The following is a 69,752-nucleotide window of genomic DNA, read 5'->3' as shown; positions in this document are numbered from 1 at the left end:
CGAAATGGAATTTAGTAAAGCATATACAAGAGTAGGTTATGAATTGGAATTTGAGAGTCTTTACTATTTTAATTCCGAGAAATGTGAATAGTATTGCAGATTGTATGGCTAGAGCAGTTGCTTCTAGTGCGAATATTTATTCAAATTTAATCCAACCGTAGAGTAAGCTTCAATATCATATAGACTCAGATATAAACCTAACCAATTAATTTGGTTTTGTCTTTTTTTTTCTCTGTCTTTTTTTGTTTAATCAACAAAAAAATTACAAAAATAGAGATAAAAATAACGAAAATAATGAAAAAATAAGATAATAAAAAATAAAACCAAAATGAAAAAAGAGAAAAGAATTTTAGACAAAAGAATAATATTATCTTTTTAATTTTTATTTTTTGTATTTCTCATAAATATTACAAAAAATAATCATTCTTAATAATTTTAATGCAAAAGGTCACTTTTAATAATCAATTTAACCATGTATTAGAGTATGTAATCGTTCATAAAATTTCCTCTTGAAGATTTAAAGAAATTTTTTGTCACATAAATGTTAAAATACTTTGCTATTTTAACCAATATACTTGAATCTTATATATAGTTTATATCATCCTCTATTTCTGCAAAACATGCTGAATAAACTTCTGTTTTTTCTTTTGAAGCAATGAACCTTTGTTACCATTCCAACTGGAGATTCTTATGGAAGTGGGTTTCACCATAGGTAAAGTTACTTCTAAAATATAGATCAATATTTTTGTCACACATCAATTATCATTGAGTACTTTTGCCATGTGGGCAAGCCACAAAACAAAACAAATCAAAAGAGAAAATGGTAGAGAATCATAAAATGACTTATTTTTATATGAAAACGACCTACAAGTCATGGTACAAATATGTGTTACTCTTCACCTGCAGCTTCCTCCTTTTTCTGATCATAGCCCCTATTATACCATACAAACAAGTAATTCAAAAAGTAAAATATAAAATCCCAATTCATGTTAGAGCTTAAACATATCTTCATTTTCTCATTTATGCCCAGAATAAAGAATTTCACTATGTGGAGTGATAATTATTTTATTTTAAATACATTATTTTTATGAAACACAAAAACTCACAGAGATATGATTTGACTCGAAATATGCAAAAATACACATTTTAATTTTTTATAAAATATTGTAATACAATATGTATATAAAATATAAAATATTTTTTAGATAAATTATAATAATATTATTTTTTTAAATTATTTTTAATATCTTTTTAATTATATAAAATATTTAAAATATTTTTTATTTTAATAATAATAAATATACTATTTAAAATTTTTTTTCAAAAATACAAATTAAAAAATAAAAATAAATTAAATTTTTATAATTTATTTTAATTTATCACCAAATAAAATATAAAAACATAAAATTTTATATTTTTTTATGTTTTGTTTTTAATATTTTATTCTATTTTATTTTCAAAAATAAATGCAGTGTAAGTATTTGATTTACATGTGACTAAATAAATATCTTATTTTCTTCGCCTACTCTCCATGGGTTTGCACATCTCATTTTCCTTCCCAATACATTAAATAAGGATATGTGAATTAACAGATTTACCGTTGAGCTCTGATCCACCTAGAAAGCTGGTAGAGTTGCACAGTTTCATTGGAAACATGACACGCAAGAAGATGCAAGTTACGTGGCCGTACCACCCAAGCAAACCTCATGAATAGCGCCGAATAAATGCACATCACTGCACTATATGTCAAACTTTCACTATTCATCTTCTATTCAAATTTTAAAGGAAATGTATTCTCTTCATTTTTTTTATTAAAAATAATAAAATATGATCTCTCATATTTAATTTTATAAATAAAATTAAAAATTAATAAAAAACAATAAATAATAAAATTAAACATTAGATACTATTTAATTTTTTTTTTACTAAAAGAATTCATTTTCGCAATTTAATGCAACATACCTTAAATGATTCGAATTTAAATATTCTTTCTTTTATGAATTTAGCTATCTTAGTTTTTTAAAGGCACATGTTTAAATTATGAATTTATCTATAATATATTTTAAGATTATAGGTTAAAATTATAAATTAAAATTTTTTTTATTAAAAATATAAAAAATTTAAATTTTTAATATATTTATTTTGTATTTATTAAATAAAAATATTTAAAATTTTTTACTAATAATAAATTTATTATGTGTCTTAAAAATACATATTAACTAAAATTAAAATTTTTTTATTAAAAATATAAAAAATTAATTTTTAATATATTTATTTTATATTTATTAAAATAAAATATTTAAAATATTTTATTAATAGCTTTATCTTATCACATATTAATTAAATTCTTTTTTATATATTGGAATCTTTATTTTAAAGAAAATTACTACTCAAAGAAAAAGAAAAAGAAAAAGAAATGATAGTATTTAAAATAACCTGCAGTCATATTGACAGAAATCGCTTCTGGCGGTTTCTTTGTGTCCATTGCCGCCTGATACAAGTTGCATAGTCATTCATAAAGCAACTAATAATTACAATAAATTAATTGAAATTAGTGTAAACGTAAGTGGTTTTTTTCCTTTGGGTAAGATATAAATGTAAGGACTTTCTTTTTTTCATCATGAACTTATACATATATCTATGGTGAAATATTTCACCAAAATCATCTATGACTTAATATAAGCTAGTAAAATGTAATTAAACTCTATTTTAATTTGATCTTTGAGATTGGCAGTTTACACTAAAATCATCTATGACTTTTAATTGCACCATAATAATTTTCGTAATTAAAAAAAGATACTACATTAGTTTCTAACGTTAGTCTCTATCATTTGACAGAAAAGAATTTAGAGACCAAGGCAGTACAATTATTCTTCCAGTTTGAGGGACATTACGATACAACTGAAAAGTTAGGAAATGCAAATTAGGAAGCTGAGGAAGTTACCGCAAGTGGAAGACTCCAATTGAAGGTAGGACCCCAAAAATGAGTAGTCTTTGGGCCAATTGGGCTGTTCCAAAACGCTCGAAGGGTGTTCATTTTCCAAGATACTTTCAAGTCCTGCAGGGTATAAAGTGTGAAATAGTATGTAAATAAATACCTAAGGATTGATTATTAGGATTAAGGAGAAATGGAGAGTACCTGGAGAGTAGGATTATTATTATTGAGGAGATGAAAATATGGTATCCTCACTCCTCTGGAGTCTGGAACACACCAATAGAAGAGATAGAAGCCAATGAAGTCAAGAGAGGAATATCCTTTGATTGATTGAATCTAGATATCCAGCCCCATAAGCTATCAATTCATTGATGTCACAGGCTCACAGCTACCTATCTATGAGTTAAAGTCACAACTTTATGGGCTTATTTGGACGAGGTTGCGTCAAAAGATTTTTTTTGAGTGATTATTTTTTTAAAAATAAAAATAATTTTATGTTTTAATATTTTATTTAAAAATATTTTTTAATGTAATAATTATATTTGAATATTATAAAATATTTTTTATTTATTTATAATGTTAAGAATATTTTTTTAAAATAAAAAAATTAAAAAATTAATTTTTTTAGTATTTTTATTTTTATTACTAAAATTTTGTGAATACACTAAAAAATAAAAAATATTTTTTATTAAAAATAATATCTTTTTTAATTTAATAACATTCAAATAAATTCGATATAGAGAGAGAAAAAATGTTTAATCCTTGATACAATGAATAAAAAATACAAAGATTTGTAAAAAGAAAAAGGAAAATTGATATAATTATTGTATATTTAATACGATTCATTTATTATATTCTTATTTTATCTATTTAAATTTTTTTAATTTGTATAATATATTATTTTATTTTTCACATATCCTTCAATTTAATATGTTAAGTATTAGTTCGTAGCGGATTAAAATTCTATTTAAAAATTTATTACTGACAAATAAATTATTATATATAAAATAAATTTAAATTTTTGACACTTATTAAAGTTAAAAAATAAATTAATCACTAAATTAACTTTATAAAAAAGATAAAATTTAATATCTGTATGACCCTTGACTTTGTGTTCCTAATCCCATTCATTGAACACTAGAGAAAGCAAGAGTATCTATATTGCAAGCTCTTCATCTACTACACGTCTTAACAAATTTAAAATGAATGGTTGATCACAAATTTTGAAAAGAGATAGGTATAGATTGACAAAAGAGATAGCTATACCCAATAAGAATTCCATATTCAATATTGTTATTAGTTGGCTGTAATAATATTAAATGACAAAAGAGACTCCTCGCTCCAAGGCTGCAACTTCTCTCGAAATTCGAAAACTTACCCAATCCAAACACATCTGTAGACCTTATCCCTTTGTTTTTTTTGCATTAAATAATGAATTAATAATCAATTTAAATTCTATTAATAATTTATTAATTAAATTAGCCTTTTAAATATTAAAAATTAATTATATTTATTTTTAATTATTCTATTAATAATTTTTACTAACGATTGATAATGTAAAATATTAATTAATATTATATATCACAATTAATATATCCAATTAGACACTAATTAAATATATTTATAAAAATCTATTAATTTAGTCATGAGGTCATATTTGAAATAGAATTTATGCAATTAAAAAAAATAATTAAATTAATAGATTTTCATAAATATATTTAATTTATATTTAATTAGACATGTTCATAATATTAACTGTTGACGAAAAATATTAATATTATGACTGAATAAATATGATTAATTTTTAAATTTTTGATGAACTAATTTAATTAAAAAATTCTTTTCTAAAAATAAATTTAAAAGCTATCTCATCTTTCAAAAACTAATTTAATTTAATTATTAACCCTTCGAATAATATAATATCTCAAAAAACTTATACAATAATTCAGCAGGTTTTCATGCATGAGAATTTGGTATTTGTCTATTTACACGAAAGTACATTTAGAATGATTAAACCATGCATCAATCATGATAGTATATCTAGTTTGTTTTTAAATTAGATTTTTAGAATATTTTTTTCTCAAAGTTTTCTAATATTTCCCATTTAATTAACTCGGCATTTTTTACTGAGTGATACTAAATTAATAATTTATTATTTAACCAAGTTTTCAACAAAATGTTTTAAAGTAATCCAAAAAAAATTACACTCACAAGTCACAACTCAATATTTTTCTATTTTTTCCTGTCTTCCTTATGCTACTAGATTTTTTTGTTTCACATTTTCCTCTTTTTATCCTTCTTATTTTTCTTTTTGAAAAAAAAAACATAAAAAATATATATATAAAAAAAACAAAAATTCGTGTGGTTTTATTAAAAAATGTTGATATTTTTCTTAAAAAAGTTATTTTTTCAAAAATTTCTATACTTATAATAAGAATTTTTATGCTTTGTTTTATAAATTTTAAAGTTAAAATTTAATTAGAAAAAACTTATTCACCTAATTTTCTTTTAAACAAAATCGGGATGCTAGAATAATATAATGAGTTATGCTAAGTAATTAATGATTTTTTTAAATAACATAAATAATAAATTCTAAAAGAAATCTAATTCAAATAAAATATATTATATTTTAAATTATTTATCTAAATTTTAATATTAAAATAATTATTTATACACTTAATAAATTAAACATTTAATATATTTATTATTTATATTATTTAATATTTTTATTGTTTATCTATATTTTTTTAATATAAAATGCTATTAACTCAAGTGGATGAGTAAACTCGGCAACTTTAATTTGACAAAAGTTGTTTGACTGAACCATCTCTCTCTAAAAATAATAATGGGATTAATGGCTGCTTAACGTTCGGATAAGCACGTGGATATTAGCTTGTCAGTGCCAACTAGATGCTTTATCGGTTTATTAACTTTTGTTTACTTTCCTTAACTTCTTAAGAGAAGAAGCCAGGAAGGAAGGGGCCACCAGCTAGGGTATATTATAAATTTATAATGCCTTAACTTAAACTAATTTGTTTAAAATCCATTTACATATTAGTTTATTTCCCATCATAAGGGAACAAAATAGTAAATTCAAAATTATAAATCAATTTGTTTTGTTAAAGCGAACCTTATCTGACAATGTGTATCATAGGAAGACTAAAAAATATATATATTTTAAATTAATTTTAATATTATATTATATTAATTATAAATTTATTATTTTATTTTTAATTATATTTATTGAATTAAAAAATAGATTAAAGAAACATAAAATTAAAATTTATGAACAAATTTAAATTTAAATATAGTTATCAATTTTTCTGTAACAAATATTTTTTGTTTCTTTATAAATGAGTACATTATAATTTTTTGACGTAAAATTTATCAAGACCCAAACTTTATCTGGTCAAGATCTAGTTGTAATGTGGTCCAAAAATAGTGTGATTTCACCAAATTTGTTTACATTTTACTGAGACAAGATACTAAGACAAGGACATAAAAAAATAAAATTGTATTTGATAGAAGAGATATGGACAAAGACAATATGTCTAGAGATATTAACAAGGGACATAACTTATTTTTCATTTTTTTTATTATTCTTATTAATTTTTCATAATTATATAAATTAAAATTTTATAATTTGTTCTAGTTTATCACCAAATAGAATACAAAAACACAAAATTTTGTATCCATCCTGTTCTGTTCTAAAAAACAAACGCAGTCTTAATGTCGAATCTGAATTAAGACGAACTCGATTTCATCTGACCCATGTACTCCTACTTGTTACAATTATAAAATAAAATAAAAAACTTTTTTCATATATAACTTTTAAATAAATTATTTATATTAATCGAACATATACAAATTTAAAATTTAAATCTTCTAAAATGTAGAAATAGATAAAGAGAGAAGTTAATTACTCGGGCCTGCTACACATACAAGCATACAAGCAACCAAGTTGGCCCAGCCCAAACACGAAACACGCGCACGAAAGAGAGATAAGATGCCGCGTCCAAATCACGCGCTCAGCATTCGAACGGTTACGTATGGGAGACTCTTCCACTTCTTCCACTTCTTCCATTTCTCAAGGCACTTTCAAATCAACGAAACCCTCTCATTTTCGAGCGAAGATCAACTTTCAAAATATAGAAATCGTAGTTCGAAAACTGCATCAAAACACCATCAACCTCTCTGTGAAGAAGAATCTGAAGAAAAAACAAACCAAGAATACTCAACGTAAGTGCATTAAAATACTGTATATTTTACTTTTCTTCTACGTCGTTCTGATAGGGTTTACTGTTACTGTTGATTCTTTGTTATACGTCGTTCTTCTGAGTTCTACGTCGTTCTTCTTAGTTCTACGTCGTTCTAAGTTCTCCTGCTATTTTTGTTGATTTTTGGGGGTTTATTCCGTATATTCGGGGGTGTAAACTGCTTAACCTTGTAATGTGGCTTTATATTGAAGCATGGCTGAGTGATATCTCTCTGATATCTATATGGATGTATCTGAATAATATCTATGGGTGTATGTCACTGTAATCAATGGGTGTATCTTGTTTGAGATCTTTGGGTGTATCTCACTGTTATGAATGGGTGTATCTCACTGTTATGAATGGGTGTATCTTGCGAATATCTGGCTGTCTTGACTCATATATATGGGTGTATCTTACTGTTATCAATGGGTGTATCTTAGTTGTTATCAATGGGTGTATCTGAGTCATATATATGGGTGTATATTACTGATGTCTTTGGGTGTATTTTTAGTTTCAGAAAAAATGGCAGCAAGAAACCAAACCAAAGACCTCAAATGTGCCACACATCTCCTGAATGATAAGTTCAGAAACATGACTGAGGAGAAGAAGGCCATTGTCAGGGATCTTGGATTCGGTGGGTTGATGCACATCCCACCACTGAGGGTGGATCACCAACTCTTGAGAGAGTTGGCAAAAAACTTCAAACTTGGGGAGAACAAACTGAGGACAGGATATGGTTCTTTCCATATAACCCCGAAAAAAATAGGTGATGCGCTTGGCATCAATGCAACAGGTAATTAGCTCAAAATTATAGATGTATATTAAGTTGTTGCTTGGGTGTATATTAACCTGATGCTTGGGTGTATCTGAACTGACTTGGTTGCTTTGTTGTTTTCCTTTTTGTAGGAGATCTATTTCCTGAGAAAGTTGACTACAAGAAACTTTCTGAATCTGACAAAATAATTTATAAAAGATTCCAGGGTAAGACCCTCAAAAGTCTTACCGATGAAATGATGGAAATCGGCGTTGGCAACGAAGAGGAACGCCTGATATTCAAGAGGATATTCATCCTCTACATACAGATGGCGTTCCTTTTGCCAACGACGATAAACAAAATATCGCCGGTGCACCTGGTCCCGATTTTTGAGATGGAGGGCATAGAGGAGAGAAACTGGGGGGGGGGGGGGCATGTCTTGACCTTCATGATCAGGGGCATAACAGACTACCAGGAGAAGAAGAAGAAGGCAATCAATGGCTGCCTCTTCGCCCTGATGATAATCTACTTTCACCTTTCAAAAAACAAACGCAACAACAGGGGTGAAAGACCACCAAAGCCATGGATTGCCAACTGGACTAAGGAGCAGTTGGTGAAAAGAATGAATGAAGAGAGAGAGGAAACTTTGGTGAGTAATCATAATAAGTTAGTGTACTTTATTTACCCTAATGGTGCTAACTAAAATATCTCATGTTTCAGGGGATTCTGAATTTGGCAGAGACAAAAGAAAAAATGAGAAAAAAAGAAAAAAAACAAAAAGAACAAGAAATAAAAAAAATAAAAAAAAGGAAGGCGAGCTCAACATCGTCTTCGGAGACAGAAACTACCGAGAGTGATACTTCTACCTCTGAGTCTGAGGCTCAAGAAGACTCGGAGGATTCGGGAATTAAACACCCTGGCAAAAAGGGGAAAAAGTAAGTACCATACTTGGGTGTAATTTCTTTATAGGGTTTGGGTGTATTTTGCTTGTCCACGTTGGGTGTATGTAGCTTATTAAGCAGGGTGTGTTTCTTTTGCTGCGTTGGGTGTATATTGTATACTCAGTTGGGTGTGTCTCATGAATTCAATTGGGTGTATTTTTAGTATGTTCTAAATGATGATTGTTTGCCTGCAGAATGGACTCAAGAAAAAGAAAGCAGAGGGAAGAGGAGTCGGATTCTGATTCAGAATCTGAATCTGAACCAAGTGACGAGTAATGTCCTGAAATTATTACTCCTTTCTTTTGGCTTCGTTATAAAGATTTCGTGTATTAACTGAAGCGTCTGTTATTGACTTATAGGATCGAAGAATCATTGCCTGCGGAGAAGGAGAAGAAAAGAAAGAAACAAAAACAACTCCAAAAGAGTAAGCACTTCTTTGGATAAAATTCTGTGATAAAATTAATTTTTTATTTCTGATTGGTACTGTTTTTTTTTTCCACCCAGAACACCACAAAAAAAGAAAAAAGTAGTTGTGGAGGATTCACCTCCTGAAGAAGATCAATACTTTGACGGGTACAGTACCTCATAAGCTATACTATGGTCTATCATCGTAATTATTTTTGTTAACGTCTTATTTTATGAATGTAGTGAGACATATGAATATCGAGTGACGAACTCGATGAATGGCTAGGGGAAAACGTTCGTAAATCTGCTGCAGAGGGGTATGTCTTGCTGTGCTGTGTATTTGAGATTTTGGTGTCTTTTGTTTGCTAATAATTGTATCTTGTTTCGCAGGGACAACCAGCCTGACCTGGGATCGACAGAAGATCGCTATGTGTCCTCTGAAACGTAAGAAGCTTATTATTTAATAAAATCTTGTTATGTATTCTGTGAAACAATATGGGTGTATTCTGTGCATCAAGTTGGGTGTATCTTGTTCACTAAGTTGGATGTATATTTGTTTTGAATAACATGAAATCTGTTTAGACTACCGGCTGTCAACTTGGGAAGTGATGATACTTCCTCTCAAAGACGCACAGAACAGAGTAGTGTAACCCTGCCGTCTCAGAGCATGTAATTTCTCTTTCAAATAACCGTTACTTTTCTTCTTCTAATAACTTCTACTTCTAATTCTGTATATATTTTTTTTAGAAAAAAAACCCTTTATTATTTTATTCAAGAAAAAAAAAGCAGCAAAAAAAAGCAAAAACTGCAACTATGTAAGTTCTCAAAAAACAAAGCCCGTCTTCTTTTTGAATTGTTCGGGTGTATTTGTTGACCTTCTTTGCATGTATTTTAGGTTGACTCCGGACAATTCGAATATGATGGTTGTTAGGGAACAAACGCAGTCGGAAGCGCTTGCAATGTGAGATATGCAAGAATATTTCAACCTTATAACCTTAATATTTTCAAATATGTTGTTAACCTTTCATTTTTATTCTTGTTTAGAGTCCCGATCCAATTTTTTGTGCCGCCATCCCAGCAAACAACCACTGACGCAGATTCCGAACCAACCCCTATGCTACAGATTGAAGGGGCTAGAGAACGTAAGAAAATAGTATTGGGTGTATATTTGCTTAATGTTTGGGTGTATATTTGCTAAGAGTTTGGGTGTATACTCTTCCTGATCGATTTTGTGCAACTGTGCAGCACTCCTGAAACCCCCAAACAACATCAAGAAACAACACCCAAGCTTCCCCCAGCTCCAACAAAAATGTAAGTTAATTAGACTAGAATCAATCCTTGCTTGTCATCCGTATATTCTTATTCTTACTCTCATTCTTATACATACTGATGCAGTCATCCAGACGCCGAGGACGCTGCTGCCCTGTTGATGATGGCACGGACAGCAAGCTATGTTCCTAAAACAGATCTGCCGATGCCATCATTCAGCCTCGGATTGACAGATTCAAGCCAGGAGGGGGCGTCGACGCAGGAGACAGAAAGGGAAAAATCTCCAGAAACTGCAACTATACTGGAACAATTGGACAGTTTGGTCCAAAAGTTAGCAAAGGGAAAAGACGAAAGTCCGCAAATTCGGAGGGAGACTGGGGGAGAAAGTTCTGCTAAGTTTGAAACACCGGGGGGAACAAATCAAATTCCGGATGATATGAAAGAAAAGTGCTACATCTGGGGGACGAGACTGAAGGAGGATGCAAAGGGTGATACTAACGAGTTTGAGGAGATATGCACTGTGACTGGCCAAGGAGAGTACATTTTGATGAGAACGCACCTTGCATCCCTCCAGGCAAACAGTGATATAGAATGTCAGGTAATTTTAGACTAACATTAATGTTTTTACACCAAAGTCAACTGCAATGGTTATTAATTTAAAATTGATTTCTAGGTTGTATCTGCCATCTGCCTCATCCTAAACCAGAAAAAGGAAAAGAGGTTTCATGCACAAATATACTGTCTCCCCCCAGATATTGTGGTAAGTGTTACTTCTACGAACTTTGGGTGTATTTTATGCATTGGTTTGGGTGTATTTTTTTAGCTTAGATTGGGTGTAAGTTGTTTATGTTCATGTTTTCATTTCTTGTATTGCAATTCTTGCAGAGCATGGCACTTTCTGATCACCCAAAGGGGGAATTCATATCTCCGAAAACGAACAGAGAATTCAGGGTGGAAGCCTACCCCAATTTCATTCCCTTCATAGATAGGAAAAAATTAAGTTCGCATCCATATGTAAGTTTTTGTTTCGTAAATTTGTTAGTACGCTTATTTACTTATATGCCAAGTAAAATAACAGACTGTTGAAATGTGGCAATCTTAGAGATTTTTGCTCCTGTTTGCCACTCGGGACATTGGTGGTTATGGCTGATAAATACAAGAACGCGGAAATGTCAAATACTTGACCCGCTGCACAAAAAAGCTCCAAGCCATGAGAGAAAGGACATTAATAAATTCACTGTAAGTTCCCTCTGTCTTCTTTACTTTAATAGATACGTCTGTTTTGAAAGTTGAGTTGGGTGTATATTCTATATTCAATTGGGTGTATATTCCATATTCAATTGGGTGTATATTCCATATTAAGTTGGGTGTGTCTTGTCAATTGACTCGGGTGTATTACTGACTTGTTTTGGTATTTAAGGGATATGTATTTTCGAGATTGATAGCATATGCCGGCGGGAAACCTCTCGAGAAAGGCGAAAAGGAGAAGGAAATTAAAGCCCCATATGTTAAAATTTCAGGCCAAAAAACAAGGTATAGATTTGTGACTCTGAACCTTAAACTTTCCTAAATGAGATTTGTAATTTATTTTCTTCGTTTTCAGCTATGACTGCGCTATTTACGTAATGAAGTGGCTTGAGTTAATAGAGCCGGAAAATATTAAAAAGGGGAAGTATGAATGGGATAACTGGACACAGGTAACTGTCTTTAGAAGTATATAACTCTGTATTACTTTACTGAATTAATATTTCTGTTTAAACATAACATACTTTTTAATTGTAGGAGGAGGTGGACCACTACAGAGTGGAATATGCTTCCTGGATACTATTTAGTGAGTTGAATAGACAGAGAGATCAGGCAATTAGAGAGAGTAGTGCTATAAGGCTGTCGAAGCCATCCTCTGTATTATTGAGTCCGTTCTGTCAGATTAATTCTGAGGATATAGAAACTGGGTAGTTTGTAAATTGAACAAATGATGTAAATGTTTGCCATTCAATTTATTCAATGTATATTTTTTCCCATAGTTAAACTATCTGTGCTGCTAAACTGTCTGTGATGTATTTAAAAACTGTATTACAGGTGGTAAAACATAAAGCAAAAAATCAAGGCATACGCATATTATAAATTGTTACACCCAACGCTAGTCTAATAATACACCCGAGGTTGAGTAATAATATACACCCAATTGTCTGTGCAGTATTCAAAATGAATGAATTACAACTACTAAAATATGAAAAAAAAAAAACATCAACTGAAAAATACGCCCATAACCTGTGAAATTTTACAGCTTTTGTTCTATATGTATCTATATATGTGTCTATATGTAAATTGTCTATTAACAAAAATACACCCAAAGGTAACAGGGATTTTACACCCATACTCCCTATAACTATACACCCAAAGAGTTATCCCCTGCTGCTGGTACCCTGAACTGATAATTTATAACTTGTCCCTGGTATTGGCTGCTACTTGAATGCGCCGCTGATGCAGCATCAAACAGGTTTATCTGAATATAACACTCACGCATTAGCTAAACAATTAACTAGAAAAATAAACTCAATCGCCACAGATTTAAAGAACATCACATTTACCTCGCTTAAAACTTTTGTCTTCTTCTTCTTTGTGGCATTTGCAATCTGTTTCTCCAGCTTTGAACCTAGCCTGTTTTTTGGACGTCCTCTTGTTCGAATCCTTGGCGGGCTTTGAAGCTCGTTAACGGATTCCAAGTTGGCGTCTTCGTGGGATAAAGAAGATGTCCCCTTCCTTTTGGCTTTTACTGCTTCCATCTCAGCCATGACGTTGTCGTACGCACGGTGCAGAATTGCAGTCAGCTCCTCTGATTCGGAGGCAAATTCGCAAATATTTTGCGAACGGAAAACAAGTTGGTCGAACCTCTTGCTTCTTGGCTCAATTAGTGGCTCGTCGTGGCTGCTCTTGATGTGTGTGTGTTGCCTCTTTACCTTCTTGCTCCATCGTTCCAGTATGTACCTAGGGGACACTTGGCTTACTTGTTCGAAGCTTAACACGCTTAGTGCGTGACGGCACAGTATCCCTCTCGACTCGAATAATAAACATTGGCATTTTACCTCGGCTGCAACTGAGTCGTAGGTAACCGCGAACTTGTCCAATATTGAGCTGGAAACTTGTTCTCCAACTTCGTATACTGAATAGCCTAGAGCAGAATTCTTTAATCTGGTGATGCAATTCGCCTTTCCTCTGAATTGGGCTTGGACTTCCCTAAAATTTGCTTGGGTGTACGCATCTTGAAACTGAGTTTCGATGGGGGATTTGGTTGCACATGGTATGACCGTATAAAAATCTGCAGCATCTGATTCTCTCTCTGCTTGCTCCCTGCTTCCGAGGCAATTATCGTACTGTTTGACGAACTGAATGAGCGAGCTGTTACGGGTGATGTACTTGTTAAAAAATGAATGCATGCTCTCGCTCCTTTGTGTGCTTCTCATCCCTGCCCAGAAGTGGTGGTCCAGATAGATAGGAACCCATATGTGACGGTCTTCGTACAGATCTGCATAATACACCCAAACACACACTGTAAAATACACCCGAGAGACAGTACAATTTACACCTCTGCTGCAGAATTTAAAAACACATTACCTGAGAGCCACTTGTTGTCCGCAAGACCAAAATTCACCAGAAAATCGTTCCAATTCCTATCGAATGAGTCTTTGCTGTGAGAGTTCCAAACAACATGGCTCATTTGTTGTTCGACATCGGCGTGTGCCTTGTACCCGTTTAATTTGCTTGGAATCTTCTTCATGATGTGCCAAATACACCAGCGGTGAACTGTTGTTGGCATACAGGCCTCTAGAGCCCTTTTCATTGATGCGCACTGATCGGTGAGAAACCCTTTCGGAGCGTTTCCTCCCATGCAACGAAGCCAGCATTGAAATAACCATTTGAATGATTCAATTTCTTCGTTCTTCATCAAAGAGCATCCGAGAAGTGTTGACTGGCCGTGGTGATTCACCCCGACAAAAGAACCACAGACCAAATTATACCTGAAACGAAGTGCCATGGTCCAGAATGCAAAATCATTAGGTACACCCCAACAAATGCTTATAATACACCCAATGACACGGCCAATATACACCTCTGCTGCGGATTAGTAAAAATAAATTAATTTAGCATCATAAAAAGGGACAGTTTGTTACCTGTTTGTATTGTAGGTGGTGTCGAATGAAATGACGTCTCCGAAATACTCACAGGCGGCTCTGCTTCTTGCGTCGGCCCAAAAGGCCAGCTTAATCGATTGATCCTCCTCGAGTTTGAGCTCGAAAAAGAAATTCGGATTCTTCTCTTTCATCCTTAACAAATATTTCCCGAATTCCTTTGCATCTTCTTGTTCGGAAACATTCCGCACTTCCCTGGTAATGTAATTCCTCACGTCCTTTTCGATGAAATTTAACTCGCGGTGACCCCCGGCAGCCGCAACAAATGATTGGTAGGTTTTGCTTGGTCTGATACCGGCCTCGTCGTTATTCTCTATCGTACGACGAATGGACATGCTTAGTTCCCTGTGCTGTTTGAGCATCTCTGCTTTGCTTGGACAGCAGGGGTGTGAATGATCCAGCACAACCTTTGAAATGATCCAAGCACCGACATCCTTCAATGTGTGTATATAAATTCTTGCAGGACAGTTTAGACCGGCTGTCGGATTGGTCTTCTCGGTTGGAGATATTTTAGATTTCCATTTTCCCTCTCTGCTACATGTAATCAGTTGATTCTTAATCTCGTTTCCCTTCCTATTTGTGCACCGAACTCTTGTAGAGAAACCTGCAGCCTTGGCGTAGTTCCTGTAAAATTTTCCGGCATCTTCAAGGGTCGTAAAGGTCATTCCGACCTTCGGAACAAGCTCGTCATCAACAACAGAGAGAGACTGCACAATAAACCGTGTCAGAACTGTGAATACACCCATAAGTATGATACAAAATACACCCAATCATGGCTAATATGATACACCCGAACCGAAACAACTCAACTACAGAATGACCTTTAAAGCCATAAACTCTCAATACACAGACTGCAGAATACACCATGTCAAAAACTAAAAACACACACAATCATGTCTGATATAATACACCTGAACAACAACAACTCAATTAAAAATAACAAAAAACCAGTAAAGTGTACATACACCCACACTTATAGCTAAAATACACCCAAAGAAGAAATTGATCTACACCCGAGCGTCTGCTATAAATTCCAGGTAATTAAACAATGTTCAGCAATTTTTTAAACTACACAATGCTATACAAATTACTGTAAATCAAACCTCAGGAACTTCGTTAGATTCAAATTCATCTGCTATAAATTCCAGGTAATTAAACAATGTTCAGCAATTTTTAAACTACACAATGCTATACAAATTACTGTAAATCAAACCTCAGGAACTTCGTTAGATTCAAATTCATAATCCACATCGCCTGGATTCAACGCAGAATCTGAGCTTGAAGGATCCATTATCTTCAAAACGAGCTCGAACTTTGATTTCAGAAAACAACAAATCAAGAGAGAAAAACGAAGCTCGAGATGCAGAAACAGAAAAAGAGAACGTAAACGAAGAACATACCAGTGAGAAAAGAAGAGGAAAAGATCGATGGAGAAGAATGAGGAAAACGCGCGAGAAGAAGCACAACGAAATCTCAAAATAACGAAAACGAAGAAGGAAACAAATATTTTAAATTTGGAAGTTATATATACGCGGCATATTATATAGCGCGTGTAATCAACGTACCAGGAGGAGCGCGTATTTTAAATTTATTGTTTAATAAACTTGTAAAGCATACAAGCCCTAATGGCTTGTATGCAGAGCTTTTCCGTTAATTACTATTGAATTTGTCACTTCCATTACATGTGAGTTCCTAATTCCTACTATCTTAATTTAATAACTAGAACATAACTCGTAATAATAGCGATTAATAAATATTATAAAATAATTTTAAGTACATAATTATAAATATGAATAGAAAAATATTTTTTTTAAATAATAAAAGTTTAATCACATGAAAATATACATTGTAAATCTATAAAAAAAAATTTAAGATCTTATCATTATTTATATAATGTCAAAAATTATTTTTACTAAAAATATTATATATAAAAAAATTAATTTTTTTATGTATTTTCATATAAATACTTATCTCGTTTTATTTTTAATATATATTTTATATTTTAATATATATTTTATGAAAATAACTGTTTTTTGTATGTACACGTAATATAGTTATATTTTTATCAATTTTTTTGTTCAAAAATTAAAATTTCATATGTCTATATTATCAACTATTGTGACAAGTACAAATAAGATGCTTTTTCATTGAATAGAATTAAAATATAAATATTAAAATAAAATAACATTAAAGACCACTTGAATCAATTCAAAAATTAGCTTTTTAAACTAGTAGTTACTACTTCTAATGATTTATTAAATGTGAATTGATTTTTTAAATGTCTTTACTAACAATTTTAATATAATATTTTTTCATTTCTTAACATGCAATGCTTTATATTGTTAATTTTTTTAATTGAATAATTTAAAAGACAATTAACATTCATAAAAAAAATTAGTTGTAAGGATGATATTATTAATTATTGTAAAAATTGTTATAAAATATGAATTGAATAATTAAGAGAACATTATCATTGTTAAAAGAAAATTTTAGTAGAATAAACCACCTTGTTAATTATTGTGAAACCACTACAAAAATTAATAGAGGGTGAAATAAGATATATATATATATATATATATATATATATATATATATATATATATATATATCCTTGATTTCACAATAAAATAACATTTACCATAATATACTTACATAACAAAGTTATAAACAATTATGTATTATCACTTGAATTTAAAATGATCTTAATATCAATATTTATAAATTATAAATAAATTATTAACCTCTCACTTTATTACTTCATCAAGTTATTCATTTAAGATCTTTAAATCCAAAATTTTATATATATTTTAATGTTTATCCTCACCGTAACTCTCGCTATATTAACTTCTGGCTGCGCCTACGCTCCAATTAATTACTTGTTTTTCTGAAAAAATTACTTGAATATATACCAGACATAGACAAAATTAATTTTTATCATACTATTAGCATTTTATTGTATTATATTATAGAATTTATTATAATACAATTTTGTTTAATATAAATATAGTATTTTAACGCCAACGAATTATAACTCAAATGACATAGTCTTTTCGTACTCATCACTAGCTATCAAACAAAAAACTCTTCTATATTAGTTTAGTTATCTAAAAGATAATATATACATAATGCTCTGCAATAAACATTAAGACTGATGCAAGGCCAAAATAAAAAGCAAAAGAAAATAATACAAGAACTTTCCTAAAGAAATATCTACCGGAGTCCTACAAACTTACTATTTCTAAAACTAAAATTCTAAATTATCTGGCATGTACCTATGTCGCTTTACAAGTCAATAAGTCCAAAAGCTTGATCCAATTTTTGGAGTTTAACCATTAGTATGTCACCATAAGCACTATTTTGCTCGACACCCACATAACTTGTAGTCCTCAAAACCTGAAAGGCAATGAGAAAATTTGTAAAAGCCGTTTGTTTTGAGGCATAATCAGGTCACTGCAGTCTTGCTTTCAAAGCAAGAAAACTATCAAGAATCAACTGGTTAATTTCAGTCTGTTTTTTCTTCTACCAACCCAGCTTGTTTAAGTAATACTACTAAATAACCAACTGGTGATTTCGTCGTCGTTGTTGCTACCCTCAACAATGACAACGAAAGAGCAAAATGGCAAACATAAGTTTTCAGCATCATTAGATTTTATAATCCAGTTTGGTATGACAGCATCTCCCTCACTCAGGTTACAAACGTTCACAACCACCAACACCAACACCAGCCAAATTGAACCCTAAGGTTCCATTTTTTACTACTATTATTATACATTAAATAGCTATGTTTAAAACAGAGCTTCTGCATGTGGAGCACATTTAAAGTGAGCTCCATGACCATGCATAATTACTCGTTCTTTGTTTTATAGATAAATTTTGAATATTATAAATGAATGAGTGGCGATGCATGTTTCTAGGGAAAAAAGACAGTCCACAAGCATCCCACGGTAATGCATGGTCCGAAGAAGGGATTCACCCAAAGGGTGTAATACGCAGCCTAAACTAATAATTACATCAGTGGCTTCCATTCTACGGCTTCAACCCGTGACCTTGAAGTCACGTGGAGACAACTCAACCATTTCTAAGAGTACACACTAAATGTGCTCCAGGAGCATACGACAGCATCCGCCATCTATAGAACCAAAAGATTATTAAACATATGAATCCACATTTTTTACTGCTAACAGAATGTCTTCTAAGCATGGATATAATCTTAGAACCAAGAATGCACATACCAGTAATTCATAAAAGAGCCTTGCACATTCTTTCCTCACGCGTCCTTCCAAAACTTGTGAAAAATTCACAACTTGCTCGTGTGTCTGTTTCCTTAGGCCCAGATAACTCCGGTGCAAGTACCTCGCAACTCTCCTGTGCATTATGAAAGAAACCAGTCATAGACTAACCTTGCAGTGTTTTGTTGACATTCAAAGAGCCAACAACCATCTCACCTGGTTCGATCAGACCACCCAGCTACTGTATGAAAAGATTAAGGAAACGATGTAATATTAGGAAGAAAATAGTTTTTAAAAAATTATGATGAATTGTAAATGAAGATTTTGAAGAGTGCTCACACAAGTTTGAATTCTCTGTTTCACATGAATTTATCACCTGAGACAAACAAAGTACACACATGGGCACATCATATTAGTCACATTGTGTGCGCGCATGAATGCGTGTATATAATCAGAGATCATGACATTACCATCATGCGCATGAATCATCATATTAAGATCTTCATCCCTTTTCAAAATTTGCTTGCTAAGTTTTCATATCCACATTAAAATGCTTTATGGTTTTTCTTGGGGTAAGTTGTGAAGAAAATTAGGGATCTATAATATTGCAGACAAAAGTAGTAATATTACTCTCAGTACAATTAACAGAAGTACAGTACTTTTGAGGCATAGTCATTCTTTACCTCTTCCATCAGATTGAGTTCATCGTCCCTTCTCAAAGGTTGCTCTCTATCTCTAGTTCCATGTGGAATTGAAGGTTCTAAATTATCAGTGTGTTGAATTTCATTTCTCTCCAGTTGCTCAATTGGTCTAAGTTTTGTCTTTTGGAACTGAGGAGGCGTTCTCGGTGCAGTTTCTATCTGCTCTGGACTGCCAACATTTTCTGAGACATCTAACCTCGCTGGAATTTCCAAAATTTGAAGGGGAATTGGGCGCTGACAAGGGGTTTGTGGAGCTATTGCTGTATGCACTGGATCGCCAACAGTTTGAGAGTTTGATACATCTAAGTTCTCTTGATTTTCCACAATTTTGAGGGAACTTGATATTTTGCTTTTAGAGAATAAGGAGCAAAGATCTAAGGAAGAACCTGCGGGGAAAAATAAAAAGAAAACGAAGATTAGTAAGATTGCAGAATTTATGAATCCCTTACTACCCAAAAATATAAATAACAAAAATCCTTACAAGGAAATAGAGGTCTGTGGAATCCATCACAAAGATTGGATATGCGAGATTCTCTCTGCACAGACAATAAAGTACGGCGGAATTTTCTGCGGTTAGCAATTAAGTCACTTGTATCATAGAGACTTTTTTTAAGTACCCTGAAATCCAAGAGTTCAAAGTATCACTTTGCTGAGGACAACAGTACAACACAAGGACTTGAAAGTCAAAAACTGAACTGAATTGACATTATAAGATGAGTCGAATGGCTGCTATTTATTTCAAATAGAAGGTAAAAAAAACAAATATAACTTGGTGCAAATAAACGGATCATATATAGGATATTGCAGATTATAACAGATTCTAAAAGCCTATATAGATTCTATGAAGACTATATAACAGTCAGATTATACCATCGATCTGGTGATGATAAAAGTTAATTAATTAGTAAAATGTTGGTAATAGTTTCAAATCTTAGATACTTGACAAGTCTATCATTTTGAATCACTCTTGTTCATAATGAAGGGTAAGTACCAGTTGAGATGTGTATCTATACATTTGCAAGACAGTTAATACGTATGAATGACTACGATAGAATAGTCAAAAATAATCGTGTCTAGATATTGCTTATAACTATTAGCACTCACTCATTAGGCACCACTATCATTCCATCAATAACAATTTTTCTTTTCCTTGAAAAGGATGCATGCTCCCTTAAAGCCGGTGTCGAAATATGCATAAACTCTGGTGAAGTAGCTCCTGTCCAAAACGAATTTTAAATAGCAAAGCAAAATTTATATGAAGGAAATGTAACTACATGTCAAAAATGAAAAGGACAAAATGAAGTATGATGGTCTTTTATACCTTGTTTTTGTTTTCTAACTGAACTACCTTGAAGCTTAGACTGAGGTGTTGCATCAAGATTTTTTGACTCCGCTGAAATAACCTTAAGCTTTTCACATTCAAGTAAAACCTTTACTTGACACATAAATTTGCTCTCTTTCTCATGCTCTTCAACAGATCTTTTAGTGTTTTCTTCAAGGTTTTTCTCCGCAACAGAAGATTTACTGTGGTCCATGCAAAAATCTATCTGATGGGATTTATCTTCTTGGGGCATTTTTGTATTTTCTTGAAAATTTCTTATTTCATGAACTTCATTACTTTCTTTATGCATTTGGCACAATGAGCTTGATGTCTCCAGAACCATACTTTGTTCTTCATCAACTTGATGAGATTCATCAAGTGCTTCAACAGATAGCACAGGTTCCTTTACTCTCCCAGAAAATATACTGGCATCCACCCATTCATCTCTAGATATTCTACTTCTTTCTTCAGATAATTTGTCCTCGCATGATGCAGCTTCATGAATTGACAGAATTTCATTAATTTGTTGCTCTTGACCAAATAAGTCAACAGGTTCTTTTTCTACTCCTTCAGCTAACAAAACCATGTCAAAGTTCATTGGCTCACCCACATGGACTATGCTCTTTTCAGATATATTCTTGTCCTCCATTAAATTAGTAGGACTATTTGGCAGCAAAAATTCATATTCCACGTCCATCTCATGTGATTCACAAAAACTGCAAGACATTACAAAACTAAATTTCAGTGAAGAAGGTACCATGCAATGATTCTAAAATATTTCCCCTGGCAACTTATGTTGAAATGAAAATTAATATTCTAAATATTTGACAAACATACTCTTCCAACATAGCATGATCATCAATGCAGATATTTTGACAAAGATCAAACTTCTCAAACTGCAAATCAGAAAAACTAAGATGAATAAGAGGTGCAGAGGTAAGAACAAATAAAACTGTTTACATAGTGTAAGAAGTTAATGAATCCATACCATCTAGAACACGAGAATATCCATATCCAAAAGGCCAATAACTTTTCAAAGCAATGATAAAAAAATTTCACTGCAACTAATTTTTATACCAGTATTAATAGAAATGACATAATAATTAAATAAACAAGTGCACTTTACCGTGTTATTGTTGAATTCATAAAGAGTAAGAGGAGCCAGGAGGAAAAGTGAAATAATATCTATGATCAAATAGCTTAGGTTTTAGGTGGCCTGTGTAAAGACATCTATCAGCGCTATACATAGTGCAATAGGAAATTAAACACAATTTACAGTTTCAATAACAATAAGATGTACTTAATTTCTTATAACTCTGTTCCAAATAGGACTCAATGTTATGTTTCATAACCAACGTGACATTCTCATATTATACTCAAAAATGGAGTGGCTATTTGTATTAGGGAACTCGACAGAGGAATAGTGACAAGATAGGTCACAAAGGAAAGTACAGATGATACCATGTTGAATATGGACACCCAACAGTACTATATATAATGCAATAGGATAAAATAAAATTTACATTTTCAAAAACTCAACGAATTCCTATTACTCTCGTTCAAATGGCATGATTTTATACTATTTTCAATGCAATATTCCTATTATTCCCAATACTGTACTCATCAAATGGCTTAACACACTAGTCACCATGAATCACAAAATCAGTTCTAACACACTAATCACAAAATCACAAATGGCTTACCATTTATTATTTTCTCTCTTCCTTTCTCCTTCTTACTTCACTGAAATTAATAGTTAAGATCTCTCCAGGAGCTTTGGAGCACAAAGCATTTAATCCATGGAGGATGAAAGAATGCCTTGTTACACAAGAATCCCTTGGCATTAAGAATAGAAAAACATAAACTGAAGTCCATAAACATCTAGCAAAGCAACTCAAAGATGCTGGATAAGTTCGGAAAGAGAAATTCACAAGAAAACCGTCAGAATGGACATCAACTTACAGAGGTAGTATTCTTAGCGGATTGATTCAGGTACGACTTGTAATAGAAAAGTGTTCCTAAGTTAGTATTTGGTTGGTGTCCAGATCTGCCAGAGACATGGTTACACACATCCACAGTTTGTTTTGTTGAGACACAAGGCTTTTCGAGACCGGGGAGTACACAAATGGACACAAATACAGAAAATTTGTGTACCACCTTTGTAAGGTTTCGAGGTATAAGCCAACCCAGATCAAGATGCAGTTAGCAGATTGAGGAGAAGATGAGAATAGGGGAAGAAACGGAGAAAGAGAGGGTTGCTTGAGAGTGAAGAAACAATATTATTGATTGTATGAATAAATCTCTCTCATGTAGTTTACAATACAGCTATATATACTCGTTACACACACCCTTTAAGCAGTGAACATAACTACCTCTCTCAACTACTTACTCCTAACAACCTTAAAGATAAGACACTAAGACACAGACATGAGAGTTCTTTTCCACCTTTGTCCTTGACTAATTCTTAAAATTTAAATTTACCCAACCTTTCTTCTTCCGCCATTCTCTTCTCTTCTCTCTTCTCTCTTCTCTCTTCTCTCTTCTCTCTTCTCTCTTCCTTCAGCATTCCTCCTCCACTCTCTTGCCCCTGTCTTCTTCCCTTCCCTTTTCCCTCTCTCCCTTTTCCGTTCTACCTCCTTCCTCCACCCTCAACCCTCCACCTTCTGCCCCCCGTCGTCCGCCTCCATCTTCTCCTCTTCCCTCTTCCTCTCCCTCTATAATCTCTCACACGCCTCCAGATCTGAGACAATGCGAGCTTCCATTCGCCGTTTGTTTTTTCACCATCTTGGTCATGCTCCTGTCGCCATCGTCTCATTGCTCTGCTGATGCTAGTCTTGCTGCCGATCTTGCCGCTGCTGCTTGTGTTGCCGCTTCTTGTCATCGAAGACCTTCGCCGCCTCTGCCGTGGATCTTTGTTCTCTATATTTTCTGGTTTCATTTTTATTTTTGAAAAGAAAAAAATGTGATCAAGAAAAGAAAGAAGAAATACTGAAACAAATTTGATAATGGATGAATCTGGGTGTTTTTTGTTGATTTTTTATGAATCTGGTTTTATATCTTCTGCTTGATTTTTGTTGAATCTGGTTCCTGATATTTTTTGCTGGAGGTTGAAGGAAGTGGTGAGAGGGGGAAGTTAGGGTGGAGAGAGAAGACGACAGTAGTCTCCTTTTTACATGGACTTTTTTAAGTTTTATCTGTCTTGCCCATCTATTTTACCAAACGCAATACATAGACAAATATTTTATGTCCATCACTCAAGTGTCTGATGTCTGTGTCTGTTGTCTCTATCTATGTCTATATCTATATCCATATCTATATCTATATCTATATCTCAGGGCGAACACGAACCGAATGCAGCCTGAGTTAAAGGAAAAAGATTTACACACAACTATAAGATTTACAATGTTATACGAAACTAAATGTTGGGCAGCATAAACCTAGCTAAATATTGCAGAGATGAGAATGTTTTATAGGGAAAGTGATAACTTATCAACTCAGATAAAAAAAAGTTGTGGACAAGATCAATTATAAAAATATGGTAGAAACTACCGTTACATGGTTTGTTCAACTATGGAGGAAACATATAGAAACCCCAGTAAGAAATGTAGAACAATTAGAAGGCACTATTATAGTTAAATGTAGAGAAAGAAAAAGAATTAGAAAAAACTAAAGGCAAACCATTACGAATGACCTTGATTTATATGGTTGGTCCACAGACAGTATTTTTCAAAGGGGAGAAAATAGTCTCATTTGATTAATGCAACTGAACCCACTTAGTTTCAATAAAGCTTTGATGAGGTAAAAGTATCAGTGAAGATCCCAAGATTTAAAAAAATAAAATAAAATAGAGAGGGAAAAAATTACTCGGTGAGGCAACAACAACAATAAGAATACGAATAATAATGTGGTGCGTAGTTCAAAAGTAGAACTATGGAACACATGGAAGACATACCTTGTCTAGAGAAAACAGCCCAAATCCCTCATTGCTACACACAACATCTGTTTCAGAACACAGCATATTACATAAACTAACATTAATCTTACTTTGACAGGAAGATTTTCAAGCAATTATAGGTACCTTTAAGAGTAATTTCCTCTTGTGAAGCAATATGGCCTCTGGAATGAACAGAAATAAAAAAAAATGTGCAAAATGTCAATAAAATTCTATCAACATGAAACTTGTAAAACTAATAATATCTTACCCGCCAGCATCTTCAAGTATGTCTAGATCAAAAGCATCCAGCTCAAATCTGTCTGGTATAATAACAGACATCCGCATTGTTTCCATGGGTGCTTTGTCTTTTGTTTTGATCACGAACTTATTGATTCTAACAAGCATCCCATTGCAATCATCTAACAAATATTCAGCCTTCTTTGAATATATTCTGACAACACCAAGAAGAAGATAGGCAAGCACTCTATAGGAGATAGCATTCATTTCATCCTGCAAAATCTTGTCTGCAGAAAGTTAAAAAATACCAAAAAACAAAAACTGAAGTCAGTTACATAACATACTCCCAGATTCCGCAAGACAGTTTATTTCAGCACTTAGAAATTCATAAAAATTATTTCAATAAGCATTTAATTAGATGAAAATAATCATTTTAAAAGGCAAATAAAATAAAAGAAATCAATATACATTGCAGTCAAGACTTGAGAAAAATTAAAATCTTAATATTTCAGTTACATCACATCATTGTCCCTTGGCCCCAGGACCATTCCAATTGGCAAAAAGAGTGTCCTGGGAATCAGAGTTGAAAATATAGCCTCACACAACCAATAGGAGTATAAGAAGTCCATCATCCAAGATAATCTACAACCAGTAGAAACGATAGAATAGAAGATCTGACAGTAGATTATTCATTGAAAACAGAAATACATAGTGGAGAAAGGTCACATACTATCTAACCTAAATTCCTGACTCGTGTAATAAGGATGCTAGGTTCAAGCAAAAGGATCACACAAGTTATATAATATTAAAATATCAATTAGGATACAGCATTGAAATAAAATTGAATTAAACATACACAAACAGTTTAGGAGAGCACTCAACCAGTGAATAGCTAATGAATAACAACTAGGGCAGTTAAGTGTCATGAACAAGAACTATTCTTAACAAACAAGTACTTGTTTGCATCCGATTGTTAAGCTTGCTTTCACTGAGAAATTTGATTTTCTTTTTCTCTATTTGGAAACAGTTACTCAAATCATTAACACTTCAACAGCCAAGGAAATATATTCAGTTTGATGTGATGAGGTAAAAATTAATGGACAAGGTATCAGATTTCACACCCTTTGCACCTGGAATTGTTTGAGTGCAAGATCCACCTTATCTTGGCATCTTTGAACAACATAAGCATTCACATTTGTGAGTCCCAACCAACAAATTGTTTCACACCATACGTGTGTAAAAATCAGGTCACTGCAACATGCTTTCCTTTTGCAAATAAAACTTTAAGTTGTAACCAATTTTACCATACTGCTAAGTTGCTAACAATAAAATCTAAAAGTTATAAACCAATGGGAAAAATAAAATAAAATAATTTATAAAAACAAAATAAAAAACCTGTATGATAGGTAATCAGGGGAAGGAAAAGGAAATGTGCTCCCTCATTTGGCAGCTTAAAACTATAAGAAATAGAAAAGAAAACAAACCAAGGAGGATCTATTCCTCCTGAAAAGACTATTTTAGTTTCCCCCCAAATTTGAGGTCTATTGGAAAACAAAAAATTACATCTTAGAGAAACTATATCCTTCTGTCCCAAACTCCCAATATTTATAAACTAATAAGATTAAAAAAAAATGTTTTAATTTCATTCCCTTTAATAACCCAAATAATGGAGCAGGTAACTTTATACTCCTCGCCTCCCTTTCCATGGTCCATTTTCAGTCTACATAAGAGTTTCTTCATATTTTACCATAACAACTCAACGATTTCACCTAAAGGGGCAAGACATTCTGTTATACCAGGCTACGTTTTGTTAGGTTAGTGTCTGAGAGTCATGGAGGTAGATGTTTGTTTGGTAGCAGTGTAGCATTGAGACAGAGATGGATGGACTAAAGTTTATTGTCAGAGTAAGACTTAGCTAGCATTCGTGAAGCAAGAGGGGCCATGAATGTGCAACAACTTGATTTTAATGTGTCTCTATTTTGGTTGAAACTTGGCTCCAAAGAACTTGTTAACTCTAATGTATCTCTCTGTCTTCAGTGCCACAGTCTCAGTGTCCTATCTCACCCTATTTCTCTCGTTCCAAACGCAGCCCCAAAGATCAAACAGTAAACGAACACAAGTAAAATGATTCAGTACTGCAACTATACACAAATTTCTTTGTCCAGCATAACAATTTCACCAATTTTGCAACAAACCCTATCTAGAAACAGCTCCTCTGTGACCAATTTCCCAAATTACTTACATACACACGAAAATTACACACGAAAAAAATAAATAAATGATAACAATAAATAAACACGCAAACAAACACATACAAAAATGTGTAAACACACTCTTACCTGCCACCATTTTTTGTGCGGAAAAAGAATAGAAACAAGAATTAGGATTATTCTTAGCTAAGAGTAAGGGAACAAAAGAAAAAATCAAAGAAAGATAGAAGCAATGAAGAAATGAAACCATGTTTAAAAGCTTCGGGTTTTCCGAGCTTAGGAAAATTTTAGAAAAGGTTTCTCCTTCATTTCTGGAAGGGGTTGGAAGAGCAGAAAGAAAGAGAAGAATAAGAAGAAGACTAACCAACAGAGGAAGGAATGTGAGTCTGAAGGATTTGAGCTTTCTTGAGGTGCTTGAAACAGTAAGCTGCAACCCACAAAGGGCCTTTACTTGAGCTGAGGAACCTTGAGTATGACATTCTCTCTCTCTCTCTCTCTCTCTCGTTCTTCTCGCTGTTTTCGGTGGTGTGTCTGAGTTTTCTGCTACCATGTACGAAATATCAGAGAAGGAAGGAGCTGTTAAAACTTTAAAACAGTGCTCGCTCACACTAGAGTGCCTCCCAAGATTCAGACAAATTAATATAAAAATCTAAACCACTACAAAAATTACAACAATCAGTTATTATATATTTAGACATGAATATATATTATTATTTAAATTATTTTTAATATATATTTTATTTCTTAATATTTATTTTAGATAAATGATTAATTTAATAATTATTTTATATATATATCAAATATAATTGTAATTAATAAGAATAATAAATGACAATATTCGTCAATGAATTATAGCTCAAATGACTTAATTTCTGCATATTCACTTGGGTTTGAACCTTCTTGTCTTTGGTTAAAAAAAAAAAAACATGACAATACTCACTTATCTCTTTTATTTATAAAATGCATGCTTTTTGTTTAATTATTTTGATAATTTTTATAATTTTATTAAATTTTAATTAAATTTTTAATTGAATCTTTGCATAAGATAAAAAATTTTACTTAAGTCTTTTATGATTTTTTTGTTAAAGAATACTTTTTTAAAAAAGTTTATTTTTTGTTTAATAAAAATTAATTTATGAAATATTAAAAGTAAAATACTTTTAAATTAGTAAATTTTTCAGAAAAATAACAATAAATAAAGAAATAATTACAAATATTTATCTAATACAAAATTCAATTACAAAATTTTAAACTATAAAAATCTAATTGAAAAATTTGTAAAATTATATAGACTAATAAAATAATTAAATATATTTTTTTACAAAATTAAAATAACATATAATTTAATTCATTTTACCAAAATACCATAATTATTATAATATTATATATTAGTAATAACTATTTAATTGATTTAAATAATAATATTAATATAAAATACATAATTTAAATATATATTTATGTAATTAATCTTATTTATTTTTATTATTTTATCACATTTTATAAAATATTTAATTTGAATTTTTATATATTTCCTGATTAATAATAAAAATATTAAAATAAAAAATTTTATTGCAATAAACTATAAAATATATACACAATTTTTAATTAAATATTTTTATAAAAATTTAAAATATTTTATATTATGTGATAAAATTAAAATAAAATAAAATTTATTACATTAATAATCATGACATATATTTATAATGTGTTAGATAATAGAAAAAAAAAAGGTAAATAGATCTCTAACTTTTTAATTCAAAGACACATAAGTCTGTGACTAATTGAAAATACAAAATTGTCTCTGACCTTCTAAAATATGAAATGTTTAAGTCCTTCTGTTCAAAATATATAAAGACAAATCGGTCTCGGGTGTGTTTGTTTGAGGTGAAAATGGGAAGAAGGAAAAGAAAGGGAAAGAAATAGGAAGGAAAATAGTTATTTTTCCTTATTTGGTTGAAGATAGAAATGGGAGAGAAAAGAAAATGGATGGAAAAATATTGGTGGGACCTACCAATTTTTTTTCCTCCAACAATGGAAAAAAAATTGAAAGAAAACTAAATTTCTCTCTACTTCTAATATTACCCCTTTACTTTTTTCTATATCATTTATAATATAAGGATAAAATTGTCTTTTTATAACATTTTTTTCCTTCTTATTTTCCTTTCATCCAAACACTTCTAAAAAAAATAAAAATTCACTCAATTTTTTTCATTTCTATTTCCTTCCTCTCTATTTCTTTTCTTCCAACCAAACATAGATGTCTCTATTTCTTTCCTTCCAACCAAACATAAATGTCTCGTATACTAAAAACAAAAAAATTTTATATTTTTAGTTAGTCGAAAATTTATTTATCTTCAAAATAAAAAGTCAGAAATTTATTTATCGTTTATTCTAGATAATATTGGTGCTCTAGTAGACTAGTACTAGTAGCCTAGTAGGGAAAGTGAGAAACCTATTTGAGTAATGAGTATTAAGGTAAATCTGGTAAAACTTGCAGTGTTGGAGGTGTGACCTTAAAATGAAGTAAACACAGGCTACACAGCACATGCAATCAGCATCTGTAAGCCAACACGTCCTAAAAGAAACGAAATAAAACAAAAGGATGTACAACTGCTAGAGATTAAAATCTCTACAATAATAAAGAGCAGCTAAAATACTTCGAGAAGAAGTATTAAACTATTAATTCAAAACATCTATACATCCTAAACAACCCCCCTCCACAATGCTATACTTATGAGATGGATCCCTTAACAAAATAAGCCTCTTTCGTTACAAGTTTTATACCTCTGACCCAAAGCTCAGCAACTTCTAAACCCCCATCACACACAAAATGCACTTCCTTGTTCTTGTTCGTGAGCACTCTAAACATTCCAGGTTCATCTGCATCACCTTTCTTGTACCTGTTTCTACGTAATGTCGAACTTGCCCCTAACTCTGCCTCACGGCACATCACGTTTCTGCTGCTTGATTTCCCCCAACAAAGAACACCTGCAGATCCTAACATCCTTATTTGTTTCCCATGTGGGGAGCCCTTCCCGCATTTTGTGTGCTTCAATACATAGGAGCCATGTAGCACCAGTTTTCGCGCTAATTCGTCTAGAATAACGGCCTGTGCTTCATTTTTAGCCCCTCCTGAAGATTTCCTTGCAAATAGAAGTGGAGTTTCCCCTCTAGAATTCTTAGCATTGCAATGAGCACCGCATGAAATCAGAAGTTTGCAAATGGATGCATGGCCTTCCCTTGCTGCTAACATAAGAGGAGTGTAGTCCTCCCCATCAGGGGCATTCACATCATAGCCTTTGTTTGTGAGCAATTTGACAGCATCCAAGTCGCCACGACGAGCTGCACAATGTAAAGCGTAGAAGCCACAGGCATTGCGATTGCCCTTTTCAATTGCAAATTCAAGCATGACCTGTTCAAATAGATCACAGTTCTGATTCAGTTTAGATAGAGTTATTGCTGTTTCACCATATTTATTGCATAACTTCACATCAGCACCAGCATATACAAGCAACCGAAATGATTCAGCATGGCCATTTAGAGCAGTAACCATAACTGCAGAGAAGCCTCTCTCATCTTGATAGTCAAGATCAAACTCTCCAGATTCAACTAGAGTTTTCAGTGCTTCCGCATCCCCAGCTTGAGCTGTGAACAATAACGGCGAAAACACAGAAATATTGCCGGATTTTGGTATCTTGCCTTTTCGGATTGTATCCAACAATGCCTGTTGAAAACCATGTGACCACTTGTTTGCCTCTGCAATTGAACATGCAGATTGACCAGAAACATTCACCAAACCAAAATCAGCACCTGCCCTTGTTAGTACTTTGAGACACTCCTCTTGTTTATATTTTGCACAGATCATCAAAGCTGTGTCACCTGAGTCTGTTATTGAGTTCAAATCACAACCAAAATCAATAAGGCATTGAATGATTGTTGGAAAGCCAAGTCGGGATGCCATGTGTAAAGGAAGGAACTCAGCCTTGTTGGTTGTTTTGACTGGAGATTCCACGCTATCACCGAATTCTAAGAGTGCTCTGACGGCTTCATCATTGCCGCAAAGGACGGCATGGTGCAGAAGGGTTCTTCCACGGTGAGGATTCTTGGAGGAGATATGTTGTAGGATCAACCGCAATATGGCACCACTCCTTTCAAAATACTCAACTGCACACCAGGCAATGTCATATGGTTCTCCCAGACCAGCACCGACACGAAGCTCTTCACCAGTTGAAATGTCCCATGACCATGCTCCAAGCCTCACCTCAGAGTCTATCCTAGCACCATTCTGTAGTTAAGTTTAAAAAAGGACTTAGTGAAGTTCATGTCACATTTAGGATCAAATCTTGATATTGAAAGATAAATCCAGTTAGGAAATCCGTAAAGTGAAATAATCAAATGTTAAAAATTTAACCATAGAAATAATTTTGTTCCTATTTCTAAAAACCAACATAATTTTCAGTATTAAAATTACTGGCAACTTGTTGGATACTCGATGCCCATCAAATTGTATTTTTTTATTGATACATTTATATTGATTTTGGTTTGAGTATATTTTTTAATTCAATTTTTTTTCAATATATCAAATAAAAAATGAAATGGAGATGCAACAATAATTTAAGTCTGCGGAAGAAAGAAATATAACCAGTAAAGTAGTTATAGATGATAAAGGGTAAAAATTTGGACACCAAACTCAGTTTGGTATCCTCGTTATATATTGTTTATAGATATAGATACATAAATATTGATGCAAGTGTTGATATGCTTTCTATGTCTCACCTGCTTGATTTAAAATAATACATATGTGAAATGCAGGCAGGAGCATTTAGATTTCCCAATCCATGAAGTGATATTTTCCACCCTTGACAAGCCAAAGCTTTTAAGAAGCCAGGTGTGTTTGAAAAGTTTACCTTGTCTTTTTATAAAGTAAAATGTATATATTTTCTTTACTTCCTCCAGCTCTCTCTTTAAAATATCCATTTAAGTTTAGCTTGGTTTTAAGTTTAGCTTCCATAGTTATATCAACTTAACCAATAACGGGAATAAAATGAAACTCTATCAAAATTAAGATATAATGCATTTCAACACTAGGAGTGGTTTATCAAGTGGTAATATAGAGCATGCTGTCATTCTAAGGCTGGACAAAATGTGTTACTAGAAGCCATGGGGTGAGGTGTTGGATCCCATTGTTTTCATAATTCACAGATAGTTTTCTTACACTAAACAGTGACAAGTGATTCTTGCAAAAGTATTCTGTCATAATCTGGATACAGTTAGTACCAAATATAATTTACTTCTAAAGGAGACCAGGTGTTGACCAAGAATACTGGTGTGAATTTTACATAAGAGATTGGAGGTGGAAATTGGGATTCCCTTTGTGTAATTGTTGTTTAATTCGGTTGATTTTTTAAGCAGGAAATTATATTTCAGTTTATGACTGGAAATTTACTTGATGTATTGCATGGTTTTTTGATGGGTACTGTTTTCTTTATGCCATCCCATGTTTCCACTCCCTTGGAAATTTTATCATTGTTGTACTCTTGAAGTTTGTTGCTTTTTTCCATTTAAATGTTATAAAGGTATCTATGCTATTGTTTATGCCTAATGTCTCTCTAATTGATTATATATAAGTATTCCATGTACATTTCTATTTCTATTTTATTCTCTGAACTGCCTTGGGGATTCAACTGTATTTTTGGTGGTGCTATCATCTGACCTTTAGTGAACACCTTGTACTGGCAATGGCATTGGTTTATACCCTAAATTGTGTAGCTGCATCTATCCTAGTTCTTAAAAAGCAAAGAAGTATAGGCTGCTAAACAATAGGAACTACCGGGCAGATAAGCATTAATCAAATTTAAAGGTTTGAAAAGGTCCAAGTAAAAGGTTACCTTCAGTAGCAAATCCACAACAGGGAGCTGCCTGTGAATTACAGCTGCGACAAGCGCAGTACAGTCCACATTTGCATGAAGAGAAGGCTTAAGTGACTGCAAAAGCACCCGGTCTGTTGCATTGACATCCACACCGCGCTGCCAACAGCAAAATAATCTTTATCTTTAGTTTAGCGTTTTGAAAAAAGTAGTTACAATAAACTGTACGCCTTAAGTTCCAAAAGTAATTCTTCAAGTACATAAAAGTTTTAGTTAATTTCTCCCTACAGAGAATGGACCTAAATACCAAGATTACCCAGCAGACATTATGTTAATTGGGAATCTGTTTGTTAAACTTGTTGAACTCTAAGAATGAGAGGCCAACTTCTTTAAGATAAGATGGACCAAATAATTTCAGATGCTATTGAGTACCATGAAGAAATTATTGGGTAATCTTGATTCCATGTAACATCAGGTTGTATATGGTTACAACTAATTAAAAGATGACTTTTTAACGTATAATCCAATACTTAACTCATATCTTAAAAAGCATTTTCTTATGAACAATGATAAATAAACCCATCTTTTTGGTGTTGAAATATAGAGTATAGACACTATCATCTTAACCATTAATTTTGATCATGGGACCCATAATCCAATTCTCATACAAAATGAAGGGTTAAGATAATTGTCTACAATATGTGACCTCAGTCTTGGAAATATCTTAAGAAGTTTTCATTGACAATGTATATCCAGGCTGGCATGTTTGAATCATTGGCAGAACACACACCTTTATAAGCATCCTAATCACATCAACGAATCCTCTACAGCATGCGGTCACAAGAGCATGAACAGCAACGTGCGGTCTGATCAAATCAGTGCTCATGAGTAACTCAGCATACCCTGCTTGCCCATGGCAGCTTGCCTCAACAAGAGCTTCTTCACATGCTGGTTGTGATGCCCCTGCTTTCAGTAACATCTCAAGGATACTAATATGGCCTTCCTTTACTGCTGCAGTCGTTGCAAAGCCCCTGAAGAGCTTCTGGTTTACATCAGCTCCCTTACCCTGTCATTTTTTAAGAAAAAAAAAATAACTAAATAAAACCAAAACTCAAGAAGGAAAGGAAAAGGTTATAGCTAAAAAGAATTTAGTTGTCAGGTGAAATAGATGTTTTAACTTTTTAATGTAAGTAACAGAAGTCAATCAAACAAAACATGAAAACTTAGGGAATATAATCATGAGCCTTTGGGGGTTCAATGATGCATCATGCAGGAATTGCATTATTGTGTAAAGAAAAATAATTGCACTATGTACAATTGTCGGAAGCAACACAACATGGGGCACATAAGATATGTTTGATGCAATGATGCTACTCACTATGCTAGTCAGGAAGAGAGAGAAAGTATTTGACTCGTCACTATTAAATTACGGTGATATATATACTTCTCTGCTTGTGCTTCTGGCATAGAGCAATAGTATGTCATTCTAAAACTTTTCTTAATATTTTTAATGTCACTTTTTCTTGTGACATTTTTCATGTCTTAAAGTTATTAAGAGATAATTAATTATTTTAAAATTTAATAATTAAGAGAATATTTGTATTAAAATATTTAAAAAAAGTTTGTATGCAGCACAAAAGTTATGGTAACTGTCTAACTGATTTTGTAATGTAAACGGTTTTTTTTAATTCCTCTATTCTTTTGGTAACAAATCAGCTCACTATCTTCTTTTTATTTATTTATTTGGGGAAAAATAAAGCGACTGCCGCCAAAATATCTTGTATCTTGCAAAGCAAAGAGGAACAGACCAATTTATCCTGTCCCTAGCTTAATTCCGAAGTCCCATCATCGATGTAAATTGAGAAACAATTAAGGATTTTGAGGATCCGCGTCCTTAAAATTGTATTGTCACTTTGGAGAAAAAAGTACACCATTAATCACCATTGAATTAAGATAGTGGAACTCACAGATAATAAGTATTACAAATTTAAAGGTAATTAAAGCATTATTTTACCACTTTACTAACATTGTCACTTTAGAGATTTTTTTTTCGAATTTTGAGGAAGAGATTATTTATATCTTACTAATACGTGTTTAAAGCCATTAGTTAAAAATATTATAAAAATAGTTATAAAATATAAAAATAAATTTTAAATTTTAAATTTTTTATATATTTAATATTAAATAATTAATTTTTATTTCTCACTCTTAATCAATGTTCTGATGAGAATACTCATTAATTCAACCCATTTTTTAAAATTTATAGTATATTAACGTTACATGTTTTGCATTATACAAAATTTATTTATACTAAAACTAAAGTAATTGTGCACATGACTCGTTGCAAGAATCTCTCGAGATCTTTTGATAAGGTCAAAAAGAGAGTAGAAGTGGATGACTATGGAGGAGGAAATGTTGACTGAGAGAATTAAAACCCCAACGGTAAAATAAAAAAGCAATGCAATAATTAAGCAGGAGTAAATAAGTAGCAACTAGCCAACTAGCAAGACAATTACTGAAGCTTATAAAAAAGCAGCATCACTCAAAATGAGGAGGATTCAAAAATTCAAAATCGAACATCACCTTTTTAGGTTTCCTCGTAAATGAAGATGAATTCCATTTTAGAACCTAAATATTTTTTTTTTTTGGTTTGAAACTTTTACAAGGAAACAAAAAAAGCAATTCTAGTAAATAGTCACAACCAGCTTTAGCATAAAAAGCAACACATCATTCCAAATTCAAAATTCAATTCGGAAGAAGAAGGCAACACAAAGCAACAAGATCACTGTTAAAACCACCATTTTCAGTAATAAAATCACAATTAACCTCTGTTATCAGTAATTGCCAGTTAATATTAAGAGCAAATAAATAAAACAGTCTAAATTCCAAATATTAGTGAATGCTCAAATTCTCCATTTACATAGTTGAAAAATCACAAAACATTTCAAAAGTTAGTGAAGCAATAACACTGTCTCAAAGTCAGAGAAAGAAAACCACAGAAGAAGATAACAACAAAACAGTGAAATGAAATTCACAAAACTTCGATCACCGATCTGAAAAAATATAAAAAATAAAATAAAAAATAACCGCGAAACGAGTTTAGAAGGAGCATTTCAAATTTGTTACCAGTAACTTCCTGACGAGTGTGGCGTTCCCTGAGTGTACGGCGAGGAAGAGCGGCGTGACGTCGGTGACGAAGTCGTGGAACTCAACGCGGACCTGGCTAGCGGATTCTGGCAAAGGGACGAGGTCCGCGTGGCGAGTCCTGAGCGTGACGGCGCCGGCAAAGTTGACGTCGACGGAGGGATCAGCGATGCAGTAGAGCGCGGAGGTCAGATCGCCGGAGTTAGAAGCTTCTAGAAGGCGCTGCGAGACCTCCGCCTCGAAGTCAATCGGAAACACTTGCCTGCTGCCGGAAAACACCGTCATTATTGTACGGTTTTGGTTTTTGGCTGCTTGTTATATATATTATTTTCCGTTTCAGGTGAGGTTGGTGGGGGCCAGCATACGGCCGCGTCACACCGGAGTATTTTTCGGTGTATGTTAAATAGTTTAAATTTTGGTTCCGTGGTGTGTTCTTTTGGGAAGAATGAAGGGACTAGGGAGACGCGAAAGTCGAGAGAGAGAAGCAAAGTTGAAAGTTGAAAGTTGAAAGGAGTGAGCGCCAGGGGAGGGGACACTGATCACTGAAGCAGGGAGTTACTAGTGTAGTGAGCAAAAAATGAGCTTATATTTGTATTTTTTTTATTAACAGATTTCGAGACATTTAATATATAATTTGAATTAATTTTGATATATTGTCTAAATCAATTTTACATGTACCTTCAATTACATAACGGTCACATCATAAAAAATAATTACTATTTTTATAAACTGTGTAAATAATTATTTAAAAAGACAAATGTGAATATATAACGATGTAAAATAATTTATACCGTTGATGTATCAAAATTAAACTCATATAATTTAACATATAAACTAATCTCAAATTTGTTGTATTTTATACGTCTAATAAATAAAAAGACAAAAGGAAGAGGAATGCTAGAATGCAAATTTATTATTGTTGGTTGTGAATTAATTATTAATGTTTAAAAATATAAACTAAAAATATATTTATTAAATTTTTGAACTACAAAAATTAAAATAATAACTAGAGAAAAGGATAAATAGGTCTCTAACCTTTTTTTTATGGACATTTTCTTTTTCAAGGATTGGAAAATACATTCATATTCCTGGCCCTTCCAAAATGTGGACAAATTTATCCCTCTGTTGAAGTGACTTCGTTGGACCCGATGAAAAAGTCTGACATGGCTCCTGTAGCGCTGACCTAACCGTTATGGAAGTTCACGTAGCATGTAACTTTTGAAAACAGGACATATTAGTCCTTCGACACAAAAACGACACCGTTTTACCAAGGACATATTAGTCCTCCGATACCAAAACGACGCTGCTTCACCAAGGACCCTCCAGACACACTTTAATCCCCTTATGCAATACCCATAACACCCATATCTGAGTTAGAGAATTAATTAGGTTATGGTGAAAAACTCTGCTTCCGTTGTCTCAAGTCTTAACTAGTTTCACCATCCACCACTGATGGCTGGGCTTTGTACTGTTACACTCGGCGGCAAGGGCTCCTCTTTCTCCTCCATCATCTCCGCCGTCACCACCAGCCTCGCCCATGTCCGCATCGACACATCCGCCCTCAACAGGCTCTCCACTTCATCGTCCTCCGCAATAACGTCGTTGAAGCACACCATCACAATCCCTAGCTTCCTCTCCCTCTCGGAAACCAGAGCCTTCCTCCTCGTACTTCTCAACAAGCTCCTCCTCTCTCCGTCCCCTGTCGTAATCCTTAAGAAATGGCTCGGTCTTCGAGGAACTCCGGGGATTCCTTGCAATGCTGCTGGCTCTAAATTTCCGTTACGTCGTGGTTTTGTTCTGAATTTTGGGCACTGCACCCGTTTCGCCAGACGGGAAAGAAAAGGAAAATTTGAGGGGCGAAATTCTCAATATTTTCTTGGGATTCGAGGTTTTTTGAAAAATACACGTTTTTAGGGTTTTTTGAGCCAGTTTGAAGCTAACTGTGAATCTACTGAGACGTTTATCTCTGTTAGTCTTTCTTTTTTTATGACTATGGAGGTGGTTTTGAACTGCAAGGTTCATTTCTCAGCTATGGGGTAGGCAAATGCAACTTTTGTTTTGTTTGCTTGAGGGTTTGGAAGTGCCGAGTTGAATTGAATTGGAGTTTTTCATGGGAATAGGCTCGAGGTTGGTTTACGGTGTTGTTTGTTTTGATTTGAGGTGTTGTTCAAATGGGTATTGGATTCATTCCTTGGAAGCACATTTTATTGCAATTTGAATGGCTGATCCTCAGAAAGCTGATCTTGTTGAGAGGGATATAGAGCAGGATTGGAATCACTTGCTCTTCATTTTGTAGGCTTCGATTTTTTCGGAAGCTATAAATGTAGTTGCTGTTAGATTCTAATATTATATTTTATTGAAATACATGATTCATTAATGTGCCATTGTTATTTTGTTGCTTAAATAACTTGTAATTGATCTTCTTTGCTGACTGAGGAGATAATGAAGCTTGAAGCTGTAGTCTTCCCTCATGCTTCACGGTTTTGCAGTTGCAAATTCATAAAACTTTGAAGGAGCAGGTTAAATGGGTGTTATGGGTATTGTATAAGGGGATAAAAGTGTGTCTGGAGGGTCCTTGGTGAAACGGCATTGTTTTGGTGTTAGAGGACTAATATGTCCTATTTTCAAAAGCTACATGCCACGTGGGCTCCCGAAACGGCCAGGTCAGCGCCACGGGAGTCACGTCAGGCTTTTTTGTGGGGTCCAACAGAATCACTTCAACAAAGGGATAAATTTGTCTACGTTTTGAAGGGGTCAGGAACATAAATGTATTTTCTAATCCTTAAATATAAAAATGTCCGCAAAAAAAAAAAATAGCTAGAGACCTATTTGTCATTTTCTCTAATAACTAAAAATACTTGCTAATAATAATAAATTCAATGATCGTTTAGCTTTTCTCAAAAAATAATACATTAATTTCTGTTATTCTCTTCCAAAAGTATTTACTAGATAAAAATAATATGAAATGATCGTTTATATTATTTAATACGTAATACTTAAGGTCAAATTACTGAATTATTATCAGTCAAAAATATTAATTTTTTTCTTATAATTATAATTTTTAAGATATTGTTTTGGTTTATAAATTATTTTTTAGCTTAAAATTATTAATTTCAATTATAACTAGTTATAACTAATTTTGATTATATTAGAGCAATTTGATTAATAAAAAAATTTGGATATGTAGTATTTTTTTTATATATTGATGATGCTACTGTAATTGTTTTAGTCTAATATTTATTTTTTCTTACACCATAATAAGTATTTTGTAAAATTATGATATTAGATGTATACTAAAATTAGCTATTAAATAGAATACATATTAAAATATAAAATATATAAATAAAAATAAATTAAATTATATATATAATTATATATAAATATATAGTAATTAATTTTAATGTGTAAATAATATTTTTTTAATGAATATTTTTTTCTTTCAAAATAAAAACTAAAGTAAAGTTTGATACCTTAATGAAATGGCTAATTTATTTCAAATCCATATTAACTTAAAATAAATTTGCATTTAACCGTTGTTTTAGGGCAATTTAATCATTTAAATTGTTTTAAAAAAAATTATCAGATTACAATTTTTTGAATATTCAGACCCAAATGCAACTTTCATAATTATATATAAACGCAATAGGATATCATAGATTAGGGTATTACATGTAAATCGCTATAAGATGTAGCGGTTTACGTTGATTTGCGTGAATATGGAATCTACTATACCCAATTTTTGAAGAAGTTGCGTGTATGAAAAATTGCGACACCCATAGCGATTTTGTTCGTTGTCCCTTGCTCTAACAAATATGCAAATGAATGATGGATGAGAGCTCTTGATAATAGAGTGATAACTCCATATTTTAGAGAAGTTAAGTTGTTGAGTTTGAATCCAATTATATGTACTATAAATTCTTCATACAGTATCATCCATTGAGCCATGTTAATGTTTTCAGATTTATTCCATTATGTCTTCAATTGTAAGTACAATCGGAGTTATTTGTGTTTTTATATATCATCGTTGTTCCATCTTGTTTAGTGTTTTCACTTGGAACTTTTTCTTTTGATAATGGCTTCAATCTTTTTTCTATTTCGTTTAGATCATATATACGTAATTTTTTTTATTACTTTTAGTATTCTCTTTCATATTTTAATTTTTATGTTTTTTTTGTTCATATGATATATGTTATTGGTTTTTTATTCTTTCTCATTTCTGAGATTTTTTTTCTATTCTTTGATTACTCTATTTTCGTTTTGCATAAAAAAAATTTTATTTTTTATTCAGTTTTGTAAAATTTGTTATTGTAATTATTATATAATATGTTTATTATCAAATTTTTTTTTATAATATAAATTATAATCCTATCAAAAAGGATAAAATAAATGAAAAACTAATTTTAAGTAATAATAGAGGCAATTTACTATATTAAATAATATAGAAACCAATTTTACCAGAATGCACAAAATGGAAAATGGATACTAAAATACATTTTTTTTCTAATCTATGTAAACCGTGATAGGGGTCTCGCAGTTTATGAATACACGTAATCCGCTATAGGGGTGTCGCAGATTACGTGCAACTGAAAATGAGCATAAACCGCGACATGTGTTGGTGTAGAATGTTCATAAAACGCGAGAGGGGTGTAGCGGTTTATGCATTAGTAAACAATTTATATAAACATAAAACAAAGTGTGTGGTTAACAAAAAAAACATACGTTACATACACCTAATTCAATGGAATAAACTAAGTACAAACACATATAATAATAAAGTACATAGTAAATCCGACATACATAGGTATCATCAATGAAACCATAAAATAGTAAGCTACGGCTCCTGCCTGTCCTCATCCTCGTCGTCAGAGTCATGTCCAAATGCACCCAGGAGATGCGACCCTGTACCATATCGGGTAGCCCATCTCACTCTGGCGGGCCTCTGGCGCTGTTGTGCTGGAGGATCGACCGGCATGCCCACGCTATATGCAGATGCAGGCGTCCTTCTCATGCCCAACCAACTGTCATACGAACTGCCAGCAGGCTCATTCAGGTCTACATGTAGCTGGGGCTGGAATCCATGAGGGTCAAACATTAGCGGCTGGTACCGCTGCATATCATCCATATCTGGGCAGTACCCCTACGCAACGTCCATCTGGGGTTGGGTCTCAGGCACCTAATCCTGCGCAGTCTGCTGCTGAAAATGCGGAGGGTCGTCATCCCGGATGAGATCTGCAAAGTCGGAATAGAACTGTGAACTCCCAATCTCGTGGTCCATATCCATCGTGAAAGTCGGACCCGCCAGGTCATCATACATCTGGCCATAGATTTCATGGTATATCTGGGAGCCCAAAACATGTGTAAGAGGAACCCCATGAGTGTCCGCCCCTACATGCTCAGCAGGTCTATCACCAAGACCAGCAGATGTGCCCCCAGCTGAACCACCCCGACGCTAAAAACGGCCACGCCGGACACGGTAATCGGCATGTCCGACTCCGTCGCCACCAGATCTGTCATCTTGAATCATGTCATCCAGCCATCGCCACTTCGGGTCTGTAGCTCTGGTACCAACGTGTCGTCGCCGCTTGACGCACCTGTTGTCTGGCACGTTTGGCATGGATACCCAAGAAGGAGCCTGTGACGACCCTCTCTGAACAACATCATGTGAGATATCCTCGGCTCTAGGATCGACAATCAAGAAATTTGGCGACAGAAACCTAACAGCCACTGTGTACCACCATCGCAGAAAGTCTGCGGACGGCCCGGGATCAGGCACCCGGGGGATACTCTGGACAGCATCGAACCTGTTCTACCAACTAAGGTGCTATACCTGGTAGTATCTCGGGAACCATCTGTCCCCACCCCTCCCATCCTTGGCATGGAGCCCATCAATGTTCGAGCTCGGCTCAAGCTCGTGCTGAACGCCACCCAACTGTGGCTAGAGATGGCAAAAACCCCGGCGGGGCGGGTATCCGCAGGGATTTACCCGTCAGGGGCGGATACGGGGAAGATTTTTCACCCGCGGGGACGGGGGACGGGGGACGAGGCCCCGTTTATTGAATGGGGCGGGGGCGGGGGCGGGGATAGAGGTCTCCGCCCTATGGAGACCTGTTTAATTCCCGTATGTGTAAAAAGACTATAATACCCTTAATTTATATATATATATATATATCATCTTATGAGGGAAACTGAAATCCTAGCCGCACTAACAACTCACCATTCACAAACTCAAATCTGAAGTCCCTCAACCTCAAACATCCCCCTGGCCCCTGTCCTCTCAGACACATGAACGGTGGCTGAACGGCACAGTCTCACTATCACCACCGCCAATCGCCACCTCCTAACCCCTTAGTCCTTCACCGCTACTTCACACACCTCAGTTTCTCACCGTCACCACTCAGTCTCTCACGCAGTCAAGTCACCCGTCACCGTCACCGTCACGCACACAGCAACAGCCAACAGTGAGTCCGTCATTTTTGCCGTCATCGCGTCTTCCTGTTGTCGCAAGTTCGTCGGTCATCACGGCTTCGCAGTTCGTCGCCTCTTCACAGGTCGTCGCGCCTTTGCCGGTCATCGCCTCTTCGCCGGCCGTTGCCTCTTCTCCTCGGTAAGTCACAGAACTCTGATTTTCATTGTTTAATTTCATTGTTTATTTTGATTTTGAAGCATTTGTTTGATTCTGATTATGAAAATTTTCTTGTTTATTTGATGTTGAAGTATTTATGTTTATGATTATGATGATTTTGATTATTAAATTTTTATTCTGATTTTGAAGCATTGTGTTTATGATTATGCAGATTTTGTTTATGAAAATTTTTTTACTATTTTGATTTTGAAGAATTTGTGTTTATGATTATGCTGGGGCTGATTCTGATTATGAAAGTTTTATTCTAATTTTGAAGCATTGTGTTTAAGATTATGTAGATTCTGTTTATGAAATTTTTTTTATTATTTTGATTTTGAAGAATTTGTATTTATGATTATGCTGGGGCTAATTCTGATTATGAAAGTTTGATTCTGATTTTGAAGCATTGTGTTTATGATTATGCAGATTCTGTTTATGAAATTTTTTCTTGATTATTTTGATTGTGAAGTATTTGTGTTTATAATTATGCTGATTCTGATTATGAAATTTTTATTTTGATTTTGAAGCATTTATGTTTATGATTATGCTAATTCTGATTATGAAATCTTCCTAGTTTATTTTGATTTTATTTTCTTTGTTTTATTTTGATTTTAAAGTATTTGTGTTTATGATTATGCTGATTGATTATGCTGAATCTGAGTATGGAATTTTTGTTTTGATTTTGAAGCATTTGTTGAGTTATTATATGATTTTAATTTAAATTATTTTCTTTTTTATGTAGGATTCAAGTAAATCGAAATCTACCATCACTATGGATGAAAGGAGGATTTAGAATTATGTTTTTATAATGTGATGAACTTTGTTTGGTTGTTTATAGATATGTTTAGTTGTTTATTGAATATTTGGTTGTTTTATGGATATGTTTAGATGTTTATGTTTGTTGGTTATTGTTATTTAAGTCTTTAAAGACAATAGAATTTATGTTTGTAATGACAATTGAGAATTATCTTTGTTTCTTTAATTTTTTCTACTTTTGTATTTTTTATTTTTTATTATTTTTTACAAAAATCCGCGGATATCCGCGGAGACCCAGGTCCCCAGCGGATATGGAGTCCTCGCTACCCGTCGCGGGGACGGGGACAGATATTAGGGGCGGGGGTGGGGGGTGGGGGGCATGTTCCCGCCCCCATGGAGACCCGTTGTCATTCCTAGCTGTGGCAGCACCCTATCCACCTGGTGCCACTCAATGACGGCGAAGTATATCAAACAAGTACATGCACGCCATAACCGACTGTGCTCCTTTGTGAGAATCTCTGGATGTACAACAGCCATCACGTCGAGCGAAGCATAAGACTCCCAAACAATCTACAGATGTTGACAAAATACATTAATTAGTCCATTAACTAACAAATATATAGTTAAGTACTACATAAAATTGAATCAATTTGAATAAACTTACGTCTCGATCGCCTAATCGGTCCAACGCTAGGCGACACTGGATGACTTTCTCCTCCTTGCGGTTGGATGAAGGCAAGTAGGTGGCCCACCTGAACGTAAAAGACGTTATACAAAGTTAACAGGTAGTACCATAATAAAAAAAAAAAGTTACAGTCTCAAGCCTAACTGTACAAATATGTATACCTGGATGCCAATGGGAAGGAGAATGTGTCGAAGTCCCGCGGCCTGAGGCTAGGAAACCGCCAGAAAATCCATGACTGCAGTAGCTGCAGGGGGCCTGCGAGGTTCGTCACGTTTCTGTTGGCCACCCAACACATGCACTAATATAGCCAGGCCAACGCTGCCGACGCCCAGTTATAACTGCCTATATCATCAAGCCTCGCCACAATGGCAAGCACCGTATATGAACCCAATTTCCACTCTTGTCGCCGAACAACTGAGTGGAAAGCAGCATCATAATATAAGCCCGTGCATATATGCGTACGGTCTCCTTCGTAGCATCATCTAGCAGCACCCTAAACCTCTCATGAAACTAGGTGAAGTGGACTGTATATTGCTTCACCTTATTCTGTTGTAGAAGCTCGCCAAACAGTTCCTCAAACCACTCCCACGCCGGTTTGCCTTCTTCCATAAACTTCTCAAAATCAGTAAGGCACCCGGGTATCGGTAAACCATCCACGGGCAGCTCCAACAACTGGTATGCTACATCTTGCAGCGTGATAGTGCACTCTCCAAAGGGCATATGAAAGGTACGCGTCTCAGGACGCCACCTCTTAATGAAAGCACTAACTAAGGGCTCGTCCAACCAAAACCACCTGGCGTTGAGCTTTGTCAGGTGGTACAAACCGGTCTTCTCCAGATATGGAACAATCCTGTCATGCAGAGGCATGTTCTGCTGCCTTCGAACACTATATATACACCTAGTCGGCTGGAGCATGTCACAGAATAAAACCAAACATATAAAAAACCCAACAGTAATAATTTATAGTCATCAACCACATAACTACAATTTTAAAGTTTAAACTAGTAACATACACTTCCTATTTTCTAATCACAAAATTCAATGAAAGACATAAACGATTAAAATAATAATTTAAACACTACATTTTATGATTTAAAATAATAATTTCAATCTAAATTTAAATAAATTAGCTAACAATTACGAAACTAAAAATAACCAAAACACCGAAAAATACGAAAAATATATACAACATACATTAACTAAAAATAACCAAACTAACCTCTTTGTTTATGCTCCCAGCAACGTACGCAACGCCGTTCAGCCTGTATAAATTGAGTGCCTCCGCCATGGTCCCGGCTCCAATCTCAACTCAACTCAACCACTTCTCTCTCTCTCTCTTTTTCTCTCTCTAGAAAACCACTACTTCTCTCTCTAGAAATCTTTTTCTTCTAGCACAAATGTAATCCGCGAAACCCCTTCAGCGTATTTATACTAATGCATAAATCGCTACATCCCTCTCATGGTTTATGCACATTCTACGCCAACACGTAAACCGCGACACCCCTGTCGTGGTTTATGCTCATTTTTAGTTGCACGTAATCCGCGACACCCGTATTGCGAATTACGTCTATTCGTAAACCGCGGACCCCTGTTGCGGTTTACAAAGATTAGGAAAAAATGCATTCTGGTATCCATTTTTCATTTTGTGCATTCTGGTAAAATTGGTTTTCATATTATTTAATATGGTAAATTGCCCTAATAATAGAATCATAAATAATAAAAATTTATAGTTTAAAATAATACTAAATTAAATAGTACTGATAGTACTAAAAAAATTATAAATTATTTTTTTTTGTTTGACATCATAAAATTTAGGAAATATATATTTTTTATAATTAAGATCAGCGGTTTAAAATCACTGAATCACCAGTGTACCAATACACGAAAATTTTTCTAAAAGTTATAGTACTCTCTTTCATATTTTTATTTTTTATTATATTTATTTTATTTATATGATAAATAATTTTTATATTATTTTTTTAGTATTCTAATTTTCATGTATATTATTATTTTTTGCAATTCTTATTATTTTTTGTTCATATTAACTTTTTTATAATTTACTGTTCTTTATGTCTAGTATTTTTCTTTTGGTTGAAATTTTTTATTTTTTATTCGATTCTGTAAAATTTATATTATAATATTCGTATACTATGTTTTATTATAATTTTTTTATAATATAAATTATGATCCCATTAAAAAATCTCCAAATGAATAATCCCCTAGAGTAGATTTATACTCATCCAATCTCCAAAGAAATAGCTATAGGGTGTAGCGATTTTTACATGCACACCATTTTAACATAAACTGCGACAAGGTGTAGCAATTTACGTACAATCTTAATTCGTGGGAGGATATCGCAATTTCTATAAATTTATAGAAATTGCATTTGGCATTTTCCAAAAATTGTGATTTGGTAACATAATTCTTCAAACAATTTAAATAGGTAATTGCCCATTGTTATTTTATTTTTATACAAATAACGGCAGAAAATGTTAAATGTACAACTAAAAGTTTACATATTAAAGAAGTATGAAATTATTACTATTCTAAAAAAATTTACTGACAACAAATGTCGAGATGCGTTGCTATCAAATTTGAAGACAGAAATTCAAAATATATCCATCTGAAGGCTAATGGTAGAAAGAAGCAAAACAAAATCACAGCGCTTAAAAACGAGGAAAGAGAATGGATGAATACTGTGAACATTCTTAAAATTTGAGGTGTTAACCTTTTAAACTCAAATTACAATTCCTTTGCGGTTTCTAACCTTTTTCTTGGTTTACAGGACTCGGATGATGAGACTTTAATTAAGGAAGTGTCTAATTAGGAGATTAGAGATGTTGTTTTCTCTATGAGAAGCTAAAAGTAAAATTCTGAAAATTGGATCGATAATCAAATAACTCTAATTAATGATTTATTGATTAATTGGTTCAATTAGTTCGTAGTCCAACCAAAAAAATAGTAAATAAATTATAAATAAACACTTTAAAACATAATTATAATCTAATATAAATTTTAAAATATTTTTTAAATTTAAAATAATATATAAAATATTATCAACCAAACTTTGTAGAGAAAACAAACATTGATATTGTACTTTTTCATTCACTATTTGTAAAACAACATATTTTCAAGTTAGATATGTTTTTTTCCGTTTATTGAAAGAAGCTTGTGACTGACTGACTATCATTAGAATTAGAAGCACTAAGATCAGTTGCATCATTCAAAACAGAAAAATTAGCAACCAAATTATTATCAGTAAATACTTCTTGGTTGATACTATTATTCATAACTGAAATCAATAAATCATCAACACAATCATAATCTAAATACAATTAGATCACAAAAGAAAATAGCAAAAAACGTAACAAGCCAACAACAAATCATTAATCAATAATCACAAAATATCAATAATTAATCATCAATAAATTAAAATAATAAAATTACAACACACAAAACAACAATATAGCAGAATCAAAGCTAATCAATAATCACAACTCATTCAATAATCAATAATAAATAAATTAAATAATAAAATCACAACATAGTGACACATAAAACAGCAGCATAGCAGAACCAAAGCTAATCAATAAGCAAGTAATCGTTCACCAAAAATTAAAAAAATAACCACAAGCTTTAAACCACAGAGCATAAAAAAGTAAAAATACAAAAAAACGAAGAACAAGCAATCGAGCCACTAACCTTCGAAGATGACACCGACGGGCCATTAATTGACAGATGATGCCAACCAAATGACGTCAAGAAGATGCAAACGACGGATGGGCCGAGAGTTCGCAGAAGAAGAGAGCAGGGGCTGGAGATTTGGGGGAAATGGCTACACGAACGAGCGACGGCCGAGCTCAACGGACGAGTGATGGTCGAGCTCGACAGACGGACGAAAAATGACGAGGAAGTGATGACGACGATAATGAAGACAAAAAATAACGAATAAGTAACGTGCAGTAACAACCAGAAGAAGAAGAACGTGCAGTAACGATACATAACGCGTGAATATAAATGACTTGTAAAGACTTGTATGAAAAAAAATGCTTGTATGTGAAGAACAATTCTATGATAAATTAGATTGTGGTAATTAACAACAATAACGTGTACAAAAAATAATTATTATATAGATAATATCAGAATATGTTAAGATCAATTAGCATTCATTAGAATTATTTAGTATATCTGAATATTTATTATAGAATAATACATCTTTATTATTACGTTTCTCTTAGCACTTATAAATATCTTTTTATATTGTATCATTTCAGACAACTTGAATATACTCAATAATACATAAATCTTTTCTTCAGTTTAGTCTCTTGTTTCTAACATGGTATCAGAGCCATGGTATCTTCTTTGAAAAGGATAGGCTGTTTTTCTTCAGGTAAAATTACCGTATTTTTCATATTTTTCTTCCGTGCCATTTTTTTCCTTCTCTTTTATCAATGCTTTGATGCTTTCTCACCTAACCAATTAGCTCATTCACTACTTACTTATTCTCATGGAGAAACCATATATTTTTTGTCTCCTTCCAATAATTTGCCATCTCTTTACACTTTGTCATTTTTTCACCAGTTTTTTGGCAGTTCGCCATCTTTTCAGCAGTTTTTCGACAGTTGGCCACTCTTCCGATAGTTTCGTCTGTATTTTTTTGTGGCAGTTATGTCTGCACTTTCTTCAGACAACGGCTATTCCGTCTGCGCTTCTTTCAAACAGCGGCAGTTTTGTCTGTACTTCCTTTAGACAGCGACAGTTCCATCTGTGCTTCCTTCTGGCAGTTTCATCTACGCTCCTCCAGACAGCGACAATTTCATTTGCGCTTCCTTTCGACAATTCTGTCTGCACCCGTTCTATCAATTTATGCATTTTTTTATTTCATTATTTTAAATAAGTTTCAAACTCAAATTGTCACCTGAATTTGAGAGGGGATGTCGGAATATATTAGGATCAATTAGTATTCATTATAATTATTTAGTATATCTAAATATTTATTATAAAATATTACGTCTTTATTATTACAATTCTCTTAGCACCTATAAATACCTTTTTATATTGTATCATTCCAGACAACTTGAATATACTCAATAATACACAAATCATTTCTCCAGTTTAGTCTCTTGTTTCTAACAGATAAAATAATAAACACCCAATCTGGTCCTTGTCCATTTTTACGAAGGACAAAGCGATCTCTGTCCAAAAAAATGGATACTTCGACCCTTAACCTTTTTATTTTGGGACAATACGATTTTTTTGTTAAAAAATCCGTGAAATAATAACAAAAATTATTTTTGTGGAGGTTTTATTTGTATTTTGTGGCTGTTAATAAGTTTGTTTTTGAAAAATTCCTTCACCAATGGTGGTTAAGTGAAGAAAAATCATTGATGAAAATGATGCCACAAAAAAAAAGTAATTGTAGTACAAATAACTTTTAAAAAAAATAACATTGAATAAGAAATGAAAGAAGAGAACTTTAATGTTGATAATATTGGTATTGGTGATGATGGCAGTAGAGGAGATAATGATGATAAAACAATAAAAATAATAGAGGTAGGAGTGATAATAATGAGAATAGATGAAGAAGGTAGTGGTGGTAGTGGTAGTAATTGGTTATATTGTTGAAAAGAATTTTGTGGAAGTTTAAAACCTCCACAAAATATAAATAAAACATCCACAAAACTAATTTTTTTTATTATTTAACGGATTTTTTAATAAAAAAATTGTATTGTCCCAAAATAAAAAGGTTGAGAGTCGAAGTGTCTCTTTCTTTGAACAGAAATCGCTTTATCCTTCGTGAAAATGGACAAAAACCGAATTTGATGTTCACTCATCAAACAATTATAAATTTAACAAACTGTAACCAAATGATAAAAAGATAAAACCTTAAATCAAACAAAATAAATCAAATTCTAAGACCTATGGATTTTTTCAACAAGCTTAATAAATCGTCTTTAGTTCAACAACACAAATATTAAACATAATTAACAATATAGTTTTGTGTTTACACACACACATATATATATACACGCAATTTTTTTATTTTTAAGTCTTACCAATTAAGTGTTCTAAAAATACCTTCTAAAATGGTCACAAAATAAAGAGTTTGAATAAGAAATATAAATAATTGCAATTTTCTATTAAAGGTTTGGCTGTATTGGAGCTAGGCAGCTGATCCTTCTCCCATTTGCAATAATAAATGTTTACGTGCATCCTAAAATTCGGTGCCACTCAAGAAGCCGACAACTATAAATGGAACAAAAAGCATCCAATGAGGGCACAAAGCAATGTGCCAAGACATGCATGACACATATATGTCGAAGATTTGATAGTAAAATCTGATCAAATTAAAAGGTATCCCACACAAGGAACTTGAGTGAGAATAATGATCAGTTTATTTATTCACTTAAGTGAATATCAAACATTTGAATTTTATTTTATTTATGTAGTATTATATTAGTTAATAACATATTTTTAAATAAAATATATGTTTTTGTGTGGTCGAACTATAAATTAGTAAGATAAATTTTGTTTTTTATTAGATAAATTCGAACTATTTTTTAGTGGAGTTATACTTCAGTTTTAAATACACAGAAAAGTGCAGGTATCTGTAAAAGACACTCTAACACTCAAATTAATGTATAAATTATTAGAACGTATTTGTATAAAAAAGTGTCTTATTTCTCCTCTTTATAAAACAGAGTATCTGATGATCGTATTTTAAATTTTTCATCTTTTATAGAGAATAATGATGTATAGAGACGTTTCTATTTAGGTGACTATTTTGCTGGTAACCGATCTTTTAACGTCTGTCACAGAATTATAATGTATTGGCCGAATTATAACAGCCATATTATAGCCCCCAATCTCAACCTGGTCAATGTAATGCATTGGAAGCCGTTGATTTGAAAGAGTGGGAAGTGATTTTGATTTAGTGTATAAAGGAACTCAACTAGTTTCATTAATTGAATTTTATGCTATATTGGAATTCTTGTGTAGTCGAACTATAAATTAGCAGGATGAATCCGAACTTTTTTCTTTTGGCAGAGTTATATCTCAACTTTAAATATACATAGGGGTGCGGATATCTACAAAAGGTACTCCAACACTTAAGTTAGTGTATAAATTATCAGAATATACTTGTATAAAAAAATGTCTTACTTCTCTTTTTTATAGAATAGTGTATCTAATGATCGTATTTTAAATTTTTTCTCTTTTATAAAAAATAATGATGTATGAAAATATTTTTATTTGGATGACTATTTTACTGGTAATCGGTCTTTTAACATCTGTCATCGAATTATAACATATAAATCGAATTATAACAGTCATGTCAATTTATATTTATAATAAATTAATTTTTAATTTATCAAATTAAAAGATATCATGACAAAAAAAACCCAGTAAATCTCTTCTAATAATTATATATATGGACAAGATCGACATGTGTACCGCCAAAAAAAATGATTGTGTCTGCATGTGATGAAAAATTAAATGATTCTGTCTTTACATACATCGGAGGAGAAAAATTAAAGATGAACAAAGGAATTGAATGATACGAGATGGATTACTTGACCAAGTTAACTAATACAGTTGTGATAGTTGCATTGCTTTTTCTTACTATGAGGGAACAGGGAGCATGCAGCTTGTGCACTAATCCACGTGATCCTCGTAATCTATAGCAGCCATGCTAATTTGGAGTTACCTCACTTGACGACTCCACACAACATAAGTATCAAAAAATTTCATTTGAGATACCCTTGGAATTAGTAATTTTTACTATTATTTGATCAACATAAATTTTAAATTATTTTTAATAAATAAGTTTTATTAATTTATATATAAAAATTCTAAAAAATATATATAAATATAAACTGTGTTAATTTATATGTATAAAATTACAGTAAATATATGTATAAATTATTTTTTTATATAAAATATTTTTAAATATAAGTTACTAATTAAATAATAATAAAAAATAATAATATTTACTGGCTATATAACATTATTTATTTTATTTAGTTATACTAAGTATAAGTTTTTATTATAAATGATTTGGCAACCAATTTTAGAGATACTGTATAACTAAATTATTTTAGTAACCAAGTTTAACTAAGTTAGTTCATTAAGTAAAAAATTGATAAAAAAAATTAAGAAAAAAGAAAAAATAAAAAGCTTAATTAAATTTAATTACAAAAAATTAAATAACATGCATATTCACCTAGTATATTTTAATAAATTATATATAGAATCATTTAATACATTGCGATTTCTATTTAGTTTTGTTTATGTCATCCTTAAATTTAAGTTAACACCTCAAATAGACACTCATTTAGATTAAAAAAAATTGTTTGGAAGCTAAACAATATATAGAAAATCAATTCAAAGCATTCATATATAAATGATCTTATTTTATATTTTTAATTATTATTAAAATAATTATATTGAATAATATTATATTGTAATAATTATATATATTGAGTTATATTAGCTCATTTTAAAATTTGACTTTTATAATTCAAGATTTAGAATTAAATATTTATAAATTAAAATCTAGAATTTAAAATAGACAAAATAATTAAAAAAAAACTGATATTAACTAAAAAAAACTAGTTCCTTAACATTATTTGATTCGACCTTTCATAAATTTTAACTAACTTTTCCATTTTTGTCGTTGGCACTAATATTTTGTTTAACAAGATATTATGCAAAGAAATTAATCCTTAAATTAATCATTACATATTTTATATATAAATATATATTTTATTTAATTTATTTTAATATATATTTCATACCAATAAACTGATTTGATTGCTATTTTTGTTATGTATGCAACATGGTTTATTTAATTGGAAGCATTTCAAGTGCACCGGAAGTATCGGTGCACTAATTGTTTTAACCGTTGATCTGAATTATAAAAAATATATATAATATATATTAATTAAAATTAACGGTTAAAATAATCGGTACACCGGTGCTCCCTGGAGCACTTGAAATGTTTCCTATTTAATTATTCTGAGAAGACAGTAGTTTGTTTCTGCAAAGTACAAGAGGACAAATTTATGTATTTCAGAACCCAACAATGTGTGGCGTGAAATGCTACCAATTAAGCTTAGTTAGATGCGAGTATGCGACAATGGCTAACTTATTTAGTCGTCCCATACTACATGGGCCTGACCATCTTGTCACATTTATAATTATTAGTAGAAGCTAAGAAGCATATATAGCTCATCGTACAATAATATTAATGAATTTGACAGATCCGTCCTAGATGTTCTATAAGGAATCTCTATGCTAGTTAGTTCAGTATAAAGTCAAAGTTGTATACGTTCGCCGTTAAAAAATATATTAGCATCTTATTAGTAAATGGGAAAACGTCCGTTGACAAAAACAAAGGACTGAAATTAATAATTTGACCAACGACTTTGGCAAAATACCGAATCTAGAAGATAGAGATAAGGAGTTCTCTAACTTGTGCCTTAAGAACTCATGATGATAAATTAAGCCAAAAAAAAAAAAATTTAAACACCTAATTAAAAAAAATCTAGCCGAAAAAAGAATACACTTTTTTATTTTCAGGGAAAATGAAAAAAAGAGAGTAGAAGTCAGCATTTAAAGATAAAATATGATGAGAAAGATGGCCATACCATTAAAAAAGATAAGAGAAAACTTAAAAAAGTGTGTATCTAGTGTCAATAAAGGTTATTCTCAAAAAGGTTTAGAAAACTACCCAAAATTTTTTCTAGAGATAAGATCATTGATATAGAGAAGTCTAAGGTCTTTGTATTAGTAAGATCTTTATCTGGGATGGTATCGCCACGGTTACAGGTAAGTAGGGCAATTCTTGTCCACTAAGTGTCAATTTTATGAAAGAAGCAAAGAGCTGTCTAGCTGAACCATATAAGGAAGTCATCGTGATCAACGTATTAGATAAGCATTATGACTACACAGCTCTTATGCATAAGTTTTGGATAGTATGGCGCATCAAAGGAGGGTTTGATTTGTTGGATGTGGGATTTGGGTATTTTTTATTAAATTCATCATGAGAAAGTCATGCTTGGTGGCTAGTGTTGATAGACGGTCACTATGTCGCAATAAAGCCATGGGACATAGATCTTAGGCCATGCGAACAATCCTTCAGATCGACGCTAGTATGGATTTGAGTCTCGGGACTTCCGATTTAATGCTACCAGGAACAAGAAATGCTGCGAATTGCTTCTGTAATTGAAGCTCCGGAGAAAGTAGACTTGGCCACTAAGCTTGCAGAAAGAGAAAAATATGTCCGATCTTGTATTCAGATTAAGCTTGGGTTGCTGGTAATCAAACATAGTATCGTAGAGGGCGTGACTCATGAAGTGGAGTACGAGAGTTTACAGTTGATTTATTCTACTTATGCACGGTATGGGTATGATAAATCGTTGTGCATGAAGAAGGAGTCCTCGGAAGGGAAGGGCGATTCTTTCGGTGATTGAAAGAATCATGAAGCCCCGACACTAGTGCTCCACAATGATCATGAAATTCAAAAAGAGGTTGAATTGGAAGCTTGTGATTTGGGTGAGGATTCTCATGATTTGAGCAAGAAATTAGGAGTTGTTAAAGGAAAGGATGGGATTACGGAATCATTAGCTTCTCATGTGCTTGATGGTCATGTTAATGAGGTATGCTTGGATGATGGAGAGAACTGACAATAAGTGTTGCGTAAGAAAAAGTTCACAATGGGTCATCCATAAAGTTTGAAGGACCAAGATGGAGAGCAGTCCAAGTATGGTTCGAGAAGGGTCACAAAGCCCAATTTGCATGGTAACAGAGATAAATCAATTGGCATTAGGATGGGACAGCGAGGAAAACATAAAATTGTGCCATCTCCATCGCACAGAACTCATGCACGTTGTGAAATTTTTCTCCAGAAGCGTCCGCGGCCTTCCTCCCTGCAGAACTCGTCAGTTGATAAAAATAGCGGCGCAATGGATGAAACCTTAGTAGATGGAAGCATGGCGGGTGTAGCATTGAGGGGTCCGAGGGTGGCAATTATTGAGGATCAAAGTGCGCTAGTACTGCAGGACAAACCACCTAGAGGTTGGTGATTCTATTTAGAGTATTATGTTCTTAATTATTCTATTCCTATTATTTATGAAAAGTTTAAATATGATTGTTTGGAACATTAGGGGTGCTTCTAATAAGTTAGTCTGGGTGCATTTTAAGGAACTTGTTAGAAAATTTAGACATATTTTTTTATTGTGGTTGAAACTCACTCCCTTTTTCAGCATTTAAATTTGTTTTGGAAAAAGTTGGAGTATCACTCTATTGGTATAGTGGAAACAGAGGGGCATAAGAGGGTATTTGGTTTCTATCCTATATACAGTGCGTTTGTTGTAAGTTCATTGATGCTTTTGATCAGGGTATTAGTGTTGAGATTCAATTTGATAATTTGATTTGGAGGTGTAATGGTATTTATGGTAGCCCTCAATTTAATAAAAGGATTCTCTTTTGAGATTATCTTGTTGCACAATTTATGATTTTCCAAGGACTTTAGGTTGTTCTTGGTGATTTTAATCAAGTCATATTTTCTCATGAATATAAGAGCTGTCAATTTTCTCATAAAAAACAGACAGGTTTGCTACTTTATTAGGGGATAGTGGTTTGTTTGATCTAGACAATTTTTCTAGTATAGGAGGGTGAAGATTATGTTGACGTGACAAAAAAGCTTGACCGAGTCTGTATAAATAGTGGTTGGTTATCTATCTTTCCAGAGGCTTATGCAGAAATTTTAAATAGGCTTCAGTCTTATCATTGTTCTATTCTGGTGCATTGTAAAGGTCGTCCTCAGCCTAAAGGGAATCAACCTTTCCAATTTGTTGCTGCTTGAACTACTCATCCTGGGTATAAAGATATTGTAAATCAGTCAAGGTGGTCGATAATAGAGGAATTCATGACAAACTTTCGAAAATACAGAAGAATTTCTTTAGAGTTTAACTCGAAGGTGTTTGGTAACATTTTTTTAAGAAATGTGAATTAGAGCAGCAGATTAATTATTTGCATAAGCATTTGGAAGTGGTGGATAGCATTTATTTGCCTCACAAAGAGCAACAATTGCTTGATGATTATAATAACACTCTAGTACAAGAAGAGCTCCTATAGTTTCAAAAATTCAGAGAACAGTGGGTAAAGTTTAGGGATAGGAATACAAGATTCTTTCATGTTCAAATTCTTGTGCGAATGAAGCATAATAAGATTCATGGCCTTTCTCTCAAGGATGGAGTGTGCGAAACTGATCCGGAGGTTCTGAGTCGGGAAGCAGAGTTTTTCTACAAAAGCTTATTCTATCGTTTGGATGATGTTGATTTGGGTTGCCTTGGTGATGTGCCTCTTCCTTCTCTGAATGAGGAAGGTTGCAATGATTTTACAGCACCAGTTATTATGGAGGAAGTTAGAACAACTATTTTTTCACATGAATTCTTTTAAAGCTCTGGGTCCTTATGGGTTTCAAACTTTCTTCTTCAAGGAATATTGAGAGATCATTAGTCTTGATGTTTAGAAGATGATTAAGCAGGCATTATCCGGTGTTGCTCTCTTGATCCGAGAATACTAAAGACATTACTGGTTCTTATTCTAAAGGTTGAAACGCCAGTATCTATGAAAGATTCAGGCCGATTAGTCTCTGCAACGTGGTTTACAAGATGATCACGAATGTCCTTGTTAACAGGCCCCGTCCTTATCTTGCGGAGATTGTTAACCCGCTTCAAGGAGAATTTATTATGGGACGAAGAACTCTTGACAACATCATTATTGATCAAGAGGTCCTCTACTTTATGAAGAAGACTAAATCAAAGAAAGGACGACACACTAACCTTTAAGATTGATCTGGAAAAATCTTATGACAAAGTTGATTGGATATTTTTAGTCCATACTCTTAAGAGCTTTGGTTTTTTCAGTCCTATAATTAATTTGATTATGAATTGTGTCACTACTTCTTCCTTATCTATTCTTTGGAATGGGAATCATTTGAATGATTTTACTTCTAGCTGGGGTCTTACAAGAAGATCCTATGTCACCCTATCTTTTTGTGCTGTGTATGGAGAGATTGTCATGCTTTATTAGTCATCAGATTGATTTGGACTTGTGGGAGCCGGTTGCTGTTTCTAGAGGGGGATCAAAAATATCCCATTTAATATTTGTGGATGACTTGATTTTATTCTGTAAAGTTACAAAGACATAAGCGCAAAATGTGATGGTGGTTTTAAAGACTTTTTGCAAAGCATCTAGGATGAAGATTAATATTGAGAAGTCTAAAACGTTTTGCTCCAAGAATGTCTCTGCGATAAGAAAAGAGATTTTCACTGGGGTGTCCTTTATCAAATTTGTCCAGGACTTGGGCAAGTATCTTGGGGTTACCCTTAGCCATTCTAGAGTGAATCGATCAGCTTTCAATGGTGTCCTAGATAAGATTTGGGATAGACTAATAAGCTAAAAAGGGAGTTTATTCAATCAGGCAGGTAGACTCTACTTGGTTAATTCTGTTGCAGCCACTATTTTTACGTACCAGATGCATATCTTTATTTTTTCAAAAGGGATCATAGATCATTAGTAAACTGGAATCTATGATGATGAATTTTCTTTGGAAAGAATAAGCTGATGAAAGAGGATTGAATATTGTTAGTTGGAAAGTACTAGTTAGTCTAAAAATAATAGAGGTTTGGGAATTAGAGATCCTTATTGTGTGAATTTTGCTCTTCTTGGGAAGTTAGTTTAGACATTTTTCTTTAGCCAAATAAGTTATGGGTCCAATTATTGGATGCCAAATACCGGTAATCTCAATATGACTATTTTGGTTGTCCTAAGAACAAGGGCTCTTCCATTTAGAAGAGTCTTTGCAAGGCTTGGAAAGTGTTGAAGGATGGGTTCGTTTGGTGTATTGGGGATCTAAACCAAAATTTTTGGTTTTTTAGTTGGAGGAGAGAAGGGCAGTTATCTAATGAGATGAATTCTGTTCACATTTCTAATTCGAACCTCCAGATACAGGATATCTAGTCGGTTGGTAGGTGGCATTTGGATACTTTTTATTCCGCTTTATCTCAAAATCTGAAAGGTAATATTCTTTCTTATAATCCATATGTACAAACAGGTCCGGAAGTGGGTTGGTATTGGTTTGGGTCTGCTGCCAAAGTCTATGACTCACGCAACGGTTACTTATGGTTGTGTAAGCAACTATTTAGTTGGGAGGCGCAGGAAAATTGGCTTTAGTTTTGGCGCCAGCATGTTCCGAAAAAGTATAAGTATTTGGCTTGGCTGTGTCTTAAGGAGGCTCTTCATACTGCATGTTTTCGCTTCAGAAGAGGGATGCCATCATCGGATAGGTGCCCAAGATGTCTTTCTAGCCAGAAATTGGTTTTACATTGTATTCGAAATTGTCCAAAAGCCAATCTTGTATGGCATAGGTTGGATATTTCTTGTAATCATTTGGATTTGAAGAACTAGTTCTTGTATCATAGCAAAGAGCATCCTTTCAGGTTCTTTTTGGAATTTTGGTGGATATGGCGAGCATGGAATAATGACATCTTTAATCCTCATGAGACTTGCCCTCTAGAAAAAGTGATTTTTCTGACATTAGTTCCAGAAAATGAGCTTAGGAGTATTTTTGAATTACAACGTATGTTACTCCTCTCTATTCTAAGTGGTTCTTAGAATCTCCCATCCATTGGTACTTTCAAGATTAATTATGATACTAGTTATCCTGAATCTGGTGATAGTGTTGGTTTTGTTTGCGTTATTAGAGATTGTAATGGGAGTTGGCAAAGAAGGTATTTGAAAATGATTGGGAGTAATAGTATCCTTCAAGGAGAATTTGTTTGCTATTTAGAGAGGATATCTCTTAGCTTGGGATGTGGGTCAACAAGATATTATTTGTGAGACAGATTGTGTGGAAGCGTTTAATATTGTTACTAATCACTAAGATAGTTTTGGGTTTATTGATTCATTGGTGCTCAAAATAAGGGATATCATGCATTGGAATTGGCGTGTTGACTTTCGTTTAATTATGAGAGATGCAAACACGGTAGTAGACACCATGGCAAAAGATAGCAATGAGGTGACAATTTCATCAAGTGGAGCTTCCTTCTCCTTAGAAGGAGTTTAAGAGTAGTCTTAAACGGGATTGTCCCTCTATTTAAACAGTTCCTTTATTTTTCTTGTTTTTTTTAGCTTATTTAAGTCACAAAAAAAAAATTAAAAATACAAAAAATTTATGTTTTTAATATATTTATTTTTTATTATTAAATAAAATATTTAAAAGATTCTATTAATACTAGTTTTATTATGTATCTTTAAGATATATGAGATTTTTTTAAATAAATAAAATAAATATTTTAATTATTGAAATAAATAATTTAAAAGTTTTATTTGATTTTCATAATATGTCTTATTTCGTTTACAGTGTAAATAAAATAAGTATAGCCATATGTCATTTATAGTGTAAATGAGATAAGGCATAAACCTAGGTCCACGTATCATGTGTGTACATGTATTACATGGGGAAGAGCAAACTCCACGTATGTCGTTTACGCTGTAAACGAGATATGTGCTAACTTAAAACGTTGACACTGTAAACGAGATATAGTACGACAAAAATCAATCAGCTATAAAAGGATCTTGAAACCGTTGGTATTTTTCACAAACATCTCAATCCTTCTTCTCTTCTGCTTTTCTTCAAAAAATTTAGTAAAAATGTCTATTGGTAGTGGTTTCTTTGTTGTGACGGTGTATCCTAATTTCTAACTATCACATGAGAAACAGTGACAGTGGGAGTTATATTTGAGTATGAGAATCCTACGCTATTGCGCACTCGGAGAGCAAATTCTTTGTTCGAGTTAAAGAATTTGATATTGATGCATGTCGGTGGCGGGGAGAGAAAAAAGGTTGGAAGAGTTGGATATATGATGCTAGCATCGATGGGAGGTGGTGTATTTCGGTTTAGTCTGTTCTGACTCGATGGCGATGAACATATGCACGTAATGTTTGACGTCCACGGGAGAATCATGGTTGATCAAGTGATGGAGCTTTATGCGAAAGTTTGTGATGTTGGTGGTGATGATTCTGGGAGCTCGAATTTTATCCAAGTTGATGACCCATCTCTTACACCACGACCCTTTACTGTGCTAGTCCAGTAATAGACATGAACGTTGATAGTGAGTAGTTTGACAGTGAGTAGTTCGATGAAGAGTATGTTGCTGATAGCTGTGACAGTGGTTCCTCTAAGGATGATGACGAGGATGAGTTCTGATGATTAGATTTTTGACGGTTTAGAATTTCACTAATGAAATCTCGTTGTAAAGTATAGTCTCCAAACCAACAATAATTTTTTCATACAAAAATTTGTTTGTCACAAGTACAAACCCTTAAAATCTATAAACCGAAGTATTTAAACATCGGGTTGTCTCTCAAAGGACTTGCAGGGTAGTGTTCTTGTTATTGGTTATGAACTTGTTTATTTTGGGGTTTTAGATGAGACAATTGAATAGCAAATGGTAATGAAATTTTATTAACAAAATGGTCTTGGTAAGGTTTGGTTGTCAAGGGTCCTCATCATTATCACTAGCCACAATTATGGTAGTTGCAAGGATTAATCCCACTTAGTTATTCTTTAACCAAGTAGCAAAGGAAAGTCAAGTGAGTTATATCAATCCAAGTCCATAAGTCCTAGCTTTTCACTAATTGGATTAATGATGGCTAGAGTCAATGGTTATCAACAATCAATCACTTGGACACTAGTAACTCAAGAAATCCTAAGTTACCTACTCAAGCCAAGAACATAAAATTCTATTCTAACATTCTCCCAAGCATTTCATCAAACACTTGGAAGGTACAAAAGAGAAGTATAGTAAATCACAACAAGAATGGATTCTACCTACAATTGAATGCAAAAATATTAACAACAACAATCAAGGAACTCACAATTATCATGAATTACCTCAAATTGCATTATTGAAAGAAAACAAAAGAACAACATTAGATCCACAACAAAATGAAGAATTGTAAGAATTAAAGTACATAACTAGAGAGAGGAAGAAGAGAATAGTAAGAATTGATAAAGGAAAAATGAATTAAAGCATGAATTAATCCTAGATCTAAGAGGAAAGATTAACCTAAACCTAATCCTAATTCTAGAGAGAAGTGAGAGCTTCTCTCTCTAGAAACTAACTCTAAAACTAATCCTAATGTGTGTAAAATGATGCTAAGTCTTGAAAGATGCCTTCTCCCTTCAATCATTGGTCCTTTTAATGCATTTTGGCGCCAAAGTTAGTTGCACTAGGCCCCATAGCTTCCCAGAAATCGCTGGGCACGAGTTTCATTTAAAAATCACGTGCGACTTTCGGCGCGGACGCGCACAGTACGCGTACGCGTCCCTGGTCGATATTGCAATGTGCGCGTGAGCGCCTTGTGCGCGTGCGCGTCCTTGGACGAGATCAGTTCTTTGGCTTTTTGTGCTTCTCTATACTTGCATGCTTCCTTCCTTATTCCTTTGATCCATTCCTAGCCAATTTTAACCTGAGATTACTAGCAAACATATCAAGGCATCTTATGGAATCAAGGATGAATTGAAATTATCAAAGTAAAGGCTTAAAAAGCATGTTTTTACATTCAAGCACAAATACGAGAGAGATTACAAAACTATGCTAATTCATTGGTTAAATGTGAGAAAATGTTATAAAAATACTCTAAATTCAACACGAGATAAACCCTAAAAACGGGATTTATCAACCTCCCCACACTTAAACCTTAGCATGTCCTCATGCTAAAATAAGAAGGAACTAAGGGGTATGGCATTCATTAAATGCAACTAAGCTACATGAACCTATCTAAATGCAACTACCTAAAGTGAATGAAAATGCTTGGTCCAAATAAATCAGTTCCCAAGAAAACATGTATAAGCACAAGAGCTAGAGCAATAGGAATCGAGTCCAAACCAAATTGCATTGGATTATCAAAAGAATCATAGACTTGCATGAATATAGATGATAGTGGTGAAAACATGTAATTGAGCTTGGGAACCCTCACCGGATGTATATCCGCTCTTTTCACTCAAGTATTTAAGGGTTAATTCGCTCAATTCTCTTCTAATCATTTTTTTCCAAGATTTGATCTTCTTCTAACAATCAACGCTTAGTTCATGCATGCATACATTCATCATGAGGTCTTTCGTAGGTTGTAATGGGGTTAGGGTCAAGGTAGGATCATATATGGATACGTGGACTAGAATTTGGACCTTTGATGAGCTTAAACTTTTCCACCTATCCTATATAGTGACCTATACAATTGAATTCTAACCTAACTACCCATCTTTCACTTTTTATATACTCATGCATATTCTTTTCATTTCACAATACTTATGCATTGACCTTTTGTTGAGCTTTGCTTTGGGGCATTTTGTCCCCTTTTATTGCTTTTCTTTTCCTTTCTTTTTCTATATATTTTTTTCTTTCTTTTGTTCTTTTAATTTTCTCATCATTTTTCTTTCTTTTCTTTCAAGAATATCAATGCATAAGGTCTACATTTAACCAATATATGAGCATACACCAATTCCCAAATATAAAAATACAAAACATCCCCTTTTTCCAACCAATGTTCCTAATCCTCACTAATCTTGAAAATAAGCACTCTCACTAGCCTAAGCTAATCAAAGATCCAAACAAGAAAATTTTATTATTTTCTACTTTAGAGCTTGTAATGTGCTAAAATAAAGAATAATTGGGTTAAGCATAGGCTCAAAATTGGTTGCAATGGATGATAAAAGGTAGGCTATTTTGTTAAGTGAGTTAATGAAATAATTGCCTCAATCATATAAATGCATGAATATAAAGGATAAATGGACATATAGAATCAAGCAAATCTAGAATCACAATCATAGAAAGAAAATAATTGCACACAAGAAGGAAGAATATGTGGTTATAAAATGTAACCACATCAATAGGCTCAAAACTCACTTGCTTGTGTTCTTAGCTCAAAATATGCTTCACAAAATATAGATAATTCAAGCAAGTTCCATAAAATTTTTCCAATCAATTGGGGTGTGCTCTATAGTTAAATTCCTTGGAAAATCTCAATATTTGACTAAGCGTTGTTGTGATTGAGAAATTCTAAAAATTTTCTAGTTTACCCTTTTTTTTTCAATCAAAACAAAAACATTTTTTTTTGCAAAGAGGGCTAACTAGGTTTTATCAACTCCAAAACAATTCCTAATCACAACCATAAGCTAAAAGAGAAAAATATGCAAAAGTATATAAAGAAAAATCCAACTAAAAGTATGAAATCTAGCATCCAAAATATCTAAAATCCAAAATGATAAGGTATGCAACAACTAAAGTAAAAGTATCCAGAATAAACCAAAATGCTAAATATATACAAAAGTGCGCAAAATAAGATAACTAGGTAGCATAACTATGAAATATCTAAAATGTTCACCGTTCCTCTAATGGTGCCACCGGCTACCTCCCAACACTTAAGATCAAGCATCGTCCTCGATGCTAATCCTGAGGATCAGGGCTAGCTACACTGGTAGGCGCTGGCTCTGGCTGAGGCTGAGTCTCCTGAGTTTGAGGTGGTATCTCCATGTGAACCGGCTCCTCCTCATGAGTACCCTCATTGTGTAAATCGGCATGCTCCTCCTCAAGGGTCTCCTCATCTGAACCGGAGGACTCTGGAAGAGGGGGTAGCTCAAAGCCCTGGGCCACAAACATCTGATCAATCCAATCCAGTCGACGCATGATCTGGCGCTTGCTGCGCTCCATGAACCAAAAGAGACGCTGAACCAGTAAGTAAGTCGGCTGAGGTGCTGGTGGTGGTAAAGGAAGTGCTGCGGCTGAAATAGATGCTCCTGCAGGGGATGATGATGAAGAGGGTCCAGCTCCCTCAACTGCTGCTCTAGCTCGAGATCGGCGTCGAGGGGCAGGCTTCTCGTGCACCTAGGATCCCCATGGAATAGTAACTGGCTCCTTCGCAGGGAGCGGTGGGGGTGGTGATACATCATCCTGGTGCCATGGAACTCCGGCTCTCTGAATCATCTGAGTGATCATAACCGGAAAAGGAAAGATGCCTCGGATATGGGCTCTCCACATAAATCACCTGATCAGCTGGGGGTAATAAACCTCTTTCCCTTCTAGCACACAGCTGATCAAGACTAACATAGCAATCGGGATCTCAATAAAGTGGGTAGTAGGCATGACGTAGTGAGCGAAGATTTGCTGCCAAGTCTTCGCCTCTCGGCTCAGATAACTGAAGTGCATCCCCTTGGGTGCCGTGTTATCAGCATCCATAACCCAAGGGGCATCTGGAGTGGCTACCACTGCTCTCAGTGCATCAAAATCGAAGGTCATGCAATGAAGTTCTATCTCAGCCTGTAGGAAGGCATCAGTGTCACCGGCCTTAGGCCGGCAGGTAAGGGCATCCTCAATGGCCTGCTCTGTGATAGGTATCTCAATCCCTCTAACAAGTACCGAGTCAAGGGTGTGGCGGAAGAAATTGCAGTAAAATTCTTGCACCCAAGACCGGTTCACCCGGCTTAACTCTCTATCCACAAAAGCTAAACCCATCTGGTTAATGCGTTGGTGGATAATGTCGGTCAAATCCGATGGGATAACTAGCTTCTTCTCAATATTCAGGTTCTTTGAATTGTAGGTTGGGAATCTAAGTTCACAGTAGAGATTGGAAAATTTAGCCGTATCCTGAGCCGGTAATAATTGGTTTGCTTTGTCTATGTCATTTAGAGGGTTTTGAGCATAAGCTAGAAGTGAGGCAAAAGTAGGATCTGGTGTTTTCTTCCTCTTTTTGGAAGATGATGCTTTCCCTTTTCTTTTGTCGGACATCCTGAAAAGTAGAATAAGCAATTAAGCAAGTAGGCAAATAGCAAGTAGAAGCAAGTTCAAGATGTAAGATGAATGACAAGCAATCATGATGTGAACTAAAATATGAAAACTTGGATAGCAAGTAAGCACAGAAAACATAGCTATAAACCAAGAATTCAGCATTTCAATCAATGTAACACATGTTCAAAGAATAGGCATATTCATCAATCATATCCTAAAAGAATGGTTAAGCGGTTAAGTGTAATTGAAGTGAAGTTAGTAAGTGAAAGAAGTTAGAGGATTAGGAAAATGAAGTTAGAGGGTTAGTGGTGTAGTGAGGAATTGCCTAATGAAAAGAAATATGCAAGTTGTGCACAACAAATGTGTTCGCCATCATGAGAGTGCATGAAAGTGACTTCCAATAGTTGGTGTTATAAGCAATTAAAATGCAATTTTGCAACTATGAGAGGTTGAAAATTAGGTTGAGTTAAAAAGAAGTTGCACAATCAAAGCGTACCAACTATTGTGAAAGGATGAGCATTATGCAATGATCACGGAAATAAAAAATAAGTGCGGGAATGCTGGCCCAAAAATTTCGGGTATTGAACTTGGAGTGAGTTAGGAAAAGGTTAAGCTGTGAGTGCCAAGTTTAATTCCGAGATCAAGGATTAAAAAGTGAAATAGTTTTACGAAAATTGGGCAGCATTTCAGCTTAAAATTAGACGTTCCCGGATAGCAAACATAGCACAATTAATATGATTACCGCATCCATTAAACACAGCAGCAGTGATGTAGCACTAGTATGAATATAGAGCAGCTCAAAATCATCATTCAGCAGACAAGTAAATAAACAGAAAATGAACACAAACAGAGTAATTATCAGGCCTAGAATCCTCTATCCAGAACCTAGCTACCTAACAGCAGATATCTCTGGCAACGGCGCCATTTTGATGATTAGATTTTTGACGGTTTAGAATTTCACTAATGAAATCTCGTTGTAAAGTATAGTCTCCAAACCAACAATAATCCTTTCATACAAAAATTTGTTTGTCACAAGTACAAACCCCTAAAATCTATAAACCGAAGTATTTAAACCTCGGGTCATCTCTCAAAGGACTTGCAGGGTAGTGTTCTTGTTATTGGTTATGAACTTGTTTATTTTGGGGTTTTAGATGAGACAATTGAATAGCAAATGGTAATGAAATTTTATTAACAAAATGGTCTTGGCAAGATTTGGTTGTCAAGGGTCCTCATCATTATTACTAGCCACAATTATGGTAGTTGCAAGGATTAATCCCACTTAATTATCCTTTAACCAAGTAGCAAAGGAAAGTCAAGTGAGTTATATCAATCCAAGTCCATAAGTCCTAGCTTTTCACTAATTGGATTAATGATGGCTAGAGTCAATGGTTATCAACTATCAATCACTTAGACACTAGTAACTCAAGAAATCCTAAATTACCTACTCAAGCCAAGAACATAAAATTCTATTCTAACATTCTCCCAAGCATTTCATCAAACACTTGGAAGGTACAAAAGAGAAGTATAGTAAATCATAACAAGAATGGATTCTACCTACAATTGAATACAAAAATATTAACAACAACAATCAAGGAACTCACAATTATCATGAATTACCTCAAATTGCATTATTGAAAGAAAACAAAAGAACAACATTAGATCCACAACAAAATGAAGAATTGAAAGAGTTAAAGTACATAACTAGAGAGAGGAAGAAGAGAATAGTAAGAATTGATAAAGGAAAAATGAATTAAAGCATGAATTAATCCTAGATCTAAGAGGAGAGATTAACCTAAACCTAATCCTAATTCTAGAGAGAAGTGAGAGCTTCTCTCTCTAGAAACTAACTCTAAAACTAATCCTAATGTGTGTAAAATGATGCTAAGTCTTGAAAGATGCCTTCCTCCTTCAATCCTTGGTCCTTTTAATGTATTTTGGTGCCAAAGTTGGTTGCACTGGGCCCCATAGCTTTCCAGAAATCGCTGGGCACGAGTTTCATTTAAAAATCACGTGCGGCCTTCGGTGCGGACGCGCACAGTACGCGTACGCATCCTTGGTCGATATTGCAATGTGCGCGCGAGTGCCTTGTGCGCGTGCGCGTCCTTGGACGAGATCAGTTCTTTGGCTTTTTGTGCTTCTCTCTACTTGCATGCTTCCTTCCTTATTCCTTTGATCCATGCCTAGCCTATTTTAACCTGAGATTACTAGCAAACACATCAAGGCATCTTATGGAATCAAGGATGAATTAAAATTATCAAAAGTAAAGGCTTAAAAAGCATGTTTTTACATTCAAGCACAAATACGGGAGAGATTACAAAACTATGCTAATTCATTGGTTAAATGTGAGAAAATGTTATCAAAATACTCTAAATTCAACACAAGATAAACTCTAAAAACGGGGTTTATCAAGTTCATACTAGAGACTCTCGTTGGTGGATCAGTTCAATAAAATTTGACACCTAACAACTGTTCATAAGTTGCCTATTAACCTATTTTATGTAACCTAAAGATAGTCCATTATACTCACTTGCAAATACACTAAATCTATAAAAGTACCCTAATTATAATCACATATGCTTATTAATTTAAAAGATAAAAATAACACTGATTTCGAAATCGATCGCTCTCGCAATGTGCCAACTTTCATTCAGACGGTTGATGTTGGGATCCCATGCGTCGGCGCGTGCCATAACGTACGGGCAACTAAAAAATATCAAGAAAACATTCAAAAAATGAGAAATGAAGGTTAAGGGGATGAAAATTAGGCTAAGAAGCGTTATGAACGAGTTGTTTTTATAAGCGCACCTCAACTTGATCTCAATTTGTATCATAACACGTTTGTATACGTAATATGTGAACTTGAGTTTGTGTCTTATTTAATTACAGTATAAATAAGATAAGTCATATTACGAAAATCGATAAAGATTATGTAAATTACTTATTTCAGTAATTAAACATTTATTTTAAAAAAAATCTAAGATATATGTGAGCTAAACTCAATAAAAATGTTACCTGTATCAACTATTATTAATACACATGTCATCTATTATCATTGAATTGAATAAAGCATCAGGTGGGGCACACATTGTGCATACATAACACTGAAATTTGTTAGTATTAGTTATTGTTCCAACTGATTTGCAGATGGAGGGAAGAAGATGGTGGCTCGACGGTGAATGGCACGGAGTTTCGGCGTACGTACGCCTGCTGACCACAAGGATGGTAGCCAAAAAGAATTATGATGTTCAAGTCAAAAGAGGTAGACGACAGAACAATCAAAAGTAAATGATAGCAGTCTTAAAAAAACACTAAATATGGATTAAAAATTTTTTAAATGAGAAAATTTATAAAATAATAAAATGAGGAATTAATTATTTTTAAATTAAGATAGTAGAATTTATATAATCACGTATGATATAGATGAACAGAACTTATAATTTTAATGATAATTAATTTATTATTTATTATTTTTTCAGCCGGCATTTGCGTTTTATTATTGCCTCCTGTAGGGAGTGGATCCTCTCCAGTGGAAAAAAAACTGGATGGTATCCAGTGGAAGATCTCACCTTTCATTGCATTCTCTTTCTCATTTATTTCTGGTCCTACTTGTAGAATTAAAGGTGGGAGATTACACTTTATTTTCTCCAGTGACAAAAAAAATGGAGAGGATCCATTTCCCCTCCTGTAACATCTTAGTGTTGCCATATAATCATGTTATGTCTAAGGCAATGCTAATAATGCATGCACATGCATGCCACATGCTAATATTGTATTATTGCTTGTAAGTATAGAGAACAGCTTGAAAATGATTCTTCATTGGCAAAAATGAAATTAGTCCACATTGTGGTTCTAGCAAAACAATTGGTCGTTGTTAATTAGTTGAGAATTATTTGATATCAGAATTTGGTTGCTGCATATATGGAGACACCGTTAGAGGTCATTGTTACTATTTGTAGTTTCTTAGAAATCTTATTAGTAATTATTCATATAATAAACTCATCGATGAACTTAATGATGTCTATTACTATTGGAGATTATATCTAGCCAAGAGTAAAGGCCTCTAATTTGAAACATTTGACTAGATATGGACTCTAATTTTTTAGTGGAGTGATAAATAAATTTTTAAAAAATTAGGTTTTAAATAAATTAATTTTTAAAGAAAAATATTAATAAAATTTTTTATAATAATAAATTTATACATTATTTTTAGATTAGTCTCTATAATTAAAATAATAAAATTTAATTTAAATATATATTATAAAAAAATTATTAATATTTTTTTAAAAATTAATATATTTAAAATATAAATTTTATAGACTTATTTGTCATTTTACTCCTAATTTTTTGTACCATGCATTTTATGTAATCCCTCGTGGTGGCATAGAAATTCTTGATGTGGTGCGACCATTGATTTATCTTCCATGGCTAGATGACTACACGA

The 69,752-nt window shown here is 33.3% G+C and overlaps 4 protein-coding genes across 8 annotated transcripts; 1 reads left to right on the top strand and 3 right to left on the bottom strand.

Moving 5' to 3' along the window:
• Positions 1-614: 614 nt before the first annotated feature.
• Positions 615-3,313, bottom strand: LOC130936098 (mitochondrial pyruvate carrier 1-like). Its single transcript, XM_057866085.1, has 5 exons — positions 3,140-3,313; positions 2,945-3,058; positions 2,437-2,491; positions 1,599-1,734; positions 615-932 (listed from the first exon to the last, which is right to left on the bottom strand). The coding sequence occupies exons 2-5, from the start codon at positions 3,035-3,037 to the stop codon at positions 890-892; spliced, it is 327 nt and encodes a 108-aa protein (XP_057722068.1). The 5' UTR covers positions 3,038-3,058; positions 3,140-3,313; the 3' UTR covers positions 615-889.
• Positions 3,314-10,479: 7,166 nt separating this feature from the next.
• On the top strand, positions 10,480-12,516 carry LOC130934606 (uncharacterized). The gene is made up of 8 exons (XM_057864162.1): positions 10,480-10,602; positions 10,687-11,158; positions 11,234-11,320; positions 11,446-11,574; positions 11,665-11,799; positions 11,981-12,093; positions 12,164-12,257; positions 12,343-12,516. The coding sequence occupies exons 2-8, from the start codon at positions 10,721-10,723 to the stop codon at positions 12,514-12,516; spliced, it is 1,170 nt and encodes a 389-aa protein (XP_057720145.1). The 5' UTR covers positions 10,480-10,602; positions 10,687-10,720.
• Positions 12,517-17,835: 5,319 nt separating this feature from the next.
• LOC130936645 (sister chromatid cohesion 1 protein 2) lies at positions 17,836-27,981 on the bottom strand. 5 transcript variants are annotated; one of them, XM_057866752.1, is made up of 13 exons: positions 27,747-27,981; positions 25,204-25,459; positions 25,080-25,117; positions 24,954-25,000; positions 21,839-21,897; positions 21,002-21,717; positions 20,785-20,896; positions 20,162-20,298; positions 19,663-20,066; positions 19,319-19,355; positions 19,196-19,220; positions 18,983-19,115; positions 17,836-18,143 (listed from the first exon to the last, which is right to left on the bottom strand). In XM_057866752.1, exons 1-13 carry the CDS (start codon positions 27,859-27,861, stop codon positions 18,033-18,035), a joined length of 2,190 nt encoding a protein of 729 aa, XP_057722735.1. In that variant the 5' UTR covers positions 27,862-27,981; the 3' UTR covers positions 17,836-18,032. The 5 variants fall into 5 exon arrangements, 4 of the variants coding, with proteins under 4 accessions (XP_057722735.1, XP_057722736.1, XP_057722737.1 ...); XM_057866753.1 differs by having other exon boundaries at positions 19,196-19,217; XM_057866754.1 differs by having other exon boundaries at positions 21,029-21,717.
• A 1,881-nt stretch (positions 27,982-29,862) lies between these two features.
• On the bottom strand, positions 29,863-36,913 carry LOC130935873 (uncharacterized). Its single transcript, XM_057865784.1, has 4 exons — positions 36,376-36,913; positions 34,040-34,315; positions 33,271-33,408; positions 29,863-31,667 (listed from the first exon to the last, which is right to left on the bottom strand). The coding sequence occupies exons 1-4, from the start codon at positions 36,676-36,678 to the stop codon at positions 30,114-30,116; spliced, it is 2,271 nt and encodes a 756-aa protein (XP_057721767.1). The 5' UTR covers positions 36,679-36,913; the 3' UTR covers positions 29,863-30,113.
• Positions 36,914-69,752: the final 32,839 nt, after the last annotated feature.

The sequence above is a fragment of the Arachis stenosperma genome, chromosome 6 (assembly GCF_014773155.1).
Source record: "Arachis stenosperma cultivar V10309 chromosome 6, arast.V10309.gnm1.PFL2, whole genome shotgun sequence".
Classification (NCBI taxonomy): Eukaryota; Viridiplantae; Streptophyta; class Magnoliopsida; order Fabales; family Fabaceae; genus Arachis; species Arachis stenosperma.
The sequence above is the reverse complement of the archived record's forward strand: the minus strand, read 5'-3'. Positions and strand labels throughout refer to the sequence as shown.

What these genes read in the sequence shown, in the direction of transcription:
- LOC130936098 (XM_057866085.1), bottom strand. Translation starts at nt 3,037, where the DNA reads ATGAACACCCTTCGAGCGTTTTGGAACAGCCCAATTGGCCCAAAGACT. An exon ending in ATTGGAGTCTTCCACTTGCG is followed by an intron (nt 2,492 to 2,944) that starts GTAACTTCCTCA and finishes AACTTGTATCAG; the next exon opens with GCGGCAATGGACACAAAGAA. An exon ending in AGGTGGATCAGAGCTCAACG is followed by an intron (nt 933 to 1,598) that starts GTAAATCTGTTA and finishes ATGGTATAATAG; the next exon opens with GGGCTATGATCAGAAAAAGG.
- LOC130934606 (XM_057864162.1), top strand. Translation starts at nt 10,721, where the DNA reads ATGATGGCACGGACAGCAAGCTATGTTCCTAAAACAGATCTGCCGATG. An exon ending in AATTAAGTTCGCATCCATAT is followed by an intron (nt 11,575 to 11,664) that starts GTAAGTTTTTGT and finishes GCAATCTTAGAG; the next exon opens with ATTTTTGCTCCTGTTTGCCA. An exon ending in ATTTCAGGCCAAAAAACAAG is followed by an intron (nt 12,094 to 12,163) that starts GTATAGATTTGT and finishes CTTCGTTTTCAG; the next exon opens with CTATGACTGCGCTATTTACG.
- LOC130936645 (XM_057866752.1), bottom strand. Translation starts at nt 27,861, where the DNA reads ATGTCATACTCAAGGTTCCTCAGCTCAAGTAAAGGCCCTTTGTGGGTT. An exon ending in TCACATTCCTTCCTCTGTTG is followed by an intron (nt 25,460 to 27,746) that starts GTTAGTCTTCTT and finishes AACTTTCTGCAG; the next exon opens with ACAAGATTTTGCAGGATGAA. An exon ending in AACAGAGAATTCAAACTTGT is followed by an intron (nt 19,221 to 19,318) that starts GTGAGCACTCTT and finishes CTTTTCATACAG; the next exon opens with TAGCTGGGTGGTCTGATCGA.
- LOC130935873 (XM_057865784.1), bottom strand. Translation starts at nt 36,678, where the DNA reads ATGACGGTGTTTTCCGGCAGCAGGCAAGTGTTTCCGATTGACTTCGAG. An exon ending in CACTCGTCAGGAAGTTACTG is followed by an intron (nt 34,316 to 36,375) that starts GTAACAAATTTG and finishes AAAAAATGACAG; the next exon opens with GGTAAGGGAGCTGATGTAAA. An exon ending in TGATTAGGATGCTTATAAAG is followed by an intron (nt 33,409 to 34,039) that starts GTGTGTGTTCTG and finishes TGCTGTTGGCAG; the next exon opens with CGCGGTGTGGATGTCAATGC.